This window comes from Zea mays, chromosome 1 (genome assembly GCF_902167145.1).
Source record: "Zea mays cultivar B73 chromosome 1, Zm-B73-REFERENCE-NAM-5.0, whole genome shotgun sequence".
In the NCBI taxonomy this organism is placed as follows: domain Eukaryota; kingdom Viridiplantae; phylum Streptophyta; class Magnoliopsida; order Poales; family Poaceae; genus Zea; species Zea mays.
Window position 1 is genome coordinate 107,037,130 of NC_050096.1, and position 72,089 is coordinate 107,109,218.

The window sequence follows — 72,089 nt, forward strand, 5'->3', positions numbered from 1 at the left end:
ATTTATTTTATACTAAACCAGGGTATAATCAATTTTTCTAGTAAACTATACTGAATAAGTATACTAACAAAAATATGGGGGCTCCCTGGTTCTTTATTTAAATCACCTTTCCTATTTTCTTTAACCTTAAGCATAATGTAAAATAAATGGCAAACTCTACCTTAATGGGGTGTACAGAGGGGTTTAGCATTTTTAAATAGGTCAGTAGGTGGTCATGCACTTCTCCAAATTTTCTTAACCTCAGTTAAATAGTGCAACTATTTTTCTTCCTATTATTTAGCTTTTGGCCAAATCAGTATTTAATTCAGAATCCTAAAGTTTTCTTTAGCACATAGGGGTTTTATATTTTTCTTCAGTAGTTTATATTATTTAAGATCTGACAAAATTGGTTTGACTCAATTTGGATGAATAAAACAGAAGATATGAATTATTCAAGTGTTATTTATATTTTAAATCAGATTTAATTAAAGGTTTCCTGGAAAACCGCTTTGCACCGAAGTCCTCGGGTTATTTCCAAACTAACTCTCTCAGTTATACCCCCGCGCTACTATTCATCCGAGTCACTAACATTGCGCAAAACCCCCTAGCTTTCTCTTCTTCTCCCCCGCGGTCCCTCCCTAGGTTTAAACAGTACCCGCGAGAAAGAAAAGGGTGGCGCGGCTTACCGGCGGCGAGAGAGGTCCGGCAAGGGGCGGGGTTGGCTCCGGGAGGTTCTGGCAGTCACAACGGTGTACGGCTTGACGGCGGGGGTGGCCGGAATCGCTCGGTCCACGTGCGCAGGCGGGTGCTCTCGTCGGCGGCGGGAGCTCCGGCCAAACCACAGCGATCTAGTTCAATCCAAAGGCACAGTGAGCTTCACGGGGTGACGTAGAGGCTGTGTGCACAAGGAATCGAAGAATGGAGTAGAGGATTACCCGGTCTACGCTCTCCGGCGGTCGGGTGGAGTCCGGCTGTAACACCTCAGGTGTTACCATGGCTAGAGCACACCTTGGTACTAAGGACTGTGATCACATGTGGTAAAAACTTAAGATGAACATAAGAACCTTGGAGACCATGTGTTAACCAAGATTTCAAATGACCTAAGAGCATCACTCAAGCTTTTGTGCACTTGCTACCTTGGGCAAGAGGAGGGAAAACCCTAGACCTCCCTTGAACCCTATCTTCCAAAACCATGGTTAAGAGGGGGAGAGAATAAGCAATTGTGCAAACCATGAGTTAATCTTTAACCAAACTTTAAGTAACCTTGTAACCAACAATTGTGGGAAGGAAATATTGCAAAAAGACCCCTGGAGAAACCCCAAATCCATTCCCTAAGTGGAGAGAGAGCTAGAGCTCTCTATTTCTCTCTAAGTCAAAAACTACACCTACACTAAAGGTCAGCCGTGTTCACCTTGAAGATGGCACCAAATCCACCTATGTTCTATACCAAAAATGTGGCATACCACCTAGGGCACCCACTGGAAAAAGCTGAGCCCGAGACCTTGACGTTTGACATGCCTTGGCATGATTTTTGTCGCGAGGTGGGCAGAGTGACATACCTGATTTGGCGACCGAAGATCTCCCTACCTAGGCCATATCTGCCATGGCAACTCACGGATGAGAGACAGCCCTAGGTGCCAGGAAAAGACTCGCGCCGGATTTTTGCCAAGATTCGCACGTTTGCGACTTGGGTGAGCTGTGGAACACGGGCAGAAGAAAAGCTCCACGTGTTCGACGCGCTCTGTGTGCGCCAGAGCACGCCCGCGCGCGCCCCGCGTCGCGCCAACGGCCAGCCGATGCCATGGCCCGCGCCCGCGCCTATAAAGCCCACTCAGGCGTTGACCACACTCTTCCGCGCATGCTCAAACCTCACCGGAGCTCAACTCACCGCCGTTTGCCCGTGCGCGGCGTGTCCGTGGCCACCCGAGCCCCTGCCGCCGTAGACCGGCTAACCCAGCCTTTCCCAACCCCGTCCAACCCTCGGAGACGAGTGAGCACACCTCGGTGAAGCTCCCCGAGCGAGGAATCGAAGTCTGCTTCGCCGGAGAAGCCAGTCCACGGTCGCCGGAGTTCGCAACCCCGCCGGGGTGCGTGGACCGGGTAATCCACTGAACCATTTTCCGATTCCTTGTGTACACAGTCTCTACGTCACCCCGTGAAGCTCACCGTGCCATTGGATTGAACCAGATCGCCGTGATTTGGCCGGTACACCCGCCGCCGACGAGGACATCCGCCTGCGCACGTGGACCGAGTGATTCCGGCCATCCCCGCCGTCGAGCCATACATCGCTGTGACCGCCAGAGCCTCCCCGAGCCAACCCCGCCCCTCGCCGGGCCTATCTCGCCGCCGGTAAGCCGCGCCACCCTTTTCTTTCTTGCGGGCACTGTTTAAACCTAGGGAAGGACCGCGGGGGAGAAGGAAAGAAGTCTGGGGGGTTTTGTGAAATGTCAGAGACTCAAATGAATAGTAGTGCGGGGGTATAACTGAGAGAGTTAGTTTGGAAATACCCCAGGGTCCTCGATGTAAACTGCTTTTCCAGAAAACCTTTATTAAATCTGATTTAAAATTTGAACAGAACTTGAATAATTCATAACTTCTGTTTTATTCATCCAAATTTGGTCAAACCAATTTTGTCAGACTTTAAATAATGTAAACTGCTTAGGAAAAATATAAAACCCTTAAGTACTACAGAAAACCATAAGGTTCTGATTTAATTATTGTTTTGACCAAAAGCTAAATAATAGGGATAAAAATAGTTGCACTATTTGACTAGAGTTAGAAAAATTTGGAGAAGTTTATATCCACCTACTGACCTGTTTAAAAATGCTAAACCTCTCTGTTCACCCCATTAAGTTAGTTTTTGCCAATTATTTTTGTTAGGACACTTATTCAATGTAGTTCACTAGAAAAATCTATTATGCCCTGGTTTAGTATGAAATAAATAGGATCCCTTTTATTTTAGGAAAGTAAGGAAAACTTAGAAAAACCCTACAAAAATGACCCCAAGGTGAAAACACCCCAACCCTTGGGATAAGTAATGATTGGTTATTAAGAACTTAGGAAAAATATGAAATCTGCTGTTTGACATTTTTCAAATAGCAATGTAGTAGAAAGTGCCTTTTTGGCATTAAACTTTAGAAAATCATAACTGAATAACCATCCCTTAGCTTTCTGTGATTTTTGGCACAGAAGCCTATTATTGCTATTAGATGCCAACAAAAATAACCTTTAGGACAGAACCCACCCCTAATTAAGAGTTGTAGTACAAAGTGGCCCATTTACTCAACCTTTGTTAGTTTTGTCTAAAGCATAGCCTTTGTATTTTAAACCTCAAATTCCTAGAACAGGCTATAATGACCAATGGCACCTCACTGTAATTTTTATAGAATTTTTGGATAATATTAAACCATTATCGTATCAAACCTACACTAGAAACCATAAGTAGAAAATAAAGATAGGGAAAAATGAATACTAGGAAAATCAGTGTCATCCTAAAACTCTTTATAACTTGTCCACTGAAATATATAAAGACAATACCAATTCCCTATGCCTATCCCTAGCAAAACCTAAACCTAGAAGTGATAATCATAAACCACTAAAAGCCACGTATGACCCAGAAACCCTAAATTGCTCATTAACTTAGTTTTTCTTCTCTTAACATAATGTTATTACATCCTGCATAATTATAACATACATGTTCATTGCATTCCGATAGACTGTAACCTTGCTGACGGAGAGTACGTCCTCGTGCCGGAGCAAGGAGCTGCTCAGGAGGTAGCCCCAGATCCAGCACCAGAGCCTGCACCAGAGGACCTGCCTGCCACTGCTTTGGAAGGCAAGCCCCAGTTTTATGCATAACCTGTTATTTATGCTAGTTTACTACACTTATTGATTGTAGGATTGAATGTGCACTTAAGTGTAGGAGTTGTTTGAAACCCTAGTTGCATGATCTCAGGAATCCTATTGAGATGAATACTAGTATGCTAGGTCGAGTAGCTGCTTTACTAATTAAGGATCTCGGTAGAAGTCGAGTGATTTTTCTAGCACTCGCGCGAGGTCAGGACATTGATTGTACCTATTTTCATATCATACTGATGTTGGTTTGTGGGCAACAATCCATGGGGATTGGTTGTCTACGGGATAAAAATTTGAATAAGGATTATGGTGTGGTACCGTGAGTCAAGCGTTTGAACGTACTAAACACATACCGAGAAATATGGTAAATCGGCAAGCCTAGTACCTGAGTGAACCTGCCCGCAGACATATCCCCTCACGCGACCTGAGACATGGTCTCCCATTCCGGTTATGGTGGGTACAAGTGCGGTCACTGCACGACGACAGTCGGGGTCAGTGAGGCATTGTACGCCAAGGCGGTGAGCCCTGATCTGTTGCCAGGGAATCGATGGGGATGGTTGATGTGTGTGGGGACGGAGTGCCCCTACATGTCGTGTGTTTAGATTTACCTTGCAAGGTTTTAAAAACTCGATTCGAATCGTCTGCTTCTCGCAGCTAATGAGACTGCTTGATCCATGCTGCTACATTGAGTAACAAGTGGAATTGTGATGAGATGATACAAGATGTTGATTGCTAAAAATGTTTGCTACTATGTATGAATAGATAGTACGTCTTTAGCCTTAAGTGAGTCACACTTAATTTGACAAAGTAAAAACTTGATTTAGAAACTCAGCTAGTGCTTTTGGCAACCAAACCCCACAGCCAAACAGCTGCATGTCTAGAGGTAGAGGAGTAGACTCCTCACACCGGTTAAGTCTAGCTGAGTATTAGTATACTCAGCCTTGCTTGAGGCATAATTTTACAGGTTCTCTGGAGGACATGGTTGCAGGAGTGACTTGGCCGTCCATCTTGCCACCGGGTTGGACTGTCGAGTGGGACCCTACCTTGGCTGAGGAGGAGCAGGAGGAGTGATGGGACAGGCTTCCCCATCTCTCTGTTTATTTACCGTTAGTTTATTTCCGCTGCATTTCGAACAATGATGACTACTTTTGCAAAACTCCGATGATGATGTAATAATTTAATACTCTTGCATGCATGGTTTTATGCTTTATTGTATTTGCTCTGTGACTCACCATCGAGTGAGATTGTGGTACTTGATCCTGTCAGTGGCCGTGTCGGACTAGATCCGAGGGATTGACGGGTTATTCCCATTTAAGTGTGGTCTAGCCTCTAAGGCAGGGCTTAGGCACTTAAGTCGGAATAAGTCGGGCAGTTCCGCCACACCGGCGACCGTGGACTGGCCTCTCCAGCGAAGCAAACTCCGATTCCTCGCTCGGGGAGCTTCACCGAGGTGTGCTCAGTCTTCTCTGAGAGCTGGACGGGGTTGGGAAGGGTCATGTTGGCAGGTCTACGGTGGCAGGGGGATCGGGCGGCCGCGGACACGCTGTGCACGAGCAAACGCCGGTGGGTTTGGGCTTCGGTGAGGTCGAGCGCGTGCGGAGGGGTACGATCAAGGTCCCTGGGGGCTTTATAGGCGCGGGCACGGGCCATGGCGCCGGCTGGGCTTTGGCGCGACGCGGGGCACGCGGGGCGCGCGTCGGGCGTGCTCTGGCGAGCCCAGAGTGCGTCGAACACGTGGCCGTTGCTTTCTGCCCTTGTTCTTGCGCCTGCTGAGCAGCCAAACGTGCGAATCTCGCCCTATGGCTTGTGTTAGATTTCTTCCCTGCACCTAGGGCTACCTAATTCATGTAAGTTCCAAGGGAAGATCGGGTCTGGTTTAGAAGATATGGTGGCGCCAAGTCTTGTCTGTCTGCACTGTTCAACTCGAGACAAAACAGGTGCCAACTCGTGTCAAACGGTCTTGGCTTGGGTTCAAACTCTTCCAGGGGGTTCCTTAGATAATTTAGCTCCTTTTTGCTATTTAGACCCTGGGGTTTTGGTGCCATTAGCTAGGTGAACACCCCTGATCTCTAGATTAGGGCTGATTTTGGACTTAGAGGGAATGGGGGTGATTCCATAGTGTTCTCTACTTGGGGCTGATTTAGGGGTCTTATAGAGGTCTTTTTGTAAAGTTCCTTTGCTGTCTTTTGTAAACATTTCGGTACTCTTAAACTTTGGTTAAGGTTTAAATTATGAAATGTGCATTTGCCTAATCTTTCTCTCAACTAAAGGCTTCAAGAGAGGGGGGTCCAAGGTTCAATCCTCCCTTGCCCTAAGTGATCATTGCCTAAAAGCTTGGGTAATACTTTGGTCCTTGGCATTACTTAACTCACTCATGCTTCCAAGGTCTTAAGTACTCCCTCTCCTCCAAGTTTTAACCACATGTGATAATAGGTATATGTGCCATTAGGATGCCAACACCTGGGGTGTTACCGCCCTCCCCCCTTAAAGGAATCTCGTACCGAGATTTTAGGTAGAGTCCCTTGGAGGGGTGCCGTGAAGGTGTGTTGGTGTGCTACCCTTCCCTTTATCCAAGTTTCTCTTGTTAACTGCTCTTCGAATGTCATTCTCTTTGCAACTTAAGAAGGAAGCCCTTTTTAAGTTAAATCCACAACTTAGACTATCCTTGTTATCTAAGTTTTTCTTATAATTGTATTCAAAGGGCAGGTGGGGGTGGGGTTTTAAGTTACGTACCAACTCCTTTAGGCAGAAAGTCGGGGAAGCGAGAGCGTAGAAAATCCTCAGTCTCCCATGTAGCTTATTCTACTGAATGGTGACTCCACTGAACCTTATACATTCTGATCGACCTTGCCCGCGTTGACCTTTCTTTCTGATCCAAGACCTTGATGGGGTACTCTTGATAGGACAGGTCTGGTTCTATCTCAATGTCTGGTTTAGGTAGCACTTCAGTAGGTAAGCGGACACATTTCCGCAGCTGAGATACATGAAACACATCATGAACAGCTGACATGTGAGGTGGCAATTCCAATTGATAGGCCACGGGTCCACAACTTGCTTTGATCTCATAGGGTCCAATGTAGCGAGGAGCTAACTTGCCCTTGATCCCAAATCTCTGGACACCCTTGGTGGGTGACACCTTAAGATAAACATGGTCTCCCACTTCAAACTGTAGAGGCTTCCGCCTCTTGTCATGATAGCTCTTTTGCCTGGCCTGAGCAGCTTCTAAGTTCCTTGTAATAACTCTGACCTTTTCCTCTGCCTCAAGTACCAAATCTGGTCCAAATATTTCCCTCTCTCCTGCTTGAGACCAATTCAGTGGGGTTCTACATCTTCTCCCATATAAGGCTTCAAAAGGTGCCATCTTCAGACTGGACTGGTAGCTGTTATTATAAGAAAACTCTGCCAAAGAAAGACACTTGTCCCAATCCTTTTCGTAGTGTAGTACACATGCCCGCAACATGTCTTCCAAAATCTGATTTACCCTTTCCGTCTGGCCATCTGTTTGAGGATGGTATGCTGAGCTTCGTATTACCTGGGTCCCAAGTGATTCTTGCAGCTGCTCCCAAAAGCGTGCCACAAACAGTGCTCCTCTGTCAGATACAATGGTCTTTGGAATACCATGCAACCGCACTATTTGATCAACATAAATTTCTGCATACTTCTCTATCTTGTGGGTGGTATGAACTGGTAAGAAATGAGCGGTCTTGGTCAATCTGTCCACAATAACCCAAATGGAATCATGGTGCCTGGAGGTATTGGGCAATCCCACGATAAAGTCCATGCAAATGTCCTCCTGTTTCCATGATGGTATGGGAAGGGGTTGCAAGGGGCCTGCTGCCTTCAAATGACTGGCTTTGATCCTCTGGCAGGTGTCACACTCAGATATGTACTTGGAAATTTCCCTCTTCATTCATGGTACATCTTGTTGCTGCCCAGGTGCATGGAGAATTTTGAAAGGTGAGCTTCATCCAGTATCTTCTTTCTGAGCTCAGAGTCCTTGGGAACAACCAATCGATCTCCAAAGCATAAAATTCCCTTGCTGTCCTGACGGAAGCACTTGTATTTTTCTGCCTTCTGCTTGATCATGTCTTTGATAACCTAAACACCCTTATCTTCAATCTGTGCCCTGACTATTTGCTCTTGTAATGTGGGCTCCACCGAGATATACTTTAGGTCACTTGAAGAAACAACTTCCAGGTTTAGCTTGCACAATTCATCACACAGGGTGGTAACTCTCGCATCCATGTTCATACAATTGCACTGGGCCTTTCTGCTCAAGGCATCTGCCACAACATTGGCTTTGCCAGGATGGTAATGCACCTCCAAATCATAGTTCTTGATTAATTCTAACCATCTCCTCTGCCTCATGTTCAGATCTGCCTGAGTGAAAATGTATTTGAGGCTCTTGTGATCAGTGTAAATGTTATAGTGAGCTCCCATCAGGTAGTGTCTCCATATCTTGAGAGCATGAACCACAGCTGCTAACTCCAGATCATGTGTAGGGTAGTTCTGCTCATGGGGTCTGAGTGCTCGGGAAGCATAAGCAATTACTCTGTTATCTTGCATTAAGACACATCCCAATCCAGTACCAGAAGCATCACAATAAACTTCAAAGGGCTTGGTGTTATCAGGTTGAGCCAGCACTGGGGCTGTTGTCAAATGCTACCTTAGTGTATGAAAGGCATCTTCGCACTTTTGGCTCCAATTATACTTGACTCCCTTCTTCAACAGTTCAGTCATTGGCTTGGCAATTCTAGAGAAATCCGGAATGAATCGTCGATAATACCCTGCCAAACCCAGGAAACTCCGAATCTGCCGCACTGTGGTAGGAGGTTTCCAATCCATTACCTCTTGTACCTTCTCAGGATCAATAGATATCCCATCCTGAGAAATTGTGTGACCCAAAAATTTAATTTCCTTCAGCCAGAATTCACATTTAGACAACTTAGCATAAAGATGATGATCGCGCAGCCGCTGAAGCACGATGTGCAGATGCTCAGTATGTTCGTCCTCATTCTTGGAATAGACCAGAATATCATCAATGAAAACGACCACGAACTTGTCCAACTCTGACATGAATACTGAGTTCATCAAGTACATGAAATAAGCCGGGGCATTGGTCAGCCCAAAAGACATCACCAAAAACTCATAAAGCACATATCTGGTTGAGAAGGCCGTCTTGGGAATATTGCTGGCACGGATCTTGATCTGATGGTAACCCGAGCGAAGGTCTATCTTGGAGAACACTTTGGCTCCCACCAACTGATCGAACAAAACATCAATGCGGGGCAGTGGGTATTTGTTCTTGATAGTCACTGCATTGAGAGGGCGGTAATCAACACACATTCTCAAACTCTCATCCTTTTTCTTCACAAATAAAGCAGGACATCCCCATGGTGAAGTACTTGGGCGAATAAACCCCTTGTCCAACAACTCCTGCAGTTGCTTTTTCAATTCTGCCAATTCCGTGGGAGGCATCCTATAGGGCCTCTTGGAGATAGGAGCAGTCCCGGGTTGCAACTCAATGGCGAACTCAATGTCTCTATCGGGTGGCATTCCCGGCAATTCATCTGGAAAAACATCTGGGTAGTCACAAACCACTGGGATCTTTTCCACTGGGGATTCTATCATAACGAAAGCACAAGAACGGGTACAACCCTGATCAGGCAAATATAAAACAGTCTCGCCATAAGCAGGGGAGTGAATTTCAATGGCCCTCGCTGCAATATCCAATACTGCCTGATGCCTGGTCAACCAGTCAGTTCCCAATACAATATCCATGCTATCCAATCCTAAGATGAGAAGGGTGGTTCTAATCACAAGACTACCAAATTTTATAGGCACTTGCCTGTTGATTTGGTAGGTGGCAACCCTGCCTCCTGGTGTTGAAATTGTGATACCCCCATTGGTGTGGTGAAAAGGTAACTGGCACTTGGCACTAAATTTGGCACTGATAAAACTATGTGATGCACCAGAATCAAAAAGAATAATAGCAGGATAATTCAAAACTGTAAAGATACCAGTCATGACGGGTGCTCCCTCTGGAATATCAGCCATGGCCCTCTGGAATATCAGCCATGGTGGTGAAGTTCAGCCGGCCTTGCCTCACTTGCACCTTCTGTCTCTTGCCTTGGTTCTGGTTAACATTCTGCCCCTGCCTCTGCTGGTTTCTAGGGCAATTCTTGGCATAATGTCCGGTGTTGCCGCATGTGAAACACCTGTTGTCATTTGCCTAGCGATACTGCTGCTGCTGTTGATTGTTCCTCTGAGCTGGAAACTGGGTGCCGTTGGGTGCCTGCTGCTGCTGCTGCTGTGGTCGGATCACCCATCGCCCTTGCTGCTGCTGAGGTCCCCTGTTCTGAGTGTCAAACACAATCTTGAAGCGTTGTGGCTGAGCTGAAGGTCCTGCCACAGGGGTCTTCCTTTTCTTTTCTGCCTGACGAGTTGTGATACAGTCCTCCTGGGAGATGGCCATGTTGACCAACTCATTATAGCTGTTGGCCCTGACGGTGTTGAGACGGTCACGGAGCTTAGTGCTGAGCCCCCTCCTGAACATGTCTCTCTTCTTCTCGTCCGTGTCTGCATGATACCCGGCATACTGGCATAGGTCATTAAAAGCCTGAGCATACTGCAACACTGTCCTGTTGCCCTGAGTGAGTGCCAGAAACTCGTTGAGCTTTCGGTCCATAATTCCGGCTGGTATATGGTGCCCCCTAAAAGCTGCCTTGAACTCTCTCCATTCCACCTCTCGGTCATCTGGCTGCATAGCAAGAAAATGGTCCCACCAAGTCCTTGCGGGTCCGCAAAGCTGCTGGGTGGCGAACCTGACCTTAGTGACCTCTGAGCAAACTCCATGGAGTAGCGGGAATTTGGATTCTACTACTCTCGACCATACATCCGCATCAAGTGGGTCCTCTGCCCTGGTGAACAATGGAGGCTGGGTACTGAGGAACTCCTGATAGGTGGCTGCTGCGGGGTGACGCTGATGATCTCCACCACCATAGTGCTGAGGTGGTGGCTGACGCTGAGCTAGCTGCCTCAAGATCTCATTCTACTGAGCCATTAGCTCCTGCAGAGTGGGAGGCGGTGGCGGCGGTGGAGGAACGCGCTCATTCTGGCCACGACGCGCTCTCCCGGCCATCTGAAAAATCACATATTTTCTTAATAACACATCTTCAAGTTTCAAGGTTCAGTCGCGAAGAAAAAGTCAAAAGGCGAAGTGATAGATTCTTGCATAAACATAAAGGATTTCACAAGGCATAAACTTTTCTTCCCAAATTAAGACTAACATCATCCATCAACCATGCTTCCAAAAGAGTGTATCATGATTACATCAATGGCCCAAAAGACTCAACTCTATCTAGCCTAGTACCCCAAGGGTTCAAAAGCTAAGCTAGCTTTGAGGAATCCCACCATTACCGACTTCTAGCCCTACCCCTAAACCTAGTGAGCGAACGAGGCAACACTCGACTCGGGGGAAGGTGGTCTCCCTGAGCCAGCAGTGTCCAAGCTGGAGGCAGGCTCCTCTCCTCCCTCAATGTCGACGTCCTTGTTGGCCTCCATGTCCTGGATCTCCTGGTGATGCATATCCAGGTGCTCATTAGCCTCGGCAAGCTGCTGCTGGGTGTTAATAAGCTGATCCTCGAGAACCTCGATGGTGTTCTCCCTGGTCCCCACTAATTCCTCTAGCTCTTGGATCTCATTGGACAGCTGCTCCACCTGCAAGTCCTTTTCCACCATCTCAGTGGACAAATCAACCACAAGCTCCTCTCTGTTGTCCAGGGTGATCTTTGTTGCCTCCAACAATGCCATGAGATGGGACATCGCCTCACCGCGCATCACTTGCAGACAGTACAGGGCATTCGTGCACCGCACTGTCAAGTGAGCAGTCTGACCTGGGTAGATAGCCCAGATGTCCTTGGCATGCTCCACCCGATCCTTCCACATTGGGTCGTCCTCCCTCTCCGCGAGGAACAAGTCAATGGGGTGGGTGGACAACTCCAAGGGATGGAATCCGCAGAAAGTGGTCAACCCGTGCAGAGCAATCGCCTCAATCGTGTCCTCAGCTCGGTATCCAAAGGACTCAGAGTCCAGCGAACGCCAGCCTGGCTGCAGGGGATGAGGCTCCAAGGTCATCCTCACCCTACAGCGGGGCACTTGGTGCTTCTCGAACTGCTGCACCGCGTACTGAGGAGATGTCGTGTATCCGGCCCCCTGAAGTACCTCCCACAAAATGCGGGGAAAGCCCTCTCGTGCAAGCCCGTCAGTGTGGGACAGTGCATTCCCGTCGTTTGAGGATCCGTGGGAAGTCATTTGTGCACGGTTAAGTGGAAGTAAAAGAAAAAGAATTATAAAAAGAAAAAGGAAACACAACTCAGCCTCTCTCTCTAATTATGACAATGGTACTAGGGTACTTGGTTGGTCATCATTTTGTATTAAAGCCCTTACTCAATTATCCATTTGTTTAATTTAAGAATGCATGCTCGTCCTGAACGACCTCACATCAATGTAAAGGGAATAGGGAAGGACTCCCATCCCTTATAGTAGCCGGTAAGGCTTAATCACTTAGCCACCTAACTACCGCTCTAACATCCTAAGGCTTCACGTCCTAGGTCTATCCTGATCGTCCTACGATCTATCCAACATTGTTTCTATCAAGTTTTACTTCGGAAAAGGATGGTATTTATATTTTATTGATTCCTCTGTGGTGGTACAAGCTCTGATACCAGCTGTGGCGGAACTGCCCGAATTATTCCGACTTAAGTGCCTAGGTCCCACCTTAGAGGCTAGACCACACTTAAATGGGAATAACCCGTCAATCCCTCAGATCTAGTCCGACGAGGCCACTGACAGGATCAAGTACCACAATCTCACTCGATGGTGAGTCACAGAGCAAATACAATAAAACGTAAAACCATACATTAAGGAATATTAAATTATTACATCACCATCGGAGTTTTGCAAAACTTGTCATCATTGTTCGAAGTGCAGCGGAATAAAACTAACGATAGATAAATGGAGGGATGGGGAAGCCTGTCCCATCACTCCTCATGCTCCTCCTCAGCCGAGGCGGGGTCCCACTCGACAGTCCAACCCGGTGGCAAGATGGACGGCCAAGTCACTCCAGCAACCATGTCCTCCAAAGAACCTGTAAAATTGTGCCACAAGCAAGGCTGAGTATACTAATACTCAGCTAGACTTACCCGGTGTGAGGAGTCTACTCCTCTACCTCTAGACATGCAGCTGTTTGGCCGTGGGGTTTGGTTGCCAAAAGCACTAGCTGAGTTCTAAATCAAGTTTTAGCTTTGTCAAATTTAAGTGTGACTCTCTTAAGGCTAAATATGTACTATCTACTCATACATAGTAGCAAACATTTTAAGCAATCAACATCTTGTATCAACTCATCATATTTCCACTTGTTACTCAATGCAGTACAATGGATCAAGCAGTCTCATTAGCTGCGAGAAGCAGACGATTCGAATCGAGTTTTTATCCTTGCAAGGTAAACCTAAACACACGACATGGCGAGGCACTCCATCCCCACACACATCAACCGTCCCCATCGATTCCCCGTCAGCAGAGAGGGGCTCACCGCCTTGGCGTACAATGCCTCACTGACCCCGACTGCCGTCGTGCAGTGACCGCACTTGTACCCACCATAACCGGAATGGGAGACCACGTCTCAGGTCGCATGAGGAGGGCAATCTGCTGCCAGGTTCAATCAGGTACTAGGCTTACCGATTTACCATATTTCTCGGTATGTGTTTAGTACGTTCAAACACTTGACACAGGTATCCGCACGTTAATCCTTATTCCAATTTCCCATCTCGTAGACCACCAATCCCCATGGATTGTTGTCCACAGAGTAGTATCATGATGATATGAAAGTGGGTACAACCAATTCCTGATCTCGCGTGAGTGCTAGAAAAATCACTCGTCTTCTACCGAGATCCTAATTAAATAAAGCAGCTACTCGACCTAGCATACTAGTATCCATCTCAAAAGGAATCCTGAGATCATGCAACTAGGGTTTCAGTCAACTCCTACACCTAAGTGCACAATCGATCCTACAATCATTAAGTATAGTAAAATAGCATAAGTAACAGGTTATGCATAAACCGGGGCTTGCCTTCCAAAGCAGTGGCAGGCAGATCCTCTGGTGCAGGCTCTGGTGCTGGATCCGGGGCTACCTCCTGAGCAGCTCCTTGCTCCGGCACGAGGACGTACTCTCCGTCAGCGAGGTTACAGTCTATCGAAATGCAATGAATATGTATGTCATGATTATGCAGGATTTAATAACATTATGCTAAAGGAAGAAAAACTAAGTTAGTTGGCAATTTAGGGTTTCTTGGTCATACGTGGCTTTTAGTGGTTTATGCTTATCACTCCAGGTTTAGGTTTTGTTAAGGATAAGCATAGTGGATTGGTATTTCATTTATATATTTCAGTGGACAATTTACAAAGGGTTTTAGGATGACACTAATTTCCATTATTCATTTTCCCTTTCTTTGTTTTCTATTTATGAATTCTAGTGTAGGTTTGAACTACAACAGTGAATTAAATTTTTCCAAAAATTCTGTAAAAATTACAGTGGCTTGCCATTGGTCAATATAGCCTGTTCTAGGAATTTGAGGTTCAAAAAAAGGCTATGCTCTAGACAAAAATAACAAAAGTTGTGTAAATGGGCCACTTTGCATTACAACTCTTAATTAGGGGTGGGTTCTGTCTAAGGGTTATTTTTGTTGGCATCTAACAGTAATAATAAGCTTATGTGCCAAAAATCACAGAAAGCTAAGGGATGGTTATTTAGTTGTGATTTTCCAAAGTTTAATGCCAAAAAGGCACTTTCCACTACCTTGTTATTTGAAAAATGTCAAACAGCAGATTTCATATTTTTCCTATGTTCTCCATAACAGAAGATATGAATTATTCAAGTGCTGTTTATATTTTCAATCAGATTTAATTAAAGGTTTCCTGGAAAACCACTTTGCACCGAAGTCCTCGGGTTATTTCCAAACTAACTCTCTCAGTTATACCCCCGCGCTACTATTCATCCGAGTCACTGACATTGCGCAAAACCCCCTAGCTTTCTCTTCTTCTCCCCCGCGGTCCCTCCCTAGGTTTAAACAGTACCCACGAGAAAGAAAAGGGTGGCGCGGCTTACCGACGGTGAGAGAGGTCCGGCGAGGGGCGGGGTTGGCTCCGGGAGGTTCTGGCGGTCACAACGGTGTACGGCGTGATGGCGGGGGTGGCCGGAATCGCCCGGTCCACGTGCGCAGGCGGGTGCTCTCGTCGGCGGCGGGAGCTCCGGCCAAACCACGGCGATCTAGTTCAATCCAAAGGCACAGTGAGCTTCACGGGGTGACGTAGAGGCTGTGTGCACAAGGAATCGAAGAATGGAGTAGAGGATTACCCGGTCTACGCTCGCCGGCGGTCGGGTGGAGTCCGGCGACCGTGGACTGGCCTCTCCGGCGAAGCAAACTCCGATTCCTCGCTCGGGGAGCTTCACTGAGGTGTGCTCAGTCTTCTCCGAGGGCTGGACGGGGTTGGGAAGGGTCCTGTTGGTCGGTCTACGGTGGCAGAGGGATCGGGCGGCCGCGGACACGCTGTGCACGGGAAAACGCCGGTGGGTTTGGGCTCCGGTGAGGTCGAGCGCGTGCGGAGGGGTACGGTCAAGGTCCCTGGGGGCTTTATAGGTGCGGGCGCGGGCCATGGCGCCGGCTGGGCTTTGGCGCGACGCGGGGCGCACGTCGGGCGTGCTCTGGTGAGCCCAGAGTGCGTCGAACACGTGGCTGTTGCTTTCTGCCCTTGTTCTTGTGCCTGCTGAGCAGCCAAACGTGTGAATCTCGCCCTATGGCTTGTGTAAGATTTCTTCCCTGCACCTAGGGCTACCTAGTTCATGTAAGTTCCAAGGGAAGATCGGGTCTGGTTTAGAAGATATGGTGGCGCCAAGTCTTGTTTGTCTGCACTGTTCAACCCGAGACAAAACAGGTGCCAACTCATGTCAAACGGTCTTGGCTTGGGTTCAAACTCTTCCAGGGGGTTCCTTAGATAATTTAGCTCCTTTTTGCTATTTAGACCCTGGGGTTTTGGTGCCATTAGCTAGGTGAACACCCCTGATCTCTAGATTAGGGCTGATTTTGGACTTAGAGGGAATGGGGGTGATTCCATAGTGTTCTCTACTTGGGGCTGATTTAGGGGTCTTATAGGGGTCTTTTTGTAAAGTTCCTTTGCTGTCTTTTGTAAACATTTTGGTACTCTTAAACTTTGGTTAAGGTTTAAATTATGAAATGTGCATTTGCCTAATCTTTCTCTCAACTAAAGGCTTCAAGAGAGGGGGGTCCAAGGTTCAATCCTCCCTTGCCCTAGGTGATCATTGCCTAAAAGCTTGGGTAATACTTTGGTCCTTGGCATTACTTAACTCACTCATGCTTCCAAGGTCTTAAGTACTCCCTCTCCTCCAAGTTTTAACCACATGTGATAATAGGTATATATGCCATTAGGACGCCAACACCTTGGTAACACCCGGGGTGTTACATTGCAGCCGTTGGAATGTCTTCTTCATCTACATCATCAAGATCAACAACTTGCTCTCTTGGAGAGCCATTAGCCTCATCAAATACAACGTCGCTAGAGACTTCAACCAAACCCGATGATTTGTTGAAGACCCTATACGCCTTTGTATTTGAGTCATAACCTAACAAAAACCCTTCTACCGCTTTGGGAGCAAATTTGGAATTCCTACCCTTCTTCACTAGAATGTAGCATTTACTCCCAAAAACTCGGAAATACGAAACATTGGGTTTGTTACCGGTTAGTAGCTCATACGAAGTCTTCTTGAGGAGGCGATGAAGGTAGACCCGGTTGACGGCGTGGCAAGCCGTGTTCACGGCTTCCGACCAAAAGCGCTCGGGGGTCTTGAACTCTCCAAGCATCGTCCTCGCCATGTCTATAAGCGTCCTGTTCTTCCTCTCTACCACACCATTTTGCTGTGGTGTGTAGGGAGCGGAGAACTCGTGATTGATTCCTTCCTCCTCAAGATACTCCTCCACTTGAAGGTTCTTGAACTCGGACCCATTGTCGCTCCTTATCTTCTTCACCTTGAGCTCAAACTCGTTTTGAGCTCTCCTTAGGAAGTGCTTGAGGGTCCCTTGGGTTTCAGATTTATCCTGCAAAAAGAATACCCAAGTGAAGCGGGAAAAATCATCAACTATAACAAGACCATACTTACTTCCTCCTATGCTTAGATAGGCGACGGGTCCGAAGAGGTCCATATGAAGTAACTCCAGGGGTCTTGATGTTGTCATCACATTTTTGGCATGATGAGAGCTTCCCACCTGTTTCCCTGCTTGACAAGCTGCACAAGGTCTATCTTTTTCGAAAGTAACATTAGTTAGACCTATCACGTGTTCTCCCTTTAGAAGCTTGTGAAGGTTCTTCATCCCCACATGTGCTAAGCGGCGATGCCACAGCCAGCCCATGCTAGTCTTAGCAATTAAGCATGCATCTAGACCGGCCTCCTCTTTTGAAAATCAACTAAATAGAGTTTGTCGTCTAATACACCCTTAAAAGCTAATAAACCATCACTTCTTCTAAAGACAGACACATCTACATTTGTGAATAGACAATTATATCCCATATTACATAATTGACTTACGGATAACAAATTATATCCAAGCGACTCTACTAAGAATACATTAGAAATAGAGTGCTCATTTGAGATTGCAATCTTGCCTAAGCCTTTAACCTTGCCTTGATTCCCGTCACCGAATATGATTGAATCTTGGGAATCTTTATTCTTGATGTAGGAGGTGAACATCTTCTTCTCCCCCGTCATGTGGTTTGTGCATCCGCTGTCGATAATCCAGCTTGATCCCCCGGATGCATAAACCTGCAAGGCAAATTTAGGCTTGGGTCTTAGGTACCCAACTCTTGTTGGGTCCTACAAGGTTAGTGACAATATCCTTAGGGATCCAAATGCAAGTTTTATCTCCCTTGCATTTTGCCCCTAGTTTCCTAGCAATCACTTTCCTATCCTTTCTACAAATCGCAAATGAAGTATTGCAAGCATGATAAATTGTAGAAGGTTCATTTATTATTTTCCTAGAAACATGAACAATATTTCTTCTAGGCATGTGATTAATAACATATCTCCTAGCTAAATTTCTATCATGCATAATAGAAGAACTAGAAGCAACCATGGCATGAGAATCAAAAGCATCATAACTTCTATAAACATTTCTAGAATGTCTCCTATCATGATACATGAAGGCATGGTTCTTTTGAGCACTACTAGCCATAGGGGCCTTCCCTTTCTCCTTGGCGGAGATGGAAGCCTTATGGCTTGTTAAGTTCTTGACTTCCCTCTTGAAGCCAAGACCGTCCTTAATTGAGGGGTGTCTACCAATCGTGTAGGCATCCCTTGCAAATTTTAGCTTGTCAAATTCACTCTTGCTAGTCTTAAGTTGGGCATTAAGACTAGCCACTTCATCATTTAATTTAGAAATGCAAACTAGGTGTTCACTACAAGCATCAACATTAAAATCTTTGCACCTATTGCAAATCATAACATATTCTACACAAGAGTTAGATTTATTTGCTACTTCTAGTTTAGCATTTAAATCATCATTAACACCTTTTAAAGTAGAAATGGTTTCATGACAAGTAGATAGTTCACAAGAAAGCATTTCATTCCTTTTAACTTCTAGAGCAAGAGAATTTTGTGCACTAACAAATTTATCATGCTCTTCATATAAAAGGTCCTCTTGTTTTTCTAGTAATCTATTCTTATCATTCAAAGCATCAATCAATTCATTAATCTTATCAATCTTAGTTCTATCTAAGCCCTTGAATAAGCATGAATAGTCTATTTCATCATCATCACTAGACTCATCCTCGCTTGAAGAAGCATAAGTAGTATTGTTTCGAGTACATACCTTCTTCTCCTTTGCCATGAGGCATGTGTGATGCTCGTTGGGGAAGAGGGATGACTTGTTGAAGGCGGTGGCGGCGAGTCCTTCGTTGTCGGAGTCGGACGAGGAGCAATCCGAATCCCACTCATTTCCAAGATGTGCCTCGCCCTTCGCCTTCTTGTAGTTCTTCTTCTTTTCCCACTCTTCTTTTCTTGGTCACTATCATTATCGGGACAATTAGCGATAAAATGACCAATCTTACCACATTTGAAGCAGGAGCGCTTCCCCTTCGTCTTGTTCTTGTTGGGGTGCTCCTTGCGACCCTTTAGCGCCGTCTTGAACCGCTTGATGATAAGGGCCATTTCTTCCTCATTAAGCCCGACCGCCTCAACTTGCGCCACCTTGCTAGGTAGTGCCTCCTTGCTCCTTGTCGCTTTGAGAGCAACGGTTTGAGGCTCGTGGATTGGGCCATTCAATGCATCATCCACGTATCTCGCCTCCTTGATCATCATCCGCCCGCTTACAAATTTCCCAAGAATTTCTTCGGGCGACATCTTGGTGTACCTAGGATTTTCACGAATATTGTTTACCAGATGTGGATCAAGTACAGTAAAGGACCTTAGCATTAGGCGGACGACATCGTGGTCCGTCCATCGCGTGCTTCCATAGCTCCTTATTTTGTTGACAAGGGTCTTGAGCCTGTTGTACGTTTGGGTTGGCTCCTCCCCCCTTATCATTGCGAATCTCCCGAGTTCGCCCTCCACCAACTCCATCTTGGTGAGCATGGTGACGTCGTTCCCCTCATGTGAGATCTTGAGGGTGTCCCAGATCTGCTTAGCATTGTCCAAGCCGCTCACCTTATGGTACTCGTCCCTACACAATGAGGCTAACAACACAGTAGTAGCTTGTGCATTTTTATGAATCTGTTCATTGATAAACAAAGGACTATCTGAGCTATCAAATTTCATTCCACTCTCTACTATTTCCCATATACTAGGATGGAGAGAGAACAAGTGACTACGCATTTTGTGACTCCAAAATCCGTAGTCCTCTCCATCAAAATGAGGAGGTTTACCAAGTGGAATGGAGAGTAAATGAGCATTGGTACTTTGAGGAATACGAGAATAATCAAAAGAGAAGTTTGAATTAACTGTCTTCTTATTCTCGTAGACGTTGTCGTCGTCCTTTTGGGAAGAAGAGGATTCGTCGCTGTCGTAGTAGACTATCTCTTTGATGCGCCTTGTTTTCTTCTTCCTCCCATCTTTTCTTTTGTGGCTCGAGCCCGAGTCAGTAGGCTTGTCCTCCTTTGGATCATTGACGAAGGACTCCTTCTCCTTATCATTGACCACCATCCCCTTGCCCTTAGGATCCATCTCTTCGGGCGATTAGTCCCTTTCTTGAAGAGAACGACTCTGATACCAATTGAGAGCACCTAGAGGGGGGGTGAATAGGTGATCCTGTAAAAACTTGAAGCTTAATCCACAAAACTTGATTAGGAGTTAGCACAATTAAGCCAAGTGGCTAGAGAAGAGAACTTGCACAACACGATGACCACAAAGAGGTCAACACAGAGATGGCATAGTGGTTTATCCTGTGGTTCGGCCAAGTCCAACACTTGCCTACTCCACGTTGTGGCGACCCAACGGATGCGGGTTGCAATCAACCCCTCTCAAGCGGTCCAAAGACCCACTTGAATACCACGGTGTTTTGCTTTGTTTACTATATCCTGTTTGCGAGGAATCTCCACAACTTGGAGCCTCTCGCCCTTACACTTGATGTTCACAAAGAAGCACATAGTAAGGGAGGGATGAGCAACGCACACAAGACACGAAATCAGAGTACAAACACGCACACAAGTCACAACAAGAGCTCACAACACAACCTAGCGAGTTCACAACTCAAATGGACTCTAGTTACTATCACAAAGAATCAAATGCGCGGAATCTAAGTCTTGGTTCTTAGGAATGCTTAGAGAATGCTTGGTGTGTTCCTCCATGCGTCTAGGGGTCCCTTTTATAGCCCCAAGGCAGCTAGGAGCCATTGAGAGCATTCCAGGAAGGCAATTCTTGCCTTCTGTCGCCTGGCGCACCGGACAGTCCGGTGCACCACCAGACACTGTCCGGTGCGGATCTCTTTCCTTGTTTGGCGAAGCCGACCGTTGCAGATTCCTAGCCGTTGGCGCACGGACACTGTCCGGTGCACACCGGACAGTCCGGTGCCCCCTTCTGACCGTTGGCTCTGCCACGCGTCGCGCGCGGATTTCGCGGCCGACCGTTGGCCTGGCTGACTGTTGGCTCACCGGACAGTCCGGTGCACACCGGACAGTCCGGTGAATTATAGTCGTACGTCGCTGAAAGCATCTAGGCCCCTGGTTGGTTTTAGTGATTAATGACAACGTAATATTATATGTGACTAACGTGTGTTTTGCAGAGACAAATGGTAAGTTAGGTCGCATGACAGGTAGAAGTACTACAACGGTGAAAACAATCCCGGAGATAAGAACTCGAAGCGACGGCTAAAACGACGGAACAAAAGGTGAAGATCTACGGAGTCCGAGTGTCAAGGAGATGTGGACACTCGCGATTTAGTTAAGTCTTTTATTCTCTTTTAGCCGTACTATAAAGAGGGGTTGTCGATGAGTAGTTTTGACCAAGAGAGTTCTAGTGTAGTGTTGGTGCACAATCACACTCATATACAGTGCTAGGTGTCACTCTAGAACTCACACACAAGTTAGAACGAAAACCGATTTGAAAATCAGCTGAAAAACAAGAGTTAGAGTTTCTGGCTTTGGGGCACCGGACTGTCCGGTGTGCACCGGACTGTCCGGTGCACCCTCTGCCAGGTGGGGCCAGGCTGGTCCACGGCAGAGACTCTCCCCTTCGCAGAAACCCGAGAGCACAGTGTTCTGAGTTGAATTTTAGTGGCACACCGGACACCGCACCGGACTGTCCGGTGTGCACCGGACAGTGGACTGTTCACTGTCCGGTGCGCCATGAGTCCAACGGCTCTCTGTCAGAACTAGCCATTGGAAGTGACCGTTGGCGCACCGGTGGCACACCGGTGGCGCACCGGACTGTCCAGTGCGCCATCGCGCAGTAAATTGCCTGTAACGGCTAGTTGGTGGGTGAGGGCTATTTATACCCCCTCCACCCACCATATTCAATGTCTTGCACTCCACATTTATTCCAGCACATTGGTAGAGCATTGCAAGCACCAAAAGCCTAGTGAGGAGATTAGAGAATCATAATCCGCGCTTGTTCCTCATTAGCGCTAGTGAGAGCCACCTAGAGCACACCACTTGCATTAGGCTTCTCTTGGTCAAGCGAAAGTCTACGGCTTGTTACTCTTGGTGATCGGCATCACCTAGACGGCTTGGTGGCGTTGGGAGCTCGGTGATCACCGTGAAGATCTTATTGGTGACCCGACTCAAGTTTGTAAGCGGTCTCGAGGGATCCACCGCGCCGGAGTGGCAAAGGATCATCTCGTAGTGAGCACTTGGTTCTTGCGAGGACCAAGGGGGAGCGATACCCTTGCGCGGGTGCTCCAACGAGGACTAGTGGAGAGTGCCGACTCTTCGATACCTCGGGAAAAATTGGAGGAGTCTTCTAAACTTTGCTTTACATTCAAGCACTTTACATTGTGTATTTGTTTAGCAAGTATTTGAAGTATTATCTTAGCTTTGTTACATTTCTAGTATTATTTTCTTAGTGCTAGTTGTTGGGGTGAAGTTGGGCTCTTGTTTAGCTCTTGCTTAGGTTTTAATTAGTGTTGATTTTTAGAAAAGCCCAATTCACCCCCCCTCTTGGGCATCGTGATCCTTTCAATTGGTATCAGAACCTTGTTGCTCATAGATTAGCTTAACCGCTAGAGTTACGATGTCCGGTGGGGATGGACCTCCTCCCGTTTTTGATGGTGACGATTTTCCTAATTGGAAAATTCGTATGGAAGCATACTTAGAGGCTATAGACATTGGTGTCTATAAAGCCGCCACACAAGGGTTTCCCCAACCTAGAGATCCCACAAATCTTGTAGGTGATGAGTTCAATTATGAGAAATGGAATGCGAAGGCCAAAAACACCCTTTTTAGAGGCCTTTGCAAAGATGTGTTCAATAGAGTTCGGAATCATAAAAATGCTCATGATTTGTGGATGGACATTTGTGCTCTACACGAAGGAACTAGAAGTGAACGTGAGGAAAGATATCACATAGCCATGCGAAAGTTAAATTCTTTTGAAATGCTTACTAATGAAAATGCAAACGCTATGTACTCACGACTTAATATTCTTGTAGAGGAAGTCAATGGATTGGGGCTTACTCAAATCTCACAACCGGATGTTGTGAGGAAGATTCTCAGTGTCCTCCCAATAGACAAATATGGACACACTGTCACTGTGCTACATCAAATGGATCTTTCAGTTACCACACCTACACAAATTTTGGGAAAGATCAATGCCCATGAAATGTACATGCACATCAACAAAGAAGAATCATCTTCCAAAAGAAAGGATTTGGCTCTCAAAGCAAATCATGAAAGAAAAGGAAAAGCAAAAATACAAGTTGAGGAAGAGTCCTCAAGTGATGATGACCTTGATGCAAACATTGCCTTGATGGTAAGGAAGACCACCAAGATGTTGAAGAAGCTAAATAGAGAAGGCATCAAATTTGATTCAAGAAAGAAGAAGTTCTTTTCCAACAAAAGAAAGCCCATTTCTGAGATGGACTGCTACAACTGTGGTGAGCTTGGTCATCTTGCTCATCAATGCAACAAGCCCAAGAAGAACAAGTTCAAGGGCAAGAAGGAAGATGACAGCGATGATGAAAAGAAGGAAAAGAAATTCTTCAAGAGGAAGGATGGAAAGCAAAAGAGGTTCCACAAGAAGAAGAATGGAAAGGCCTATATTGTTGGCGACTGGCTCACCGACATCGAATCATCAAGTGGATCTTCTTCAAGTGAAGAAGAGAATGATGAAAAAGTTGCGGCCATCGCCGGGGACTTCTCTTCACCACCACCATCGCCATCATCCACATCTCACCTATGCCTCATGGCTAGGGGTGAACGAAAGGTACAAAATGATATTAATATTGATGATGATAGTGATAGTGATAGTGATGAAGAATTTGCTTCACCTTCATATGATGAGTTAGCTGACTTACTTAAAGAATATACTCAAATCATTAGAAAGTCAAAAGCTAAATGTGATAGGTTGAAAAATGAAAATGAATCTTTAAATGCCAAGTATGACATAGTTATAAAGGCTAGTGATGAAATAAAAGAAGAAAATAAAACTATGTCATCAACTGTAAATGAGCTCACAAACTCCCTAAAAGATGCTAAGGAAAAATATGACAAATTAAATGAAGCTAATAGGGAGTTGCAAAATAGACTAGTAAAGATCAAGGAAGACTATACTCAAATTAAATTTGATCATGACAATCTTCTTGTTGAAAATGAACTTTTATCTTGCAAAACACATGAGGCTATTAACCCTGTTGTTAAGCTTGATGTAGCAACCTCATGTGATGATTTGATTCAAGAAGAGCAAACTAGTCTACATGCTGAATTGACTGAAAAAGTTGAAGTCCTGACTTTAGACAACCAAAAATTGAAGAATTACTTGACTGATGCAACTACTAGAGGAAAAGTTGCCATTGAGAACAATGATTTCAACAATGAGTTGGCAGTGGATAATCAAAGGCTTAAGATAGAGGTCAAGAAACTAAAAAGTGAAAATGAACATCTTGCAACAAGTGTGCAAAAGTTCAACAAGGGTCAATACCTCCAAAATGAGCTGCTTATGAACACTGTTATGAAAAATAACAAGAGTGGTATTGGATACAATGCTTTTGTGCAAAAGAAAGCTATCACTCAATACAAGCCAAAGCAGACTCACAAGCCTATCAAATGCTTTGAGTGTGGAAATGAAGGTCATTTTGCCCACAACTGCAAAGCTAAACCACCAACTCCCTTGCATAAACACTCAAGACCATTTGCTTTCAATGCTCACTATGTTCTAAGAAAGGTTGCAAATGGAAAGATTAAGGTTACATTCCTAGGTCCACCAAATAAGAGTAGACCTAGACAAATCTGGGTGGCAAAGTCCTTAATTGAGAGAGTCACTGGTCCTATGCAATATAGGGCCCTCAAAACTCAAACTTGAATTGTCTGTGAATGTAGGTGAACTACAAGACCGGTGGGAGCCATTGGGTTATTGACAGTGGATGCACACAACATATGACAGGCAACCCACGGATGTTCACCTCACTAGATGAGAATGTTGATGGTCAAGATAAAATCACATTTGGAGACAACTCAAAAGGGAAAGTGCAAGGACTTGGCAAGGTGGCAATCTCAAATGACTTATCAATATCAAATGTTCTCTTAGTTGCACCCTTGAGCTTCAATTTATTATCAGTGGGACAACTCTGTGATCTTGGACTTCAATGCTTATTCACTCCATCAGAGGTTATTGTAACAAAAATGGATGATGAATCAATGGTATTCAAGGGATTTAGATACAACAACCTCTACTTAGTGGATTTCACTTCAGAAGATGCAGACTTAAGAACTTGCCTCTTCACCAAAGCTTCTCTTGGATGGCTTTGGCATAGGAGGCTTGCACATGTTGGGATGAGCACACTCAAGAAGGTATTAAAGAAGGATATGGTTAGAGGATTAAAGGATGTGGTGTTTGAAAAAGACAAGCCATAGTGCATGTCAAGCTGGAAAGCAAGTTGTTAATACACATCCTACTAAAGCTTTCATGTCAACATCAAGGCCACTGGAACTACTTCATATGGATTTATTTGGACCTACAAATTATGTCAGTGCCGGTGGCAACCTCTACTGTCTAGTGATTGTTGATGACTTCTCAAGATACACTTGGGTGTTCTTTCTCCATGACAAATCTGAAGTTGCATCTATATTCAAGAAGTTTGCCAAGAAAGCACAAAATGAATTTGATTGCAAGATTAAGAAGATTAGAAGTGACAATGGCAAAGAATTTGACAACACCAACATTCATGAGTACTGTGATGAAATTGGGATCAAGCATGAAGTATCTACCACATATACACCTCAACAAAATGGAGTTGTTGAAAGGAAAAATAGGACCTTGATCACCCTTGCAAGAACAATGATTGATGAGTATAACACACCAGAGAGGTTTTGGGCCGAAGCTGTCAACACTGCTTGTTATGCATCAAACAGGCTATTTCCTCACCGGCTACTTGTGAAGACTCCTTATGAACTGCTAAATGGGAAAAAGCCAAACGTCTCCTTCTTCCGGGTATTTGGGTGCAAATGCTACATTTACAAGAAACGCCATCACCTAGGGAAGTTTCAAAGACGCTGTGATATTGGTTTTCTTTTGGGTTATTCATTAAAGTCCAAAGCATATCGAGTATTCAACCATGCCACTGGCGTGGTAGAAGAAACATATGATGTGGAATTTGATGAGACTAATGGCTCCCAAGGAGCACTTGAAAATCTTGATGATGTAGGTGATGAGCCACTTAGGGAAGCAATGAAGAACATGCCTATTGGAGCTATCAAACCAAAAGAAGATGAAGAAGAGGTGCAAATCATTGACAGGCCTTCTTCATCAAATGTACCACAAGATGATGAAAAAGATGAGAGGCATGCAAATGAAGATACATTTGTCTCTCATGAACAAGCAAGGGTACAAGCTGAAGATGTTGATGCTCCAGGATCTTCTTCCCAAGTGGTTGACAGGAGAAACTCATCACTACTTCAAGCTCATCCTCAAAACCAAATCATCGGGAGTCCTTCACAAGGGGTTATTACTCGATCACATAGACATGCTAATTTTATTGAACATCACTCTTTTGTTTCTTGTGTTGAGCCTACTTGTATAGATGAGGTGCTACAGGATCCGGACTGGGTGAATGCCATGCATGAAGAACTTAACAACTTCACCCGTAACGAAGTTTGGACCCTGGAGAAGCCCCCACAAGATGCAAGAATCATTGGAACAAAGTGGGTGTTCAGAAACAAACAAGATGATCAAGGTGTGATTGTAAGAAACAAGGCAAGACTTGTCGCAAAGGGATTCTCTCAAGTTGAAGGCTTAGATTTTGGAGAGACCTTTGCACCGGTTGCTCGACTGGAAGCCATCCGTATCCTACTTGCATATGCATCATGCTATGATATAAAACTTTATCAAATGGATGTAAAAAGTGCATTTTTAAATGGCTTCATAAATGAACTTGTATATGTTGAGCAACCGCCTGGATTTGAAGACCCTAGATATCCTAACCATGCTTACAGGTTGTCCAAGGCGCTATATGGGCTAAAGCAAGCTCCAAGGGCTTGGTATGAGCGTCTTCGCGACTTCCTCATCGAAAAGGGCTTCAAAATCGGGACCGTCGACACAACTCTCTTCACAAAGAAACATAACGGTGATATTTTCATTTGTCAAGTATATGTTGATGATATAATCTTTGGCTCGACAAATGACTATCATTGCAAGGAATTTGGTGAGTTGATGTCGAAGGAGTTCGAGATGTCAATGATTGGTGAGCTAACATACTTCCTCGGCTTTCAAGTCAAGCAAATGAAAGATGGTAACTTTCTCTCGCAAGAGAAGTATACCAAAGACTTGTTGAAAAGGTTCAACATGGAGAAGTGCAAACCAATCAAGACCCCCATGCCTACAAATGGACATCTCGACTTAGATGAGGGAGGTAACCCGGTTAATCAAACTCTCTACCGTTCTATGATCGGTAGTTTATTATACCTTACCGCATCTAGGCCCGATATTATGTTTAGTGTCTGCATGTGTGCTAGATTTCAATCTAATCCTAAGAAAGCTCATCTTCGCGCTGTTAAGAGAATTCTTAGGTATCTCAAGCACACCACAAGCGTTGGTCTGTGGTATCCCAAAGGAGCTACTTTTGATTTAATTGGCTATTCCGATTCGGATTATGCCGGTTGCAAAATTGATAGGAAAAGTACTTCTGGGGGATGCCATCTGCTTGGTAGATCACTAGTTTCATGGACATCCAAAAAGCAAAATAGTGTTGCCTTGTCAACTGCCGAAGCGGAATACATTGCCGCAGGTGCTTGTTGCACACAGATTTTATATATGAAACAAACTCTTCTAAACTATGGCGTAGTTCTATAAAAAGTACCTTTGTTGTGTGATAATGAGAGTGCTGTTAAAATTGCTAATAATCCTGTTCAACACTCTCGCACCAAGCACATTGATATCCGTCATCACTTCCTTAGAGATCATGTTGCTAAAGGAGATATCATTTTAGAAGGAGTGAGGTCGGAAGATCAATTAGCGGATATTTTCACTAAGCCACTTGATAAGACCCGCTTTTGCATGTTGAGGAATGAATTAAATATTCTTGATCTCAGAAACTTTATGTGAAATGTCAAATGGTGTTGTCACTTGCATTGCATATTTAAATTCCTTGTCTTGCATCTAGGACTTGTCTAACCTAGTTGAGATAACCGCCACCAAAGCGAGTGAAAAAGCTTAACTCGGGTCAAACCTGACAAGTCTTAGGTTTTAAGCTTTTAGCACTTAAATTCTTACTTTTCATGCAATTATTGGTTCTTGAAATATGCATGAGGTACTGCACTTAGGGGGAGTATTCAAAACTCAAATCACTCTTGAAAACCCCTAGTGCAAACCAAAATGTAAATTTCACAATTTGCCTATTTTCTCTAAAAATTATCTAGCCTATGACAAAATATTTTGAAAAGTATATGAGGGTACCAATACCTGTCCCAACAAGTGTTATTTTGTGTGATTATAAGTTGGGATTTGGTTTGGTTAGGAGTTAGATAGAAAAATTCAAAATTTTCCAAACTCTCCTCTGTCTGGGCTCACCGGACAGTCCGGTGTGCACCGGACACTGCACTGTGCAATGTCCGGTGCACCGGCAGCCGCGCGCTAAAATCCAATCTTCCTGTGCGCTGTCCGGTGGTTCACCGGACAGCTACTGTGCGCTGTCCAGTGTGCACCGGACAGGCACTATAGACTGTCCGGTGCGCCCATCTCGCGTTTTAAAAAACGGCCTCCAGCCCGACCGAGCCAGAGACCCATTTTATTTCCCAGCCAGCGCCTCCTTCCTCTCTGTCTCTGGCGATTCTTCCCCAGCGCCGGCGATCTTCTCCCACCGGCGTCTCTCCGGCGACCTGGTGCTCTCCGTGACCCTTCCCTCTCCGGTGAGCAGTCATCCCCCCTCTCCTTCCCTCTATCTCCCTGCTCTCGGTTTGAAAGGCTCTGTGGCATCCAGTTCACCACCCCCTTGTGCACAAATCCAATTTCTGTGAAATCCAATGAATCCAGTTGGTGGAATGTGTCTCTTTGTCCCCATTATGTATCCCTGCAGGATCCTAGCTCCTTCGGGAGGGTTTTCATACCTCAAATGGCCATTTCCCTAAAACCCTAACTCCCCGCACACCATGTGCTCGGTGAAATGCCCAAACCAGCCAAACTTGCTCCAATTGAACCCAAATTTTTCAGGCACCTTCACAACACTTTCAGCAACATCCTTGCCAAATTTCACGCCAATCCGAGATCCAGGCTTAAATTTCACCAAATTTCCCGTTTTGAGCGATCGTTTCCGAGCCGAGTACCCAAATTCCCTTTTCTTCGCCTAAATTCAAACCAAGAACACACTTCACTAATATTCACCTATATAAACCTATTCGTGAAGTCTCGGCTCAATCCCATATCGTTTCGTGCCTCAATTCGAATTTCGATCATCCTATGTCACTATTTGTCTGTCAAACGCCATTTTCACGTCGTTTGACTTCTTGATCGTCCCGTCTCGTGCCATATCTCTCTGTGTATGTATTTATTCACATTTCATATGCTTATGACTATGTGACTAATACGTGCTCACCTCTTCTGTCATTTCAGTGACCTTGTTTGACCGTGTGCCGTCTCCCGTCCTGCCTGGATCGTCACATCTCGTGTGAGCTTTCCAGGTAGTCATCTCACTTTTTGCTAAATCTATCGGTCACTTTTGCTCTGTGCTTAGTCTCTCTATCTCTTTTGCAGACTTTAGTTTAGGATGCCGCGCACGAAGAATGCGTCGGCGCCAGGGGGTGGCGATGACGAGGACCCTCGTCGCCCCTTCAGGCAGGTGAAGGGCAAGACTGTCTATTTGGAGCAGCAGGAAGGCCGCAAGAAGCGGCGTACGGACAGAGAGGCTCGTGCCGCGGCAGCAGCTGCAGTAGCCGCTGCGCAGGCCGCACTTGGAGATCAGCCACATGTTCCATCTGATCAGATTGCATTCCGTGCTCGTCGTCTCACCTCCCGGTCTCGCTCCTCCACTCACACCTCCGCTTCCACTCCGCCACCCACTCTGCCTGCTCCCGTCACTCCTATTGCTCCATCCACCTCCACAGACATACCCACTACCTCCACTACGCCAGCTTCCACTGCTTCCCCTGCTCCCGCTCCCGCTTCAGCTCCCCCTGTCCCTCCACCTCGCTTCCGGGAGCGTGATGAGACTGAGGTCCGTCCTCTGGTTTCGGATCCTCGTCTGTTTGATCTTCAGCGTGCTACTGCAGCACGGGTACGTCGGTTCAGGTATGTACCCGTGGAGTCCTGGCTACCAGCTCAGAGAGACCCAGCAGCAGGTGTTCTTTTCAGCACACGGATTCAGGAGTCATTCTTCAGAGCTCAGATGTCTGCTCAGATAGCGCTGCGAGTGCACCGCCTCTTGGATCTTCCAGCTTTTCTGCTTGCAGCCGGTGCTGAGTCTGAGGCGCATCTCACCTATCTGCCTGGCCTCCTGACCCTTCTGACTATCAGCGGCAGATATGTTGAGGAGTGGGTCCGCGTCTTCTACGCCTCTGTTTGGATTGACCCGGATCATCACTGGATGAGGTTCCGCTTTGAGCGCGAGGATGTCACGATCACTGCCAGTCAGATCCGACAGCTCTTTGGATTCCCAGAGTCGACGACTCGCCTTCACAGCCTCTGCTACGGCACTTCTGATCCTCCTCGTCGCCCACACGGCGGTGTGGCTCCAGGGACAGCTCACGTCGCGGCTCTGTTCCGCCCGCCTTTCACAGATGGGTCGCGACGTTCTCCAGCAGACTTTACTACAGCAGCGAAGTACTTATATGAGCTCATCAGACGGACACTCCTGCTGAGGATGGGATACAGGGAGGCTACCACTCATATTCAGCTTTGGCTCCTTGGTGCCCTGGTATCCCACTCACAGTTTGATGTTGTGGACTTCCTGATCTGTGAGATCGAGGACACTGTTCTGGATGGGATTCGTGCTCGTCGGCAGTTACCTTATGCTCACTACTTATGCCACATCTTTGCGCAGCTGATTCAGCCACCTCGATTTCAGAGCACCCTTGAGGCCTCACGCCTTATGTTTGGATCTTACCGCCCTGCTCCTGAGATTCCAGTGCCAGCTTCTGCTTCTGTGTTTGACTCTCAGGCCGAGGATGCAGCTCTACGACAGTTTGACACTCAGGGTACAACAGCTGATGATGATGATGATGATTTTGGGGTTCCTTCTCCGCCTCCGCCTCCTATGCCTCCACGCTCACATGATCATGAGGCTGGGAGCTCTAGTGCTGCCCCTGCTACTCCTCAGGCTATGGACCCTGCTCTTGCTTCGATTCTCCAGACTCTCACTCAGCAGCAGGCTCACCTGGCAGCCGAGCAGGCCCGTTTATCCGAGAGGATGCTCTCAATGTTTCAGAACATGCAGGACAGGCAGGATGCACTTCAGCAGCAGCTAATTCAGGATAGGGAAGAGAATAGGGCATTCATGGCACTCATGCTTCAGCATTCTGGTATCTCAGCACCTCCGGTTCAGTCTGCTCCGCCTCCTCCGCTTCACGCTCCAGTGGTGCCATCGATTTTGTCTGGACCCTCTGTTGATACCTCTCCGCTCCGGCCGGTCACCTTGGCGTTCACTTCTCCGGTTCTCAGCTCTGTCTGTCCGCAGCCGCCAGTGCCACCAGCATCTGCTGTCACCACTACCGCTGTGGCAGTATCTGTGACCGCTTCTGTTCCGGTAGCTCCTGCAGCGCGGCCGCAGTCCGAGTCAGTACCAGCTCCAGCTTCTACCGCAGATCCTGGATCCGAGACTGACTCTGACCCTCCACCGGCGTTCGCTCTGCTACCTCGACCTCGACCGGATGCGCCCCCGCCGCCTCCTCCTGCTTCAGATGTTTAGGTTCAGGTCCCTTTTGGTGTTTGACGCCAAAGGGGGAGAGATATGAGTTGTGAGAGCTAGGGGGAGTTAGAGAGTTAGTAGAGAGTCAGAGTCATTTTGATGTAATATATGTGCCTGCTACTCTCTGTACTAGCTTGATGTTTTTGGCTCACAAACTCGTCATATACTCTCGTTGCGTATGATTGACTGTGTGTATTATGTTTTCACCTTATATGTTATCACCAGTCTTCTAGCTCTTGTTTCATTAATTTACCTTCTCTTTTATATGAACAAGAATCTTATGATGTGTATGCGCTCACTCTTATTATTATGGTACACATTCTTTCTGTCAAAGATTACTGAGTATAACTAACCATTCTTTCTATTGACAGAATCTTCAAAACAAACTACTCTCACAAAACTTGTAGGGTTGTCATCAATCACCAAAAAGGGGGAGATTGAAAGCATCTAGGCCCCTGGTTGGTTTTAGTGATTAATGACAACGTAATATTATATGTGACTAACGTGTGTTTTGCAGAGACAAATGGTAAGTTAGGTCGCATGACAGGTAGAAGTACTACAACGGTGAAAACAATCCCGGAGATAAGAACTCGAAGCGACGGCTAAAACGACGGAACAAAAGGTGAAGATCTACGGAGTCCGAGTGTCAAGGAGATGTGGACACTCGCGATTTAGTTAAGTCTTTTATTCTCTTTTAGCCGTACTATAAAGAGGGGTTGTCGATGAGTAGTTTTGACCAAGAGAGTTCTAGTGTAGTGTTGGTGCACAATCACACTCATATACAGTGCTAGGTGTCACTCTAGAACTCACACACAAGTTAGAACGAAAACCGATTTGAAAATCAGCTGAAAAACAAGAGTTAGAGTTTCTGGCTTTGGGGCACCGGACTGTCCGGTGTGCACCGGACTGTCCGGTGCACCCTCTGCCAGGTGGGGCCAGGCTGGTCCACGGCAGAGACTCTCCCCTTCGCAGAAACCCGAGAGCGCAGTGTTCTGAGTTGAATTTTAGTGGCACACCGGACACCGCACCGGACTGTCCGGTGTGCACCGGACAGTGGACTGTTCACTGTCCGGTGCGCCATGAGTCCAACGGCTCTCTGTCAGAACTAGCCGTTGGAAGTGACCGTTGGCGCACCGGTGGCGCACCGGTGGCACACCGGTGGCGCACCGGACTGTCCGGTGCGCCATCGCGCAGTAAATTGCCTGTAACGGCTAGTTGGTGGGTGAGGGCTATTTATACCCCCTCCACCCACCATATTCAATGTCTTGCACTCCACATTTATTCCAGCACATTGGTAGAGCATTGCACGCACCAAAAGCCTAGTGAGGAGATTAGAGAATCATAATCCGCGCTTGTTCCTCATTAGCGCTAGTGAGAGCCACCTAGAGCACACCACTTGCATTAGGCTTCTCTTGGTCAAGCGAAAGTCTACGGCTTGTTACTCTTGGTGATCGGCATCACCTAGACGGCTTGGTGGCGTTGGGAGCTCGGTGATCACCGTGAAGATCTTGTTGGTGACCCGACTCAAGTTTGTAAGCGGTCTCGAGGGATCCACCGCGCCGGAGTGGCAAAGGATCATCTCGTAGTGAGCACTTGGTTCTTGCGAGGACCAAGGGGGAGCGATACCCTTGCGCGGGTGCTCCAACGAGGACTAGTGGAGAGTGCCGACTCTTCGATACCTCGGGAAAACTTGGAGGAGTCTTCTAAACTTTGCTTTACATTCAAGCACTTTACATTGTGTATTTGTTTAGCAAGTATTTGAAGTATTATCTTAGCTTTGTTACATTTCTAGTATTATTTTCTTAGTGCTAGTTGTTGGGGTGAAGTTGGGCTCTTGTTTAGCTCTTGCTTAGGTTTTAATTAGTGTTGATTTTTAGAAAAGCCCAATTCACCCCCCCTCTTGGGCATCGTGATCCTTTCAGTCGCCGACGATTTCCCGAGAGCAGCAAGTTCGCCTGAGTCAGCCTGGCGCACCGAACACTGTCTGGTGCACCCCCGAACAGTCCGGTGCACCCAGACTGAGCTGACTTCGGCTGAACAAAGCCATCTTAAATTCCAACTTGATTTTTCCTGTTTCCAGCACTTGGACATAATACATTAGTCTCCAAAACAATATACTAAGTCTTAGAAACATACCTTTATACTTGATTTATACTTTGTCCACCATTTAACACTTGGGCCCTTGTGTTGGACACTAAATCACCAAAATACTTAGAAATGGCCCAAGGGCACATTTCCCTTTCAGTTGTAGAGGATCGTTGTCGTCATATGATATAATTATTTAGTTATTTTGTACAGAACCCCTATTATATAATAAAGAGTGACATTCTCTTCTGTACCATGAGTCATCATATGTGTGAGACTTGATCCTAGCACATATTTGATTTGCGTCTCGGTTTGCTCTTAAATTCGGGTGTGGCACGTTGTGTGCATAGTAGTGTTTGTTAGTTGGTAAAAAATGATAATAAATGATGAATATGTATGGAAAATGATATTTTATGATTGTAGCGAGATAAAACGGGAATTTAGAGAGAACTGCTGTGGGAGGGAGAAAAGTAGAGGATGAAATCTAGGTGACGTAGCTGCATAATGCGGTATAAAGGAAAAAAATTAGGAGATAGCGTTGTAGATAGTCTAAGACGCCGATGTTGAGCACTTGGCCCCTGTCTAGGGGTGAAAATGATCTCTAAATTTTACACTATAAGTGTAGGACCAGTGAGGCGATCATAGAGAGAGTGAATGGGAGCCAATCAAATTTGCTGCTAAAACTGAATTTGAGCACCTCACTTCAATCGAGAAGAAGAAAGCGCTCAAACCAAAATCATATCAGCAAACCAGTGATATCATGATTTTGAAATGTTCCAAATATGCACATGAGACCAGCAAAACAAACAGATACTAAATCGGACATCAAAAAGTCTGAATCAGTCAAAAACGTGTTGCGAACAAGTGTTGATTTCAGCAACACGAAATTCTGTTCTCGGATGCGAAACAGAACCAAATAAACTCCAATTAAAATAAAATTTTGGACACTCCTAAGAAAATATGTTTCCAAGGTATCCACAAATTTTTAGCTCAATCGGACTTGTGAATCAACCACATATCTGAAAATACAAACAAAATTAGGGGTTTATTGGGGTTTTCTAGAACGAACTCAAAACGAGATAAGCTAAGATCACAATCACAAACTACACCAACAGGGCGTAAGAAGTGATCCTAGAAGTATATCTCACCCACTAACAAATCCCAACAGCACCTGGAACACCAGAACTCGAAGGCTCTCCACAAAACCTCAAGAGAAGAGAAGGGAAGAACTCAAGAACACAAGACTTCAAAAATTCAGCAAGGGAACAAACTGATATATATTAAAGCCAACCAAACCTGTTGGCCGAACCGGCGACTCTTCCTTGGATTAATCATTGCATATTACAAGACACAATCGACAGAACAAAATTGTTGTGGATCTCCTAGCTAAATTGGTGAGAACCTAGAGAGTAAAACTAGGAGTTCTAAAACAAGAGCCAATGAAACTAAGCCAAAAAGATGATGAACTAACCAGCCATTCTCTATATTTATAGAGGGTTATTTTTATTTCCTAAACTACCGCTATTTACACAGCGCCTATACACTCCGCCAAGGACAAAATAGACCAAATCCTAGGTTTTCGATCTGACGGTCACACGCTCCACATGAAGTTGTTTTGCCTTGACGCACCTTCGCTGTGACAACATGTGCCGCTACCGGTTCCCACTAGAACTGCTGCCGCCGAGTTTTGAGGCCCCAACTCAGCAAAACCACCATCCGTAGCGTAGAGTGGTTTTGAGGCTCAATTATCAAACCGCTGTGAGTATCGCCACCGCGTGTGCGTCCCCCATGTACTAGACACGTGTCCCGCTAGTCCTTGACCATGTCGGCAACACAGCCTGCTTCGCCACGTCCTCACGTGAGTACATGTCCCAGGTGTCAGCCACCATGGCTGGTCACTCGGCTGCTCTGGTCCATCAACCAAGACCCAACACTCGTCCTTTACCGCTCTCGGTCCATCAACACGAGCCCGCATGACATTCACCTCAGTCGTCAACCACAGTCCCTGTGCTCCACACCTACACACCACAAACCGACCGATATGATTGCACATACATAATCTCATATCTCAGTCGATCCATGATTCGACTTGAGATGCTACCCGTTGACAAGCACTTATAATCAACCCGAATCATAAAGGAAAAGTCAACTTTATATTCGCAATAAGATTTAAGGATCAGATCAAATTAGAATTGGACTATATTTCTATTATTTTTTAACTAAAAAATATTTAAACCTCTAACATTTTATGAAAAAAGTATTTTGATCGAGATTTAACTACCCTATCTGTCGCATTTGTTCACTACACGACATCACCGGTGGGCGGTGGCCCGTGTGGCTGAAGTGTCAACCTCATCATTCCATTTCCAGCAAGCGATCCGTCCACTAACAAGTGCGCTTGCTCCGCAACCAGATTTGGATTAATTTTTTTCTCCAAACTGCTTACCGTAGTTTGTCTAAACAATTGTCAAATTTATTAAACATACTACTCTCTCGATTCTAAAATATAGTTATTTTTATATCTTATTTTCTATCTACATTCGAATAAATGATAATAAATATATACATAAAACCTATATTTATAGGTTGATTAATGAATGTATATTTAATCTAAAACGAATTATATTATGATATCACAAACTATCAAACAAACAATGGATCCACTTTACTCTAGTATTAGTATATATTTTGACAAAAAAAAGTATTTTAGTTACATTACATCCTGATTAAGGGATTATTCAGCGTTTTTCAAGCTTTTATACATAATAGATCCTGACCCAAAACGTTGGCCATTTTGCTTCTTAGTCTTCTGAGCATGACTCCTTTTGCACAGGAAACGGCTTCTTTTCTCTAAAGAATCAAATCCTCAAATTCAGATCATCACGAGCTGCTCCTAACCAGCTATCAATGCTGTGGATTCAATGCTGTAGGACGGAGTCGACAATGTTGTGGATTCAATAAGAGATGTGAATTAATTAGTTTGCAGACAATACAAATAGACAAACATTGTATAATACCATTGTCTCTTAGATGATATAGCATATTCTTGTATACTGAGACGCAGTGAATATGTCATAAGGTGTTTAATTGTATTCTTGAAAACTATGTTTTTAATACCGTGTTATTCTAGATATCATGATATTTTTGGAGTATTAAAAACTCCACTTTAACCTCAAAGTTTTCATGGTATGGTTAGCTTTTGCCTAATATTACGATTTAAAATGTTGCATTTAAAAATGTTTCTCAAAATCATGGTATTTTTGGAGCTGACAAAATATAGCATTGTAGAACCAAGGTTTTGAGAACATTGTACCCAAAGAGGCTCTTAACTAAACGACATCAGCTAGAACCAGCCTTAACTACACGACATCAGCGGTGGCCCGTGTGGCGAAGTGTCAACCTCATCATTCCATCTCCAGCAGGCAATCCGTCCACTAGCAAATGCTTTTGCTCCGCAACTAGATCTGGAATGATTTTTTCTTCTCCAACTACAAACCGTAATTTGTCTAAACAAATTGTCGAATTTATGAAACCTACAAGTACTTTATATCTCTCGTGTCAGTGAAGGGAGAAAGGTGATATCACAAAGTATCAAACAAACAATGGATCCGCCTTGCTCTAGTGTTTTAGTTACATCCTGATTACGGAATTATTCACCTTTCTTCATCCTGACCCAAAACGTGGGGGCGTTTTGCTTCCTCGTCTTCTGAGCACGACTTCTTTTACACATGAAACGATTTCCTTTATCTAAAGAATCAGATCCTCAAATTCAGATCATCACGAGCTGCTCCTAACCAGCTATGAATACCAAGCTTTGCCTCACTACTGGAACCGAGCAAACCAAGGAGCCAAAAATTCCCGTGAGACCATAAGCGATGGCGCAGAAAGGAAGCGCTTCAGGTTCCTTGGCTGACAGTGCTGCTGTCCCCAGTCCATGAGCACTACACCATCATCAGCCAAGCAAGATTACATTCAGACACATGCTCACAAACGAAGGATTACCAAACGATGCAGAACGGCATTGTATCCAGAAAATTACCTGGAAGCTGTCCCTATTCCTCTGGCGATGGGGTCGTTGAGACCAAGTTTATCCATAGCTACTTGCACGAAATTCGCGCCAATGAGCCCGGTAACGACAACCACGGCAGCGGTTAGGGAAGAGTTTACACCTGAACCACAAGAAACCATGAGCCATCAGTGCTCCTCAGCCAATTACTGCAGAGACACATAGCAGAAAGAATTAACTGCTAAGGATTGGAATTGGGATAATCACTACATGTTTTAAGTCAGGTAATTGACCTATGGTTAACTTGCCCGTGAATACAAGCTATGGATATCATGAACACAATCAAATTCACAGGAGGATGGACTGCCAAGATTTACCTTCAAAGAAAGATACTATGCTCAAAGCCAGCGCCACAGTTATACACCTTGGCAATATGGATATGGTTAACGATGGCTCCAGCCCAATCAGGCGCCCTATGACAGCGGTTGAGTACAGAGAGAATGTCGACGCAATGGCAATTGATGTGAAAATCTCTGCTGCGTGCCTCTTTACAAGCTGAAATCAGGGGTTCAAGAGCATGGACAAGTTGACAGATCACATAAAAGGCACTTGCAGCGGAGCAGAGCTTAACCGAAATGATGTCACAAGATAACCATGTGCAGTAGTACCTTTCTCTGTTTGAACATTGAGAATGCAAATGATATGATCACAGACCCAAGGAAACCCATTAGTACGTCACCAGCTCCAGGATTAGAGGGCGCCTTTGTGAGGTAATCACCTGGACAACCACTTTTTCTGAGAGCACAGTAATATCATGGGTATGTTCTTATGTCAATCCAGCGCTAATGCTTTGAAGGCAACTCTTCTGAAACTAAAAAAAAATTGTGATAGGACTATATATTAGGGTTTATAGCTTATGAACCTAGCACAGCGTCAAGTCCAGACCCGGAGAGGTACCCATACGCTACTGCCGCCAAATCTGCAGAAAGTGCGCAGGTGATGATTGGATGTAACACTTTCTTGACACCAGATGGTAACCTGAAAAATGCCAAATCGTCAGACAAAATTGAACAAACTGTCTACATATTTTGAATCCTACTGATCCGAGTTTATATAAGCATATTTACCCAGAACCAACCATGTATCCCAGCACAGTGGCAGCGAGCAGAAAGGGAAGGCATGTTCTTGCTGTGGTACCAAGAGCTCTGGGATTGAAACATGCAACACCGAACGATGCAACGAATACAGCAGCCCATGCCCAGGTTTCTACTGTAGAAAATGGCGATGCCTTGCTCATGGGCTCTGCTGGTATAAGCTGTGTTTTCACAAGTTTTCTCACAGCTAATGCTGTATATCCTGCGACCGCAAGGGTAGCAAACCAGCCGCCAACTGAAAAGGGGAAAAATCAAAACAGTATAAAGGAGTTATAACAGATTTATTTTTTGAAATGAAAAATTAGACTGCAAGGATAAACTAAATCAACGAGTCTTGGAATTAATTATCTAATTCCTTCTGTAGCATTCGTTTCATGGGCAATTATATCTGATAACTAGCTAAAGATAACACAGAAGATCCCGAAGGCATATATAGCAATGAAAAGGATTGTTAAGGTACTTCACAATTTTCAAAATTTTGTTTACTTGGGCTGCAGGTTCCTAAACTAGAGCCTGAAACCATACAGTACTGCAACATGACAGGCAGTGCATACAATGCTTACTGGTACCATGCTGCAGTATCTAAGAGCAGGATGCATATTTCTGATTGATTGTAGTTCTGCAAGTGTACAGAAATTAGGAGAACCTCATCTACCTTTTGCAATTGAACTAATTCATTTATAAGTATGAGTCAAACAGTCATAATTTAAGTTTGTACGGCTGTGGCTAGCAGATCATGCATATGATCATGCCAAACACAGTTTTACATTTTTTATAGAGTGTAATTTGAAACAGGAGGTGAGATGAGTAAAATGCTGGAGAGAATGCTCAAATACAGGTGCTGGAGCACTGAAGCCGTGCGTCCCTAACTGATATCCTAAAGAATAGGATCGGCTGAAGACTAGGGGTTCACCTAGTGGCCACTAACCTATACACTATACAACAAACTAACCGAATCAGCTGATCCTTATCTATCTACTCCCTCCATTCAAAATTATAAGACTTTATGATATTTCTACATACATAGATTTTTATATGCACTTAGATATACATCATATCTAGATACGTAACAAAAACTATATATCTAGAAAAGCCAAAACATGCTATTATTTAGAATAGGTTGTCGCCCCCCCCCCCCACCCCCCCCCCCCCCCCCCCCCCCCCCCTAAGTTGGAGCTTCGGTCATCCGAACGCGCAAACCGTCTTTAAAATCGTTGAACAAACGTTGGCAACCCTTTGACCATTATGTCTCCAAATTGTTGCCGATTTGGAATCTGCAGCACCTTGAACTAACCGATGGCCATCTTCTCTCGCACGAAGTGTATATCTAGCTCGACATGCTTTGTTCGTCGATGATGCATAGGGTTTACAATTAGATACATCACTGAGACATCATCGCAATAGATATCGCGGCCTTGTTGACAATGACATGGAGTTCTCGAAGTAGGTTCCGGAGCCAGCAGCACTCCACACGCCTCAGCGCTAGACATGGAAACCATCGACTGGCGTCAGAGTACACCTTCAGTTCAGTTGACGGAGCCGCAGAGATCACGACACTGTTGTTGATGGAGCTGCGGAGGTATCGCAAGATATGCTTGATGAGATTCGAGTGCAAATCGTGTGGAGCATGCATGTGGTTCACTGTATATGGGATGCCATGTTGTGTGAGCGTCAAGTATTGAAGTGCACCGGTGATGCTGTGGTAGAATGAGTCAGCTGCCATTGGCTGCCGATCGACAGCAGATGATTTTGGCTTTGCCACCACTGGAGTAGATGTTGGCTTGCATTTGGCCATCCCGACGCACTCAAGAATCTCCAAGTGCATTGTGCCTGATTGAGGAAGAAACTTGCCAGCATCGCGACAAACCTGTACGTCAAGGAAGAAGTGTAGGGCGCCAAGGTCTTTTATGGCAAATACCTGATGAAACTTGTGGACGACATCACACATCAAGGATGATGTTGATGCAGTAACGATGTTGTTTTCAAAGTTGACGAGATACACCATTTAGCATATTTGTTTTTTTTTGGATAAAAGGCAGGAGGTCTGCCAAGATATATTGATAAGAAGAATAGAAGAGGTTTAAGTCAATACAGTAACCGAAGTACTAGGCAAAGGTCCAACCTTAACAGAAAATAAAAACAGATCCCACTAAATAGCTATTAAAGGGGTAGCTAGGTGCTTGGCCCCTGCCAAATTCCAGGCTGCCGCCTCACTCTTGATTTTGGCAATGATTTGTTGGCAGCTCGAGAATCTGCGATCAAAGATTCTCGCATTTCTTTCTCGCCAAATCTCCCAGTTTACAAGGATCAATAATGATCTGATGCCTTTCCTATTGCATCCCGGCAAAAAAGCTAATTTTTCCCACCAATGCCACAGCGAGGGGGGTCGCCCCCAGCTAGACGGTTTCAGGCCCTCAACAGCTACCCAAACAGCAACTTCCTCCCAAATTCTTTTGGTGAAACGACATTCCATAAAAAGGTGAAGCCCCGATTCTAGGGCAGCACGACACAAGACGCGAGTCGGTTCATGGGGCCAATTCCTGGCGGCTAAACGATCTGCTGTCCAAATGCGATTTTGAATTGCTAACCAGCTGAAGAACTTGCATTTTGGAGGCGCCCAATTCTTCCAGATGATGAGGTCATAGTTTGTGCGAACAGAGCCCAAAAATTGGGCCTGATATGCCGATTTGACTGTGTAGAGGCGATCTGCAGTGAAATTCCAGGTGATGGCATCATCATGTTCTGGGTAAAGCTGGATCTTTTGGACTTCAGACCAAAGAATGCAGAACTCATGAATGTGGTGGGAAGTAATCGGCCTATCGAACAGCGCAAGATCCATGATCCAGGCATTGTTTGTGACCGCCTCCGCTAAAGATTTCCTCTTATTTCTTGATATGGAAAAGAGACGAGGCGCCAAGTCCTTTGGCCTTTGCCCCCTCACCCAAGCGCTGCCCCAGAAGGAGATTTTAGAGCCATCACCAATCTCAATATTCGTTGATGCCGCAAAAAGCAGTCTATCAGCATCAGAGCAAGGAATCTCTAAATTGTCCCAGATATTCCGTGATGAGGTGCAATTATGCCAGAGCCATCGCGTGCGCAAGGCACGCGCAAAAGCGCCCAAATCAAGAACTCCCAAGCCCCCAAGGGCTTTTGGCCTCGCCACCCGTTTCCAATTGACTTTGCACTTTCCGCCCGTCAGTCGTTCAGAACCAGCCCAAAGGAATTGTCTTCTTTTGGAGTCTAGTAGACTAATCGTTGCCTTGGGAGCATTAAGGGCGGTTAATAAATAAATTGGTTGTGAGGTAAGCACTGTTTTCACCAGAGTTAAGCGCCCTGCCACTGAGAAGTTTCTCCCATTTCAGCTACTCAGTCTGTTCAATACTTTGTCCACCAATAACTGGAAGTGCCCCTTCCCGAGTCTAGTTGGGGTGAGAGGGAGGCCCAGGTACCGGATCGGGAAGGTTGCTCTTCTGGCTGGAAAGCAACTAAGAATGTCATCAAGGGGTAGCCCCTGGCAACGGATTGGGACGATCATGGACTTCTGAAAATTGGTCATCAAACCAGATGCCTCGCCAAATAAGGTGAGCAACCTGACAATTGTCTCAATATCCTCTTTTTCGGCTTAACAAACAATGCTGCATCATCAGCATATAGCGAGAGCCTAATGCTGGGCGAACTGTTCCCCAACTTGTTCAATGCTCCATTGTCCACAGCGATCTTTAGAATTTTTTTGCAATGGGTCGATCGCCAAGATGAACAGAAGAGGGGAGAGAGGATCGCCTTGCCTGAGACCTCTCTCATGATGAATAGGAGGGTTAGGGACCCCGTTAACGAGCACTCTTGATGTTTAGGTGGAGAGGATAGAAGCGATCCAATCAGTCCACCTCACAGGGAATCCCAAATTGCGGAGTAAGGCAATCAAATAATCCCAATGGACGGAATCAAATGCTTTTTCAATGTATAGCTTGAGGAATAGCGTGGGCGAATTGATACGCTGGAAGCGTCTAACAGTGCTTCTAACTGCAAGGAAGTTTTCATGAATGCTCCTTTTTTGAATGAAGGCACTTTGGCAAGGTGAAACTAACTCATTCATTCTCGGTGCCAGACGAAGAGCCAGGGTTTTGGTGATAATCTTAATGAAAGAATGGATGAGGCTTATAGGTCTGAAGTCCCCAACTGCCTCCGCACCTTCCTTTTTGGGGATTAGAATGATGTTTGCTGAATTGATTAGCTGGAGGTTGAAGCATCGATTATTATAGAAAGCATTCACTGCAGCCATGATATCATGCCTTATAATGGTCCAACAAGATTTAAGGAAGACACCAGTGAAGCCGTCCGGCCCCGGAGCCTTATCTCCTGGTAGAAGATCAATACTTCTTTTAATTTCCACCTCGAAGAACGGTGCATCAAGGCTTGATAGATCAAACTGCTGGTCAGAGATATTGTCCCAGTTAAGGTCGATAGATCTAGGGGTTGGCCGCTTTAAAGCATTATGGAAGAAATTTTGTAGCTCTTGTGCTTTTTCATTGTGAGAGAAGACCCACCCATTACCGGTCCACAACCGTTGAATGAAATTTTTTCGCCTCCTGGAGCCAGCTTTCCGGTGGAAAAATTTAGTGTTGGCATCTCCGAATTTAAGCCAAAGCATGCGTGAGTTTTGCCTGTTCCGTGCCCTTTAAATTACCGCATAGCCAAGGATGCACATCTTCAATCTATTTCAGAGGTTCACTTCCATGTCAGATAGCCCCCTAGCATATTTCTAAATGAACAAGGAGATGTCGGAGCTTGTTGCAGTGAAAGGTAGTTCCCGAAGCGCTGAAACCAAGCCCCAGGTGCCTGCTTTAGCACATAGAGGCACTTGATGAGCAGACAGACATGATCCGGGGTGATGGGTCGATGAGCCTGCTGGTTGGTGGCAGTAGACACATTTAGCAAGGTCACCATGCAAGAACGTGTTCTTGACATCCAGTTGATGTATTACCACCATTCGAGTTGTTGCGAAATGTAGCACTCTCTGAATGGTTGCTGTTTCAACCACCGGCAAAAACATCTAAGAGAAGTCGACGCTAGTCCATTCAAAGAACCCATGAGTAACCCATCGTGCTTTGCGGCACTCAAGTGTGCCATCAGGATTGAGTTTATTCTTGAACAACCCTCAATGATGACATTGGCATGAGGTGGTCGTGGCACAAGCGTTTAGGCATTGTTCGCAATGGCGCAGAGGTGGACAATAGTGCTGACGACGTCATGGTGTGAAGTGTCGTAGCTGGTGTCATTGGAGTCATATTCACCATTAGGGGTTGTTGGAGCAGCATGGTGTTCATGGTATCAACGATAAACCTTCAAGCAGATGACAATCGCACATTGGGGAGTCGTTGGTGTTGTTTGTGCACGACGTCGAGACTAACGAGGTCTAGTAGGGATGTGGACCACATTAGGCAGGAACAATTGTCGCTCATGAGCAACTTCTAGCAGCGACAGGGCATCCTGCAAAAATGGAAAGCATGTCTCGTTGACGTAGACACGACAAGAGATTAGAACAGGCTTTATCACCAGACTATAACATTTGTAGTTGCGCTGATTGAGCAGATAGCTGAAGAAAGATGCAACGAGTGGATCACAACACTATATTTTTTGTGGTGCAATTGTGGTGGTGTTGATAACAAAGACCAAGTGAAAAGACGGAGGTGGTTATACTCTAGTGGGGCATCAAGCTAAAGCTCGAAGGGTGTGTTGGCACGAGGATAGCATGGGCGCTGATTGAGCAGGTATGTCGAAGCTGCAAGCGCATCAAGCTAGAAGGTGAGCAAAACCGAGTCCTAGAAGAGTAGATCAAGAAGGTCGTCGTTTAGTGTGGACACATTCCATGCATGAAAGCTCCATGTATGGTTTTGGTAACAGAGACAACCAGCATACTAACCTTTACTCTTAAGTGTTGTGAATGAAATATGTTCAAGTCAAAGATTGAGCAAGGTGGGCTACCATGAAAAGGATGATGATGGCCATGAAGATGAACAAGTGCTCAAAAATGAAGAAGTAAAGAAAAATGAAAGAGCACATATCAATAGCATAAGCTAAGACATTTTGTTTTATCGATTAAGATGCAACAGAGTGCGTGATATGATTTAGGATAAATAGTCGTACTATAAAGAGAGAAACTCAAGGTTCAAGAAGGTTACTTATGTACCGCTAGGAGAAATGAACTTATGCATATGCAATAGACCTAGTGAAGTTGTGATGTTCCACCTTAGACACCATTGACAACAATCTAACTCATAAACTAGTGTTTGAGACACGATCTAGTTAGCACACGTGCAAAGGTTATAAGAAAAAAGGCTAAGGCCATGTTTGTTTGAGCTACAGCTTTTAAGGTTTTCTAAAAAGTTGTTGCTGTCCTTTTGATCCTGAGAAGCCAATGATAGCTTTACGGTGATGTTATTAGCTTCCTAACCTCATGAAGCTACAAAAATCCCATAAAAGCAGGCTTCTCAACTTTCCATATAAACTCATCTTTTCTGAGCTTCTAGCTTCCAGAAGCTAAACCAAAACGTTAGTTGTTTGTTTCCGCTTTTGGCTTTTCATACTGAAAAGATGGCAAGAAGCTCAAACAAACATGGCCTAAGTGATGCCTAGAATTGGTGTTGGACCCTAACAGGCAGAAGCATTGAACTGGAACAATACCAGCCTGACGTCTAACCATAGCCACGTGACCAAAGTAACAGTCGGACAGAGTTCTATGATTCGATGGGGGTCATCGGACCAAACCAATGCTCATGATTGCTCTCTGGTCGTTTTTAGGATAGAGTTGGACCTGGTTCTATGATTCGACGGTTAAGGGAACATGCACGTTGGACCAGATGGGCACTCTATTCACCAGGACAATCCCACTATCAGGTGTGGGGGGATGGATATCCCCTAAGTAGTCACGACCCGGTTACGATCCATGGGCTGACGAAGAGGCATCGGTGGGCCATACAGCTGAGCTTCACAAGCTACCAATCGAGCGCGACCAGACGCATGTGGGACTGCGGTTACATGGGCATCAAGGCGCGTGGACTGGATCTCGTGCATGCAGAGGGTGCGACATGCTCCTGAGTAGGGGTGGATAACGAGCCAGCTCGGCTCGGCTCGTTCGAGTTCGAGCTGGCTCGTTAAGCTAACAAGCCAGGCTGGCTCGTTAAGCTAACGAGCTACAGAGTCAGCTCGGCTCGGCTTGTTTACGAGCTCGAGCTGGCTCGTTTAGCTCGCGAGCCAGAGCAGGAAAAAAAAAATAAAATGTACATAATAATTATTTTTTAGTTAATTTAAAACTAATTTAACAATAGAAAATAGTAATTATACTTATAGTTTCACAAACCACGTCAATATAACAACAAATTAGCACAATTCATCACTCATTAATTCACAATTCACATACATGTTCATCAGTTTAACTCATAATTATATTTGCATACACCAAATTAACACATAGACATAGTTCATTAATCATTAGTTTAATTCATAGGTCATAGACACCTCACATATATATAACATGTTCACCAATTATTCTGTAAATGATATGCATATATTTTTGTTTTGCTGGAATATGGTAGCTCGTTTAGCTCGCGAGTTGGCTCGTTAACGAACTGAGCTGGCTCGTTAACGAACCGAGCTAGGATGTCAGCTCAGCTCGTGAAAAAATTCAAACGAGCCGATCCGAGCCGAGCCGAGCTGACCATGAACCGAGCGAGCCAACGAGCCACAAGCATTTCGTCCAGCCCTACTCCTGAGGACTCACTGACTTCCATATAAGTCAGAGTTAGTTTTGGACCGGCAACAGACGTGGGACATGGGACATGGCACGTGTAACTCTGTTCTCCCGTTGTCATAAAGCGGAAGAATCACCCCTACGAAAAGACAACAGAACTCGGTATGCAGAGTCATCTATTAGCTCTAGAACTCTCTATAATCCCAACCACCAAGCAATACAATCTCGCAAGCACACATGACGTAGGATGCTATGCGGTTCAGCGACCCGAACTTGTATAATCCTCTACATTACGTCGTGCCCTGCACGAACCATCGAGTTGCAATCGGCTTCGCCGTCCTCCCAAAAGCACTACTTGGTATATCCTGTAGTGCGTTGTCGGAACCAAACTCCGACAAGGTGTTGTATGTGTCTAGGAACAGTGTCGGCAGACCATGTGGTACATGAGTGCCCTTTTAATTTGACACCACCATTAAAAATCATGGGTATATAGGTGAATCACCTGGTATTAATTGCCATTAGTTGTTACTCTCTCCGTCCCAGAATATAAGAGATAACCACTCTTTGTTCTTGTCCCAGAATATAAGGCGCTCTCTCTATACACACGTACAGTGGTATAAAGAGAATTAAATGTATTTTTGGTCTTTGAACGAGAGGTGGTTACACCTTATATACTAGAACGGAGAGAGTATTAGCTAAGGATAAGGAGATAATGAGATAATGAAATTTGGGCTGTAGCTGAAGTTTATCTAGTTCTTAGCTGACCTATTTGATTTCAAGGTAGCTAAAGTTTAAACGTTGGAACTTAACAGGACCTAGGTAGGTAGAGACAAATCAAATTCTTATGAAGAGAAACAATGACAAAAAAATAAGGTCGAGAATAATACATACAAGTGATTGCAAAAATCTTGACTCCTGAAGCCGCTGGGACATCCCTGACGGCGAGCGGCAGCACGACCAGTGACGGGACATAGAACAACGGTAGCCACCTCTGGATGAACAGCGTGGCAGGCTCAAAGAAGTCCATGAACGCCTTCGCCAGAGCAGGCACGAATGTGTCGAACACGACTAGCACAGAGAAGACGCAGAACATGCCGAAGAGGGCGCTTGGGAACTTGATGGACGCGGCAACAAATGCCTGTTTGAGGAACTTATCGGTGGCGAGCACAATGCCCAGCGACACAAGCAGATGCGCCACCCCAAGAATCTGCATACACGCATCGAGTTCAATTATTCTAGAACAGACGAAAAAGAGATGGCTTTTAGTAATACATGTAAGAGCATAATTAATGAAGGAAAATATGAAAGCGTCTTCTCACGGTGGGCAGCAGTCCTGAGGAAGCATTGCCACCTCCTGTACCAGCAGTAGACTTGAGGACGATCAGGCTGCGACGAAGGTCGGGCGATGAAGATCGCTGAAGCGTGGTGGCGCCATTGTTGGCTGGACCCATGAAGCTGGTGTTGCCGCCACCGATGCGCTTCAATGCTGCTGTTGGGCGGACCCGGACCCGGCGCGGAAAGATGGAGGAGGAAGGGGAACAGCCAGAAGAATGGGGAGGGAGCAGTCTGCATTGGCGACATCGAGGCGGAAGGGTACAGGAGCAGGCGGCCGACGTGGTGCGGGGAAGGGAGGAGAGCGGGTCGTGGCGGCAACGTAAAGTGGTAATCCTAATCATGGCGGTCGCGGCCATGGAATCGGGAATCGTTGTTAGCGCAGCGCAGAGGAAGAGGCGGCAGAGTTTGGGCTTCCCTCGTGCTGACTGATGTCTGGCGTCCGCAGCAGACGGAGGCTAGGCAAGGTGGTGACTGGTGAAGTGGTGATGGAGATTTGATTCGTCGGGATGGGATGAGATGGGAGCTACTGGACGGGCAAGGCATGGAATTGTGGCTAGAAATTATCGGCATGGCAGTGAGCGAGGATGACATTGGGATTGAGATTGTTAGGTGGCGAGACCCTCACCTCACCTGATCTCGACCTCTTCGGACGAAAGCGACGGCAGCAGCTACCAAACAAGGGCTACTGGGATAGCTTGCCGCGCCGCGCCGCCGGCGCCATTTACCGGTTGCGCTGGGTATTTAACTATTTGCCATCAGCCCATTCTAAAAATCAGGGTTGGGGTATTGATGTACCAGAAAAAAGCGCGAAAGTCCGGTTCAAAGCACATTTTTTATCGAACCTGGTTCGGCCCGCTTTTATACGGGTCTAGGCTGGCTCGTTACGAATAAGAGTGTTGGATCCGGACAGGAAACTAAGCACGGTCGCTAGCCTAACACGGTCCGTTTACCTCTAAACTCGTTAAGCCCGCTTTTTTGTACTAAATCGTGCTTACCGGTCCGTTTAACCCATTTTTGGTCCGCTTTTTCGTGCTTATCGGACTGGCCTAGCCCGTTTAGATTCGCAGCGGGCCAGGCTTAGGCAGGGAAACGAGCCCGCGAGCTTAGACAGCTCGGTCTGATTTTCTAACCGTGCCTAAAAGGTAGGGACCAAAACGGGCCGGACTGGGCGGCCCGTTTGGCCATCTCTAGGTGGGGGTGTTGGTCTCAGATATTAGAAAACCACAAAATGGGAGGAAATTAAAGGAGATAATATTCCTTTCTTGTGGGTTAGTTGAGAGCAAATGTAATAGAGAGAATTAGGAGTTAAAATTTCTTACTATTCAATTTTAAATATTAAAGAATTTTAGCCTCTTCAATTCTCTTTATTACCCTTAATCTCGAACAAACCCTTATTAAATAAAAAGAGATTTTAGTCCCTTCGATCCCCTCCAATTTTGTGGCTTCCAAACTAGGCCTTAAAGTTTAGTCGCCTTAAAGTTTAGTCCATATAAACTTTTGAATGTCTTACAAATATTAAATAAATATTAAATATAGTCTAATTATAAAATTAATTACATAGCTAAGCAAAATTTTATTAAGTATAATTAATCCATAATTAGCAAGTGTTTACTGTAGCATCACATAAATGAATCATAATCTAAGAGCATCTTCAACAGTTTTGCAAAAAATAGTCCCCTTAAAATAAATGTAGAGAGTTGCTAAATAATAACAGGGAGTAAAAGAATATGTATTCTTCAAGAGTTCTCTATTTTTGTCGCTAAATATTTTAAATTATGTCAGCTGACCTTATTTTATATAAGCATCACGCTTACGAATGTTTAAGTTTTTGTCAAAAATAGATACTGAAAGGGAAATATGGTCAAACTTTTTCCTATATTATTTTGGTGGTTGAATTGCCCAACACAAATAATTGGACTAACTAGTTTGCTCTAGATTACATGTTCTACAGGTGCCAAAGTTTCAACACAAACCAATAAAAAAAGTTAAAGATATGGTTTAAAAAGAAAGGAGCAAAACCAACCGAAGGTTGCCCTGGTCTGGCGCACCAGACTATCCGGTGTGCCATCGGACAGTGCCCGGTGCACCAGGGAGATCAACTCTGAACTGCTCAGCTTCGGGTTTTTGGAGAGCCACTCCGCTATAATTCACCAGAATGTCCGGTGTAGCACCGGATTGTCTGGTGTGCCATGCGAAGCAATGGCTACTGCGCCAACGGTCGTATGCAAAGTGAACAATGAACGCTACAGTGCGCGGACAGTGCGTGCAGAGTCAGAGCAGCGTCAGAAGGCGCACCGGACAGTGAACAGTGACTGTCCAGTGCACCACCGGACTGTCTGGTGGTCCCAGCTGTCAGAGCTCCAACGGTCGAACCCTAACGGTTGGGTGACGTGGCTGGCGCACCGGACAGTGTCCGGTGGCGCACCGGACTGTCAGGTGCGCCCATCGACAGACAGCCTCCCCAACAGCCATTTTGGTGGTTGGGGCTATAAATACCCCCCAACCACCACACTTCAAGGCATCCAAGTTTTCAGCCATTGCATTCAATACAAGAGCTCTAGACTTCACTCCAAGACACAAAACAAAAGATCAAATCCTCTCCAAGTTCCAAATAGGGATGGCAGTTGGACCCGTGGGTATGGATACCCACGGGTTTCGTACCCACCGGATATGGATACAGGTACAAAAACTCACCCGTGGGTACTATCGGGTCGGATACCCGAAATACATCGGGTCGGGTATGGGTAAAATACTTTACCCATGAGTATCCAGTGGATACCCGAAATATCAATATACCTCTTTAAATGTGCTACATCCACTAAAAATGTGCTACATTTACTAGAAAACTCACTCGCATGTGTTGTTGATTAATGAATATTAATTTGTGTTGTGTTAATAGTCAACTATAATGTAATCGAGACCAATGAGACATTGACAATGTTATAACTGTCAACTATCATGAACTCATTAAGTTTTTATTCTCTGTACTCAAATTTAAATTTATCGGATGTGATAATTATGAGTTGAGATATTGTATCGACGTGTAGCCAAATATAGTCATTCTCGTGTTGCATTGGTGCTTAGATGTAAACTAAAATATTTTATGCATTTATTATAACACTGACCGAATGTTATTTCGTCTACAATAACATATCCACTGGATACCCGATACCGGGTGGATACCCGATGGGCATGGGTACGGGTACAGTTTTTTGCCCGATTGACTTGGTGGGTATGGATATTTGTAGAAGTGTCGGGTACAATTCCCAAAGCTGGCGAGTTCCAGAGTTGCTCTCTTCTGGGGCACCGGACACTATCCGGTGTACACCGGACAGTCCAGTGAATTATAGCAGAGCGCCTCTGGATTTTCCCGAAGGTGAAGAGTTCAGCGTTGTGACGGAACCTCCCAAGTAATTAGGCCCACCTACAGTTGTCCTTGTCTAACAGACATCAGACACCCTGTAGATGTTCCTAAGTCACTTGACATGTTCGGTATCTTTCCTTACCTCACCAGGAACGTTTCACCCGTCTTGCAGACATTATAGAACATCAGAGATAAAGAAATGCGGAAGCGATTACATAACTTACATTTATTTTAAAAGCAAGCTCAAGTTGTTTTATTACAGACCAGAACTAAAAAGGCGAGTGCTGAGTAGTAATATTATACAAACCAAGGGAGGCACAAACTCCTCCCGATAAGTTTTAAGCAAAAGATCCTATGTGGAGGACCAAGTCCTCCCGCACTTCAGTCTTGTTTTTCTTCATTTGGTACCACCTTGGAGCAAAAGCAACAAAAATTTGTCGCTTCCTCACCTAAAAACAACAAAGGGATAAACCCTGAGTATGGAATTACTCAGCAAGTCTTACCTGACTAAGGAAAAGACTCACAAGGGTATGCTGGATAAATAGGAGTCAAGGAGAGGCTTTAGCAAAAATCAACTTATACTTTTGCAGAAGTAGCTTATTAAAGTGAGTCCTTACTTTCAATCTTTTAACGCCATATTAAGTATTAATAGACTCTATTTGCATCTAGTCTAATTTCACCATCTCATCAATACAACATCATGTTGATCCATAGTGTTCACATCCTGACTTAGGTTGTAGGAAAGTGACCAAGTCTTCATAACCGCGAAGGTACGGCGATCCGAATCGATTATACTCAACTGAGGATCTCCAATCACACGACATATGTAGCACTTAACCCTTGCATATGTCAACCCGCCACCGGGGTTCTTAAGACCAGATCAGGTTCACGCAAACCGAGAGCACAGATACACCACCGTCCAGCCTCTTGCCACGGAGGGTACACGCTACTCTCGCCACCGCTCCACGCCCATTTCGTGTTATCTTATTCTGGCCTTAGTCTGCCCGAGGCAAGGCTTACCCATGACGAGGCATGTGACCAGTTAAAGGGTCCTCGGTCAGCACGCCTACATACGCGTCAATCCTTAATCAACCTGGGTAGAACATCACCTGTTCCTAACCCAAGTCTCAATTTAAGTATTTCCATCCTAGGATTGTTTCTGTTCCTAAGGATGAAAGAGCATCACAGGGAACTTTGCAGTAAGATCCCACTATTGCTCCAAATGAAAATATTCTTGCAGGTAGAAGCCATCCTTTCCCGGGCTAGGCTATGGACAACCTCTATCCACAAGATCTAAGCAAGGCTAAGCATTTTTGTAAATCATAATTTTGATACTTCACAGAAGTATCTATAAAGGTATGGATATCAAGGAAAGCAATGCATCAAAGGGTTTCAAGCAATTCCTATAAACTTAATGCACATTTCACTAGACTTAAAGTGTGCGAAAAGTATTTAAAAACACAAGGAAAGGGGTTGCATGCACCGGGGCTTGCCTTCGTTAGTAGGTGAGTTAGGCTCGGATCCGCAGATATCAAAGTAGAAACAATTTCCGGCCTGAGATTCCGAAGGTGGTGGTGTCTTCTCTTCAGTTACTTCGATTTCTTCTTCACGTTCTAATCATAACCATACATATGTATAAGAATGGATGCCATGGGATGCTCATGAGGATGCAAAGATAATAAGGATTTATTATCTAAATCTTGAATACAACTTTCCTTCACGGTACTCCGAGAACTTAGGGTTTCCGGAGTCGGTAAAAGAGTTCATAGGGCAGGGGGGTGGTTTTGGGTTTGGTGATCAAACAGGGTCCAAATCAACTCAAACCATACCCAAGGCTTCTAAATATTTCTTTAAGTTCCCATAAAAAGTTTGGGCATTTTTGGACTTATCATCTATTTTCTAAAAATCCATAACTAACACTTTTAATTACTTTAAATACCCTAAAATTTCTTATTTCCACTAAAAATCACAAAACTATTTTTATTAAATTCTAGGGAAAATAAGGAGCCTAAGAAAATTGGTTTCACAATTTTATCATTTTTCTACCACTTTCTAAAATTATTTTGGCTCTGGAGTAAAAAGAAAAAGAAAAACGTATGAATAGTACTGGGCTGCTTTCAGCCCAGTAGCCCAGCTCAGAGGAAGAAAGCGCCCGCGTGCGCCTGCGCCCTGGCAGCTTTGCAGAAAGGACCTCGCGTTTCAGAACAACCCGAAGCAGATCCGTAGCACTATTCACTGAGTCGCTGACGCTTTACACATAAACCCCCCAGGTTCTATTTCTTTGCACGGCTAAGTCCCCGACGTCGTTCACGCGCGGCCGCGCTCCGGCGAGCACCTGTACCGGCCGACCGGGGCAACGGCAGAGTTCTCCGAGCAACAGACACCAAATTGGATCTACCCTACACCTTTCCCCCAACCCAATTTCATCTAAGACCATCTAAGGAGCACTGGCCACGGCGACCGTGAACCCTACGGCAAGACAACCGTGTTCCCGGCGATTAGGGGCGGTTTGGTTCGATTGGAAGGGTCGAAGAGCATCACCAATACGTAAGTATGCTAGAACAGGGATGAAAAAGGAATGAGCAGACCTGGGGACGGCTGGTCGCGGTGAGGGTGTTTTTGCGGTGGCGGAAACCGAATTGGGGGAACTGTGAAATTCAAGCTCGCTGGCGATCAACTGGGGACAATACTGGGTGTCGGGGTTCTTGACTACCCTACGGAGCTTGCGGTGGCTTCAATTTATAGACTCCGGGGGCGGTGGCAATCAATTCGACCGAGTCGTGCTGGCGGCCGGAGATGAGGAAGAAGTTTGCGCGGTGAATACGTGTTCCTAGCCGTGGCGGGCTCATCGGCGATGATGGGACGGCAGTAGGGAATCACGGCGGTGCCGTGGAAAGGCTCGGACACGCGGCGGGCACAGGGATGGCACGACGGCGGCGAGCGGCCTTAGCTACGGCGGTGAGCAAAGGGGAGGGGTATCGTGGCCGATCGGGGTGGCTTCCAGCTCAACGGTGACGACGATCTTTTGACGCCGCGAAGTTATCGACTTACCCCGAGCGGGAATCACGATGCCGGCGACGCGAATCGCGGCAGAGGAGTGATCGACGGCGGGATTCTTTTGCTGCGTCCGATCTGATCCGTTGGGCACTGTACCATCGTGAGCTCCCATCAGAGCACCAGACAGCCCATATTTAGGGTCGATTTTCTCCAATTTTTGTGTGGTGACTAAACCAACCGTCTGTAACAAAGTTGTAGAGCTATAAACCGACAATAATTCGGCTATAGGACTTGAACCCATTTGAGCACTGGATCAGGGTTTAATTCAAACCCAAAGATGGCTCTGTTACACTAAACATCTGAATTTTTAGACTGAATCAGCCTGACAGCTTAACTTCAGACCTGATTATCTCCAATATTTTCTTAACAACTGTGCTTACACTCTTTAGCAAAGTTGTTCTCCTATAATTGGGCTACAATTTTGATGTGGTGACCTAGGGCACAAACCCCATAATTTGAAAGTTACAAGGGCTTCAAGTTGAGGCAATCACACTGAAATGCAGACTTAACCAAAAAGGGTTAAGTATGGCTCTTTTGCACTTAAGTCCAAATCTCAAGTTTTGGATTGCAAATTCACATATGATTGACCCAAATGACCTAATATACTTATTTAACTTGATTTTTGCACTTTAACCCAAAAGTGGGCTAATTTTGCACATAAGCCCCTAGGGTTTGGTTCTAGGGTTTTCTAGGGTTCCAATTAGGGTTTCTGGTATCTTAGGGGTATAAAGGTGATTCAACTTTGTTTTTGGGGATATTTTATAACTATTACCCTAAAGCTTTTAGGTTTTCTCAATTTGGGTTAAGTTTTACCCCTTTAATCCCTATTTAGGGTAAAGCTTCCTATCTAGGGTCCTATTTGCAAAACACTTAAACAATACAACTTGTTTGAAATTTTTGCCTAGTGAATGCATTCTAGGTGTGTCAAACATATGCAATGCCAATGCTTATGATGCCATGGTCAAGTTTTAGTTATAGTAACACCAGGGGTGTTACATCCTTCCGCCCATAAAAGAATCTCGTCCCGAGATTAAAAGTCCTAGGGTAAGTAATGGAAATGGAAACGGGGAATACTTTTATTTCCTTATTTCTGGTACAAGGCAGGGGTGATGTGGGGGTCACTTCTTTATTACACAGCTATACAGACTTTACAATTTACAAGAGGCTAAAAAGCCTGGGAAATTCTTATCTAAAAAGTCTTGAGTTTCCCATGTAGCCTCATCTTCAGAATGCTGGTTCCACTGCATCTTATAAAACTTGAGAGTTTTTCTCCGGGTAACCCTGTCCTTTTGATCCAAGACTCGTATAGGGTGCTCAGAGTATGTCAAGTCTGGTTCAAGGACAACATCTGTCACTTCAACGGTTCGATCAGGAACCCGAAGACACTTCTTCAATTGTGACACGTGGAACACATTATGCACATCAGACAATGTTTCGGGTAGTTGGAGTCGGTATGCCACTGGTCCACATTGCTCAAGCACCAGGAAGGGACCAATGTACCTGGGTGCAAGTTTCCCTTTAACCCCGAAACGCGATACACCCTTCATTGGTGAAACTTTCAAGTAGACATAATCGCCTACCAGAAAGCATAAGGGTTGTCGTCGTCGGTCTGCATAACTCTTTTGTCGAGTCTGAGCTTTCTTCATATTATGAATAATTTTCTGAACCCTTTCTTCGACCTCTTTCACCATATCAGGCCTAAAGAAGTACCTTTCTCTAGGTTCAGACCAATTTAGCGGAGTTCGACACCGTCGTCCATATAGCGCTTCGAAGGGTGCCATCTTGATACTTTCTTGATAGCTATTATTATATGAAAATTCCGCTAAGGGCAAACATTCATCCCATTTCTGTGAGAAGTCCAGAACACATGCCCGCAGCATATCTTCCAGTATTTGATTGACCCTCTCAGTCTGCCCACTGGTTTGAGGATGATAAGCCGAACTGTGGAGTAATTTAGTACCCAAGGATTTGTGAAGTGCTTCCTAAAACTTGGCTACAAATTGAGGTCCACGATCCGACACAATGGTCTTCGGAACACCATGCAGACTGAGAATACGGGCAATGTATAATGCTGCATAAGTGGCTACTGTATATGTGACCCTGACAGGTAAGAAGTGGGCAATCTTTGTGAGTCGATCAACGATAACCCAAATAGAATCATACCCTTTGGTCGTCCTGGGCAGTCCCACAATAAAGTCCATACTTATGTCTTCCCATTTCCATGTTGGGATTGGCAAAGATTGTAATGGACCAGCAGTTTTCATGTGTATGGCCTTGACACGTCTGCAAGTGTCACACTTAGCCACATAGCGTGCAATTTCGATTTTCATCTTTGTCCACCAGTAATGTTGCTTTAAGTCTTGATACATCTTAGTGCTTCCGGGATGAATAGAATAACGACTAAGATGTGCTTCATCAAGAATTTGCTGGCGGAGTTCTTCGTTCTTTGGCACTACTATGCGGTTTTTAAACCATATCACACCTTGATCGTCTTCCTTGAAACATTTGGCTACTCCAGCCCTTATCTTCTCTCGTATGTGCTTCATACCCAGATTATCCTTTTGAGCATCAATTATTCTTTGCAAAATGATTGACTCAAGCTTTAGCTGATTTAGAGTCCCTTGTTGGATTATCCCTAGGTTTAACTTTTCCATCTCTTGACACAAAGTGTTGTCAGAGGTCTTCACCATAAGACAGTGGCAGGAAGCCTTACGGCTCAGTGCATCTGCCACCACATTGGCCTTACCTGGGTGATAATGGATCTCTAGTTCATAGTCCTTAATAAGCTCAAGCCATCGTCTTTGCCTCATATTTAATTCTGACTGGGTGAAAATATACTTCAAACTTTTATGATCTGTATATATGTGACAGATATTTCCCAGCAGATAGTGACGCCAAATTTTTAGGGCATGAACCACAACAGCTAGCTCTAGATCATGAGTTGGGTAATGCTCCTCATGTCGGCGCAACTGCCTTGAAGCATATGCAATTACTCGGCCCTCTTGCATTAATACACAGCCGAGTCCACTGCCAGATGCATCACAATATACATCAAAAGGCTTGGTGATGTCCGGTTGAGCCAATACCGGAGCAGTGGTCAATAGTATCTTCAATTGCTCAAAGGCTTCATTACACTTAGAAGACCAATTGAACTTAATGTCATTCTTCAATAAACTTGTGATTGGCTTCACAAGCTTAGAAAAATCTGGTATGAACCTGCGATAATATCCAGCTAGTCCAAGAAAACTCCGGACTTGGTGAACAGTGGTTGGGGGTTTCCACTCCAGAATATCTTTGACCTTGCTAGGATCTACCGCAATTCCTTTAGCCGATAGCACGTGCCCCAAAAATTGAATTTCCTCCAGCCAGAACGCGCACTTGCTGAACTTAGCATACAACTGATGTTCCCTCAGGCGCGTCAATACAATCCGTAGATGCTGAGCATGGTCCTCTTCATTTTTAGAATATATCAAGATATCGTCGATGAAGACCACCACGAACTTGTCCAACTCGGGCATGAACACCGAGTTCATCAAATAGGTGAAGTGGGCAGGAGCATTTGTGAGCCCGAAAGACATTACCAAGTATTCAAACAATCCTTATCGCGTAGTAAACGCGGTCTTCGGTATATCCTCGGGCCGAATACGGATTTGGTGATAGCCCGACCTGAGATCAATTTTGGAAAATACCCTCGCCCCAGTCAGTTGATCAAATAAGACGTCGATCCTTGGAAGAGGGTACTTATTCTTGATGGTGACCTCATTCAGGGGTCGATAATCCACGCACATTCGCAAGGTTTGATCCTTCTTCTTAACAAAAATGGCGGGACAACCCCATGGGGACGAGCTTGGCCGGATGAATCCCTTATTCAGTAGATCTTGTAATTGAATCTTCAATTCCGCCAACTCATTAGGGGGCATACGGTATGATCTTCGGGAGATGGGAGTCGTACCGGGCTTTAGCTCAATTACGAATTCTACATCTCTTTCAGAGGGCAGTCCAGGCAAATCTTCCGGAAATACATCTGGAAACTCACATACTACCGGAATGTTCTTGATCTCCGGTACAATGGCTTCATATACTCTACCAGAAGCTTTGGCTGGATTGGTTACGGGGAGAGACAAAAGAATCTCTTCTTGATTATAGCTCAACCTGACGGTTCTGAGTTCAGTGTTGAGAATTGCCTTGTGTTGGGTTAACCAATTCATACCCAAAATTACATCTATATCCTGGCCTTTCAGAACAATCATGTTAGCAGGAAAGTTCCGTCCGGCCATTATTACTGGCACTTCATAGGCCACTTCTCTAGTAAAAATGTGTCCCCCAGGTGAATGAATTTTAAATCCCTCTTTTGATTCATGGCATGCAATGTGATGTTGCTCCACAAATTTCTTGCTAATGAATGTATGCGAAGCACCAGAATCAAAAAGAATAATTGCAGGGTGACTGGCCACGGGAAACGTACCCATCATCACCGGCTCTCCTTCCGGTGTAGTGGCCACTTGGGTATAATATACACGCCCCGTCTTCTTTGTATTTTCCCCACAACATTTCCTTTGGGCTGAGCTGATCTCCCAGATCCTTGCGGAGCATTTGATTGATTTTGCTTAGGATATGGGCAGTCTTTGATGAAATGTCCCGACTTGCCGCAATTGAAACACCCAGTTGAAGAGCTGGGCAAGGCCGGGAATCGAGTGCCTGGGGCACCCGGCTGATTTGGGGTAGTGGGGGTATTGTTGGGGCGAATAATGATTGGCTGTTTGAAAGGGAATGAGGGTGGACGAGAAAAAGTGTGATTTTGGCTTGAAGGCCGGATCACAAACCGTTGCTTCTTCGCCTGGCCCTGATTAGGCCTCTCACCACCGAATCCCTTGTTCTTCCCAGAACTTGCGTATTTTGCTTCAACAGATAAGGCTGTGCTGACAGCCTTTCCATACGTGAGATCTATACATGTGGCCATCTTTCTCTGGAACCGGTCATTTAGACCTCTCATAAAGCAGTTCTTTTTCTTTAAATCAGTATTCACCTGGTCGATGGCATACTGCGACAGGTGACTAAACTTGTTGAGATACTGATTGATGGTATCTCCTCCTTGTTTTAACTTCATAAATTCTTCTTGTTTCATATGCAGCACTCCTTCGGGTATGTAGTGCTCACGGAAGGCTGCTTTAAACTCTTCCCAGGTGATTTGATGGTTGACAGGTTGAATAGCCACAAAATTCCCCCCCACCAGGTACTGGCAGGACCACGTAGTTGTTGTGCTGCGAACAATGGCTTCTGCGTTTCTGAACAACGGAGAAGACCAAACTTTTGTTCAATAACCCGTATCCATTCGTCGGCTTCTAGTGGATCTTCTGCTTTCACAAATAGCGGTGGACGGGTTTCAGAGAAGTCCAGATAGGTGGTTTCACGGGGGCCTTGCTGATAACCCCTTCCTGCCTGCTGCTAGAATTGCTGTTGACCCGTCATTTCCCTAAGGAAGCGGGTATTGTCTGCAGTGGCATTCACCAAGGCGGCAATCGCCTCGGCTAAAGTGGGAGGAACCGGAGGTGGGTTTGGGGTAACATCCCTTCCCCCAGAAGTTCCGGCTGCGTCCTGTCCTCGAGTCCTGGTCGGCATCTGTGGCAAAGAACATTTGGAATAAACATAATATGCCAGAGAAACCTTCCATTTTACATTACTATAAAAAGTAATGATACAGACTCGATATTACATAACAGGATACATTACCCATTATACAAAAGTTCAACCTACAACAGTACAACCTACAATACACTACTCTACTTTTATTACACCATTAGTCCTGCTGCCCATTACTCTTGGCGGCCTCATTGTCAGGTGTGGGAGTCCAGACGTCAACCAACCTCAAGGAAGGAGGGGGCTCAAAAAGGTCTAACTCCCCACCCAGCGTGCGTCCCGCAACGTGAGAGGGTCCGGCTTCCGCCTCAGCAGGGTGTGCAGGCACACTAGGGTGTAATTGTGAGTATAGTACATGGACTTCCTCATGCAACGTATTGCAGTAGACCTGCAGGTTGTCGACAGTTGAGCTAAGTTCTTTAATTCGGGCCTGAGCCCTTGCTTCCTTAGCGCATGCCAGCAAACGGGACTGTACTGCCCAGTCAAGTGCTAAGTCCCGATCAGCAAGCTGATCCTGCAGGTGACGGATGTCCCTTCTTAGTTCATTGATTCTATCTCCGTCTGCGACCCAAGCATCGGTCCTGTGTTGCAGCGCTGCTTGAAGTGGACTCACTCGGGCTTCAAGATCTCCTATGGGGTCATTACTCCCACTGCTACTGCTTTCATGGCGAGGGGCCAGTTGATGCCGGGGTACTCCAATTGGTCCAGTGGACTTGCGTGCTGTTAGCCTTGTGCGTGGCGGCATCTTTCTACGGGGAAAAATGTTATTAGTATAATTCTTAGCATGATGCATGTGTAAGTACAGAATCAACCTTAGTCGATTCAACCTTCTATACATTGCACTCTTCCTATCTGGTCTTTAAGATAGACTCTTCAGAATACTTAGGTAAGAAGAGAAAAGAGTTTTTAGGTAAGACTTTTAAAAATCCTTTTGAAGATGCCTCATAATATCTGCAAAGAAGGGCTACGCTCCGATACCAGCTATGACGGAACCTCCCAAGTAATTAGGCCCACCTATTGTTGTCCTTGTCTAACAAACATCAGACACCCTGTAGATGTTCCTAAGTCACTTGACAAGTTCGGTATCTTTCCTTACCTCACCAGGAACGTTTCACCCGTCTTGCAGACATTATAGAACATCGGAGATAAAGAAATGCGGAAGCGATTACATAACTTACATTTATTTTAAAAGCAAGCTCAAGTTGTTTTATTACAGACCCGAACTAAAAAGGCGAGTGCTGAGTAGTAATATTATACAAACCAAGGGAGGCACAAACTCCTCCCGATAAGTTTTAAGCAAAAGATCCTATGTGGAGGACCAAGTCCTCCCGCACTTCAGTCTTGTTTTTCTTCATTTGGTACCACCTTGGAGCAAAAGCAACAAAAATTTGTCGCTTCCTCACCTAAAAACAACAAAGGGATAAACCCTGAGTATGGAATTACTCAGCAAGTCTTACCCGACTAAGGAAAAGACTCACAAGGGTATGCTGGATAAATAGGAGTCAAGGAGAGGCTTTAGCAAAAATCAACTTATACTTTTGCAGAAGTAGCTTATTAAAGTGAGTCCTTACTTTCAATCTTTTAACGCCGTATTAAGTATTAATAGACTCTATTTGCATCTAGTCTAATTTCACCATCTCATCAATACAACATCATGTTGATCCATAGTGTTCACATCCTGACTTAGGTTGTAGGAAAGTGACCAAGTCTTCATAACCGCGAAGGTACGGCGATCCGAATCGATTATACTCAGCTGAGGATCTCCAATCACACGACATATGTAGCACTTAACCCTTGCATATGTCAACCCGCCACCGGGGTTCTTAAGACCAGATCAGGTTCACGCAAACCGAGAGCACAGATACACCACCGTCCAGCCTCTTGCCACGGAGGGTACACGCTACTCTCGCCACCGCTCCACGCCCATTTCGTGTTATCTTATTCTGGCCTTAGTCTGCCCGAGGCAAGGCTTACCCAAGACGAGGCATGTGACCAGTTAAAGGGTCCTCGGTCAGCACGCCTACATACGCGTCAATCCTTAATCAACCTGGGTAGAACATCACCTGTTCCTAACCCAAGTCTCAATTTAAGTATTTCCATCCTAGGATTGTTTCTGTTCCTAAGGATGAAAGAGCATCACAGGGAACTTTGCAGTAAGATCCCACTATTGCTCCAAATGAAAATATTCTTGCAGGTAGAAGCCATCCTTTCCCGGGCTAGGCTATGGACAACCTCTATCCACAAGATCTAAGCAAGGCTAAGCATTTTTGTAAATCATAATTTTGATACTTCACAGAAGTATCTATAAAGGTATGGATATCAAGGAAAGCAATGCATCAAAGGGTTTCAAGCAATTCCTATAAACTTAATGCACATTTCACTAGACTTAATGTGTGCGAAAAGTATTTAAAAACACAAGGAAAGGGGTTGCATGCACCGGGGCTTGCCTTCGTTAGTAGGTGAGTTAGGCTCGGATCCGCAGATATCAAAGTAGAAACAATTTCCGGCCTGAGATTCCGAAGGTGGTGGTGTCTTCTCTTCAGTTACTTCGATTTCTTCTTCACGTTCTAATCATAACCATACATATGTATAAGAATGGATGCCATGGGATGCTCATGAGGATGCAAAGATAATAAGGATTTATTATATAAATCTTGAATACAACTTTCCTTCACGGTACTCCGAGAACTTAGGGTTTCCGGAGTCGGTAAAGGAGTTCATAGGGCAGGGGGGTGGTTTTGGGTTTGGTGATCAAATAGGGTCCAAATCAACTCAAACCATACCCAAGGCTTCTAAATATTTCTTTAAGTTCCCATAAAAAGTTTGGGCATTTTTGGACTTATCATCTATTTTCTAAAAATCCATAACTAACAATTTTAATTACTTTAAATACCCTAAAATTTCTTATTTCCACTAAAAATCACAAAACTATTTTTATTAAATTCTAGGGAAAATAAGGAGCCTAAGAAAATTGGTTTCACAATTTTATCATTTTTCTACCACTTTCTAAAATTATTTTGGCTCTAGAGTAAAAAGAAAAAGAAAAACGTATGAATAGTACTGGGCTGCTTTCAGCCCAGTAGCCCAGCTCAGAGGAAGAAAGCGCCCGCGTGCGCCTGCGCCCTGGCAGCTTTGCAGAAAGGACCTCGCGTTTCAGAACAACCCGAAGCAGATCCGTAGCACTATTCACTGAGTCGCTGACGCTTTACACATAAACCCCCAGGTTCTATTTCTTTGCACGGCTAAGTCCCCGACGTCGTTCACGCGCGGCCGCACTCCGGCGAGCACCTGTACCGGCCGACCGGGGCAACGGCAGAGTTCTCCGAGCAACATACACCAAATTGGATCTACCCTACGCCTTTCCCCCAACCCAATTTCATCTAAGACCATCTAAGGAGCACTGGCCACGGCGACCGTGAACCCTACGGCAAGACAGCCGTGTTCCCGGCGATTAGGGGCGGTTTGGTTCGATTGGAAGGGTCGGAGAGCATCACCAATACGTAAGTATGCTAGAACAGGGATGAAAAAGGAATGAGCAGACCTTGGGACGGCTGGCCGCGGTGAGGGTGTTTTTGCGGTGGCGGAAACCGAATTGGGGGAACTGTGAAATTCAAGCTCGCTGGCGATCAACTGGGGACAATATTGGGTGTCGGGGTTCTTGACTACCCTACGGAGCTTGCGGTGGCTTCAATTTATAGACTCCGGGGGCGATGGCGATCAATTCGACCGAGTCGTGCTGGCGGCCGGAGATGAGGAAGAAGTCTGCGCGGTGAATACGTGTTCCTAGCCGTGGCGGGCTCATCGGCGATGATGGGACGGCAGTAGGGAATCACGGCGGTGCCGTGGAAAGGCTCGGACACGCGGCGGGCACAGGGATGGCACGACGGTGGCGAGCGGCCTTAGCTACGGCGGTGAGCAAAGGGGAGGGGTATCGTGGCCGATCGGGGTGGCTTCCAGCTCAACGGTGACGACGATCTTTTGACACCGCGAAGTTATCGACTTACCCCGAGCGGGAATCACGACGCCGGCGACGCGAATCGCGGCAGAGGAGTGATCGACGACGGGATTCTTTTGCTGCATCCGATCTGATCCGTTGGGCACTGTACCATCGTGAGCTCCCATCAGAGCACCAGACAGCCCATATTTAGGGTCGATTTTCTCCAATTTTTGTGTGGTGACTAAACCAACCGTCTGTAACAAAGTTGTAGAGCTATAAACCGACAATAATTCGGCTATAGGACTTGAACCCATTTGAGCACTGGATCAGGGTTTAATTCAAACCCAAAGATGGCTCTGTTACACTAAACATCTGAATTTTTAGACTGAATCAGCCTGACAGCTTAACTTCAGACCTGATTATCTCCAATATTTTCTTAACAACTGTGCTTACACTCTTTAGCAAAGTTGTTCTCCTATAATTGGGCTACAATTTTGATGTGGTGACCTAGGGCACAAACCCCATAATTTGAAAGTTACAAGGGCTTCAAGTTGAGGCAATCACACTGAAATGCAGACTTAACCAAAAAGGGTTAAGTATGGCTCTTTTGCACTTAAGTCCAAATCTCAAGTTTTGGATTGCAAATTCACATATGATTGACCCAAATGACCTAATATACTTATTTAACTTGATTTTTGCACTTTAACCCAAAAGTGGGCTAATTTTGCACATAAGCCCCTAGGGTTTGGTTCTAGGGTTTTCTAGGGTTCCAATTAGGGTTTCTGGTATCTTAGGGGTATAAAGGTGATTCAACTTTGTTTTTGGGGATATTTTATAACTATTACCCTAAAGCTTTTAGGTTTTCTCAATTTGGGTTAAGTTTTACCCCTTTAATCCCTATTTAGGGTAAAGCTTCCTATCCAGGGTCCTATTTGCAAAACACTTAAACAATACAACTTGTTTGAAATTTTTGCCTAGTGAATGCATTCTAGGTGTGTCAAACATATGCAATGCCAATGCTTATGATGCCATGCTCAAGTTTTAGTTATAGTAACACCAGGGGTGTTACAAGCGTGAAGTCCCCTAGTGCACCAGACACTGTCCGGTGTCACACCGGACAGTCCGGTGCGCCAGACCAGGGCTGCCTTCGGTTATCCCTTGCTCTCTTTGTTGAACCCAATTCTTGGTCTTTTTATTGGCTAAGTGTGAACCTTTGGCACCTGTATAACTTATACACTAGAGCAAACTAGTTAGTCCATTTATTTGTGTTGGGCAATTCAACCACCAAAATCAATTAGGAAATAGGTGTAAGCCTAATTCCCTTTCAATCTCCCCCTTTTTGGTGATTGATGCCAACACAAACCAAAGCAAGTATAGAAGTGTATAATTGAACTAGTTTGCATAATGTAAGTGCAAAGGTTGCTTGGAATTGAGCCAATATAAATTCTTATAGGATATGCATGGATTGTTTCTTCAATTTTTGATATTTTGGACCACGCTTGCACCACATGTTTTGTTTTTGCAAATTCTTTTGTAAATCCTTTTTCAAAGTTCTTTTGCAAATAGTCAAAGGTAAATGAATAAGGTTTTGCGAAGCATTTTTTAGATTTGAAATTTTCTCCCCCTGTTTCAAATGCTTTTCCTTTGACTTGAACAAAACTCCCCCTAAATGAAATCCTCCTCTTAGTGTTCAAGAGGGTTTTAGGATATTGATTTTGAAAGTACTATTCTCTCCCCCTTTTTTTTTGAACACAAGGAGATACCAAATTGAAAAATCATACCAATTGAAAAACTCTTTTTAAAATTAGGTGGTGGTGCGATCCTTTTGCTTTGGGATAATACTCTCTCCCCCTTTGGCATGAATCGCAAAAAACGGAGTCATTAGAGCCCTTAGAATTACTTTCTCCCCTTTGGCAAATAAAATACGAGTGAAGATTATACCAAAGACGGAGTCCTTTTGCTTGGTACTTAGGCTTTCTCCCCCAAAGACGGAGAGTTGCCCGGAGCGACGGTGAAGGATGAGTTACGGAGTGGAAGCCTTTGTCTTCGCCGAAGACTCCAATTTCCTTTCAATACACCTATGACTTGGTTTGAAATATACTTGAAAACGCATTAGTCATAGCACATGAAAGAGATATGATCAAATCAACAAAAGAAGTTCCTAGAATCAAGAATATTTAGCTCATGCCTAAGTTTGTTAAAGGTTTGTTCATCAAGAGGCTTGGTAAATATATCGGCTAATTGATCTTTAGTATTAATATATGAAATCTCGATATCTCCCTTTTGTTGGTGATCCCTTAGAAAATGATACCGAATGGCTATGTGTTTAGTGCGGCTATGTTCAACGGGATTATCCGCCATGCGGATTGCACTCTCATTATCACATAGAAGAGGAACTTTGGTTAGTTTGTAACCGTAGTCCCTAAGGGTTTGCCTCATCCAAAGTAGTTGCGCGCAACAATGGCCTGTGGCAATGTACTCGGCCTCGGCTGTAGAAAGAGCTACGGAATTTTCCTTCTTTGAAGCCCAAGACACCAAGGACCTTCCCAAGAACTCGCAAGTCCCCGATGTGCTCTTTCTATTAATCTTACACCCCGCCCAATCGGCATCCGAATAACCAATTAAATCAAAAGTGGATCCCCGAGGATACCAAAGCCCAAACTTAGGAGTATAAACTAAATATCTCAAGATTCGTTTTACGGCCTTAAGGTGAGCTTCCTTAGGGTCGGCTTGGAATCTTGCACACATGCATACGGAAAGCATAATATCCGGTCAAGATGCACATAAATAGAGTAAAGATCCAATCATTGACCGGTATACCTTTTGATCCACGGACTTACCTTCCGTGTCGAGGTCGAGATGCCCATTGGTTCCCATGGGTGTCTTGATGGGTTTGGCATCCTTCATCCCAAACTTGCTTAGAATATCTTGAGTATACTTCGTTTGGCTTAGGAAGGTGCCCTCTTGGAGTTGCTTCACTTGAAATCCTAAGAAATACTTCAACTCCCCCATCATAGACATCTCGAATTTTTGTGTCATGATCCTACTAAACTCTTCACATGTAGATTCATTAGTAGATCCAAATATAATATCATCAACTTAAATTTGGCATACAAACAAATCATTTTCAAGTGTTTTGGTAAAGAGTTTAGGATCGGCTTTTCCGACTTTGAAGCCATTATCTACAAGGAAATCTCTAAGGCATTCATACCATGCTCTTGGGGCTTGCTTGAGCCCATAAAGCGCCTTAGAGAGTTTATAGACATGATTAGGTACTCACTATCTTCAAAGCTGGGAGGTTTCTCAACATAGACCTCTTCCTTGATTGGTCCATTGAGGAAAGCACTCTTCACGTCCATTTGGTAAAGCTTGAAGCCATGGTAAGTAGCATAGGCAAATAATATACGAATTGACTCAAGCCTAGCTACGGGTGCATAGGTTTCACCGAAATCCAAACCTTCGACTTGGGAGTATCCTTTGGCCACAAGTCGGGCTTTGTTCCTTGTCACCACACCATGCTTGTCTTGCTTGTTGTGGAAGACCCATTTGGTTCCTACAACATTTTGATTAGGACGTGGAACCAAATGCCATACCTCGTTCCTAGTGAAGTTGTTGAGCTCCTCTTGCATCGCCACCACCCAATCCGAATCTTGAAGTGCTTCCTCTATCCTGTGTGGCTCAATAGAGGAAACAAAAGAGTAATGCTCACAAAAATGTGCAACACGAGATCCAGTAGTTACCCCCTTATGAATATCGCCGAGGATGGTGTCGACGGGGTGATCTCGTTGGATTGCTTGGTGGACTCTTGGGTGTGGCGGCCTTGGTTCTTCATCCTCCTTGTCTTAATCATTTGCATCTCCCCTTGATCAATGTCGTCATCTTGAGGTGGCTCATTTTCTTGATCTTGCCCTTCATCAACTTGAGCCTCATCCTCATTTTGAGTTGGTGGAGATGCTTGTATGGAGGAGGATGATTGATCTTGTGCATTTTGAGACTCTTCGGATTCCTTAGGACACACATCCCCAATGGACATGTTCCTAAGTGCGATGCACGGAGCCTCTTCATCACCTATCTCATCAAGATCAACTTGCTCTACTTGAGAGCCGTTAGTCTCATCAAACACAACGTCACAAGAAACTTCAACTTGTCCAGAGGACTTGTTAAAGACTCTATATGCCCTTGTGTTTGAATCATATCCTAGTAAAAAGCCTTCTACAGTCTTAGGAGCAAATTTGGATTTTCTACCTCTTTTAACAAGAATAAAGCATTTGCTACCAAAGACTCTAAAATATGAAATATTGGGCTTTTTACCAGTTAGGAGTTCATATGATGTCTTCTTGAGGATTCGGTGGAGATATAACCGGTTGATGGCGTAGCAGGCGGTGTTGATCGCCTCGGCCCAAAACCGATCCGAAGTCTTGTACTCATCAAGCATGGTTCTTGCCATGTCCAATAGAGTTTGATTCTTTCTCTCCACTACACCATTTTGTTGTGGCGTGTAGGGAGAGGAGAACTCATGCTTGATGCCCTCCTCCTCAAGGAAGCCTTCAATTTGAGAGTTCTTAAACTCCGTTCCGTTGTCGCTTCTTATTTTCTTAATCCTTAGGCCGAACTTGTTTTGAGCTCGTCTTAAGAATCCCTTTAAAGTATCTTAGGTATGAGATTTTTCCTGCAAAAAGAATACCCAAGTGAAGCGAGAATAATCATCCACAATAACTAGACAGTACTTACTCCCGCCGATGCTTATGTAAGCAATCGGGTCGAATAGATCCATGTGTAGGAGCTCCAGTGGCCTGTCAGTCGTCATGATGTTCTTGTGTGGATGATGGACACCAATTTGCTTCCCTGCTTGGCATGCGCTACAAATCCTGTCTTTCTCAAAATGAACATTTGTTAATCCTAAAATGTGCTCTCCCTTTAGAAGCTTATGAAGATTCTTCATCCCAACATGGGCTAGTCGGCGGTGCCATAGCCAACCCATGTTAGTCTTAGCAATTAAGCAAGTGTCGAGTTCAGCTCTATCAAAATCTACCAAGTATAACTGACCCTCTAACACTCCCTTAAATGCTATTGAATCATCACTTCTTCTAAAGACAGTGACACCTACATCAGTAAATAGACAGTTGTAGCCCATTTTGCATAATTGAGAAACGGAAAGCAAATTGTAATATAATGAATCTACAAGAAAAACATTGGAAATAGAATGGTTAGGTGATATAGCAATTTTACCCAATCCTTTGACCAAACCTTGATTTCCATCCCCGAATGTGATAGCTCGTTGGGGATCTTGGTTTTTCTCGTAGGAGGAGAACATCTTCTTCTCCCCTGTCATGTGATTTGTGCACCCGCTGTCGATGATCCAACTTGAGCCCCCGAATGCATAAACCTACAAAACATGTTTAGTTCTTGACTTTAGGTACCCAAATGGTTTTGGGTCCTTTGGCATTAGAAACAAGAACTTTGGGTACCCAAACACAAGTCTTTGATCCCTTGTGTTTGCCCCCAACATACTTGGCAACTACCTTGCCGGATTTGTTAGTTAAAACATAAGATGCATCAAAAGTTTTAAATGAAATGTCATGGTTATTTGATGCACTAGGAGTTTTCTTCTTAGGCAACTTAGCATGGGTTTGTTGCCTAGAACTAGATGTCTCACCCTTATACATAAAAGCATAATTAGGGCCAGAGTGAGACTTCCTAGAGTGAACTCTCCAAATTTTGCTCTCGGGATAACCGACAGGGTATAAAATGTAACCCTCGTTATCCTGAGGCATGGGAGCCTTGCCCTTAACAAAATTAGATAATTTCTTAGGAGGGGCATTAAGTTTGACATTGCCTTTCTGTTGGAAACCAATGCCATCCTTAATGCCAGGGCGTCTCCCACTATAAAGCATACTACGAGCAAATTTAAATTTTTCATTTTCAATCTCATGCTCGGCAATTTTTGTATCTAATTTTGCTATATGATCATTTTGTTGTTTAATTAAAGCCATGTGATCATGAATAACATCAATGTTAACATCTCTACATCTAGTGCAAATAGTAACATGTTCAACAATAGATGTAGAGGGTTTGCAAGAATTAAGTTCAACAATCTTAGAACGCAAAATATCATTTTTATCTCTAAGATCGGAAATAGTAACATTGCAAACATCAAGATCTTTAGCCTTAGCAAGTAATTTTTCATTTTCATCTCTAAGGCTAGCAAGAGATAGGTTCAATTCTTCAATCTTAGCAAGTAAATTATCATTATCATTTCTAGGATTGGGAATTGAAACATTACAAGCAATAGAATCAACCTTAGCTAACAAATTAGCATTCTCATTTCTAAGGTTGTCTATAGTCTCATGGCAAGTGCTTAGCTCACTAGATAATTTTTCGCATTTTTCAACTTCTAGAGCATAAGCATTTTTAACTTTAACATGCTTTTTGTTTTCCTTGATTAAGAAGTCCTCTTGGGAGTCCAAGAGATCATCCTTCTCATGGATGGCACTAATTAGTTCATTTAATTTCTCCTTTTGTTGCATGTTTAAGTTGGCAAAAAGAGTGCGCAAGTTATCTTCCTCATCACTAGCATTTTCATCACTAGAGGATTCATATCTAGTGGAGGATCTAGATTTAACCTTCTTCTTTTTGCTGTCCTTTGCCATGAGGCACTTGTGGCCGATGTTTGAGAAGAGAAGTCCCTTGGTGACGGCGATGTTGGCGGCGTCCTCGTCGTCGGAGGAGTCGCTAGAGCTTTCGTCGGAGTCCCACTCGCGACAAACATGGGCATCGCCGCCCTTCTTCTTGTAGTACCTCTTCTTCTCCTTTCTTCTCCCCTTCTTGTCGTCGCCCCTGTCACTAGATATAGGACATTTTGCAATAAAGTGACCGGGCTTACCACACTTGTAGCAAACCTTCTTGGAGCGGGGCTTGTAATCTTTCCCCATCCTTTGCTTGAGGATTTGGCGAAAGCTTTTGATGACAAGTGCCATTTCCTCGTTGTCGAGCTTGGAGGCGTCGATAGGTGTTCTACTCGGTGTAGACTCCTCCTTCTTCTCCTCCGTCGCTTTGAATGCGACCGGTTGAGCTTCGGACGTAGAAGGACCATCAAAATCGTTGATCTTCCGTGAGCCCTTGATCATAAATTCAAAGCTCACAAAATTCCCGATTACTTCCTCGGGAGTCATTAGTGTATATCTTGGGTTGCCACGAATTAATTGTACTTGAGTAGGGTTAAGGAAAATAAGTGATCTTAAAATAACCTTAACCACCTCGTGGTCATCCCACTTTTTGCTTCCGAGGTTGCGCACTTGATTCACCAAGGTTTTGAGCCGGTTGTACATATCTTGTGGCTCCTCCCCTTGGCGAAGACGGAAGCGATCGAGCTCCCCCTCGATCGTTTCCCGCTTGGTGATCTTGGTGAGTTCATCCCCCTCGTGCGCGGTCTTGAGCACGTCCCAAACTTCCTTGGCGCTCTTCAATCCTTGCACCTTGTTGTACTCCTCCCTACTTAGAGAGGCGAGGAGTATGGTTGTGGCTTGGGAGTTGAAGTGCTCGATTTGGGCCATTTCATCCACATCATAGTCTTCATCCCCTACGGATGGTACCTGTACACCAAACTCAACAACATCCCATATACTTTTGTGGAGTGAGGTTAGATGAAATCACATTAAATCACTCCACCTAGCATAATCTTCACCATCAAAAGTTGGTGGTTTGCCTAATGGGACGGAAAGTAAAGGTGTATGTTTAGAAATGCGAGGGTAGCGTAGGGGGATCTTACTAAACTTCTTACGCTCATGGCGCTTAGAAGTTACGGAGGGCGTGTCGGAGCCGGAGGTGGAAGGT

The 72,089-nt window shown here is 45.0% G+C and overlaps 1 protein-coding gene across 1 annotated transcript; it reads right to left on the reverse strand.

Moving 5' to 3' along the window:
* Positions 1 to 37,469: 37,469 nt before the first annotated feature.
* Positions 37,470 to 48,837, reverse strand: LOC100285209 (lrgB-like family protein). Its single transcript, NM_001158103.2, has 8 exons — positions 48,246 to 48,837; positions 47,818 to 48,133; positions 39,153 to 39,414; positions 38,948 to 39,063; positions 38,694 to 38,803; positions 38,403 to 38,580; positions 38,059 to 38,188; positions 37,470 to 37,960 (listed from the first exon to the last, which is right to left on the reverse strand). The coding sequence occupies exons 1-8, from the start codon at positions 48,615 to 48,617 to the stop codon at positions 37,810 to 37,812; spliced, it is 1,635 nt and encodes a 544-aa protein (NP_001151575.2). The 5' UTR covers positions 48,618 to 48,837; the 3' UTR covers positions 37,470 to 37,809.
* Between the last annotated feature and the right edge of the window lie 23,252 nt (positions 48,838 to 72,089).

Excerpts from the sequence above, each read along its gene's own strand:
- LOC100285209 (NM_001158103.2), bottom strand. The coding sequence starts at position 48,617 with ATGGCCGCGACCGCCATGATTAGGATTACCACTTTACGTTGCCGCCAC. Across the intron at positions 38,581-38,693 it reads CAATGTTCAAACAGAGAAAG|CTTGTAAAGAGGCACGCAGC; the intron begins GTACTACTGCAC and ends CCCTGATTTCAG. Across the intron at positions 38,189-38,402 it reads CATAGTATCTTTCTTTGAAG|GTGTAAACTCTTCCCTAACC; the intron begins GTAAATCTTGGC and ends CTTGTGGTTCAG.